General features: G+C 35.1%; 7 protein-coding genes across 10 annotated transcripts; 5 read left to right on the forward strand and 2 right to left on the reverse strand.

Annotated features, from left to right (window-relative positions):
- Positions 1–10,690: 10,690 nt before the first annotated feature.
- On the reverse strand, positions 10,691–12,377 carry LOC140828425 (cyclin-D3-2-like). Its single transcript, XM_073191394.1, has 4 exons — positions 11,738–12,377; positions 11,433–11,634; positions 11,191–11,321; positions 10,691–11,089 (listed from the first exon to the last, which is right to left on the reverse strand). The coding sequence occupies exons 1-4, from the start codon at positions 12,221–12,223 to the stop codon at positions 11,006–11,008; spliced, it is 903 nt and encodes a 300-aa protein (XP_073047495.1). The 5' UTR covers positions 12,224–12,377; the 3' UTR covers positions 10,691–11,005.
- Positions 12,378–14,272: 1,895 nt separating this feature from the next.
- On the forward strand, positions 14,273–14,938 carry LOC140827145 (protein MAINTENANCE OF MERISTEMS-like). The gene has a single exon (XM_073189759.1). The coding sequence runs from the start codon at positions 14,273–14,275 to the stop codon at positions 14,936–14,938; it is 666 nt and encodes a 221-aa protein (XP_073045860.1).
- Positions 14,939–18,406: 3,468 nt separating this feature from the next.
- LOC140827418 (probable peroxygenase 5) lies at positions 18,407–35,244 on the forward strand. 4 transcript variants are annotated; one of them, XM_073190084.1, is made up of 6 exons: positions 18,407–18,723; positions 27,931–28,043; positions 33,273–33,375; positions 34,002–34,097; positions 34,254–34,339; positions 34,621–35,244. In XM_073190084.1, exons 3-6 carry the CDS (start codon positions 33,276–33,278, stop codon positions 34,651–34,653), a joined length of 315 nt encoding a protein of 104 aa, XP_073046185.1. In that variant the 5' UTR covers positions 18,407–18,723; positions 27,931–28,043; positions 33,273–33,275; the 3' UTR covers positions 34,654–35,244. The 4 variants fall into 4 exon arrangements, with proteins under 4 accessions (XP_073046185.1, XP_073046186.1, XP_073046184.1 ...); XM_073190085.1 differs by having other exon boundaries at positions 27,931–27,953; XM_073190086.1 differs by lacking the exon at positions 18,407–18,723 and having other exon boundaries at positions 27,933–27,953; positions 33,273–33,358.
- Positions 25,250–26,315, reverse strand: LOC140827146 (uncharacterized). Its single transcript, XM_073189760.1, has 2 exons — positions 25,422–26,315; positions 25,250–25,357 (listed from the first exon to the last, which is right to left on the reverse strand). Exons 1-2 carry the CDS (start codon positions 26,313–26,315, stop codon positions 25,250–25,252), a joined length of 1,002 nt encoding a protein of 333 aa, XP_073045861.1.
- Positions 31,143–33,190, forward strand: LOC140827147 (uncharacterized). The gene is made up of 2 exons (XM_073189761.1): positions 31,143–32,547; positions 32,616–33,190. Exons 1-2 carry the CDS (start codon positions 31,143–31,145, stop codon positions 33,188–33,190), a joined length of 1,980 nt encoding a protein of 659 aa, XP_073045862.1.
- A 1,715-nt stretch (positions 35,245–36,959) lies between the features above and the next one.
- On the forward strand, positions 36,960–37,941 carry LOC140828426 (replication protein A 70 kDa DNA-binding subunit B-like). Its single transcript, XM_073191395.1, has 4 exons — positions 36,960–37,294; positions 37,444–37,568; positions 37,655–37,733; positions 37,837–37,941. The coding sequence occupies exons 1-4, from the start codon at positions 37,248–37,250 to the stop codon at positions 37,916–37,918; spliced, it is 333 nt and encodes a 110-aa protein (XP_073047496.1). The 5' UTR covers positions 36,960–37,247; the 3' UTR covers positions 37,919–37,941.
- A 315-nt stretch (positions 37,942–38,256) lies between these two features.
- LOC140828427 (uncharacterized) lies at positions 38,257–39,201 on the forward strand. Its single transcript, XM_073191396.1, has 2 exons — positions 38,257–38,480; positions 38,557–39,201. The coding sequence occupies exons 1-2, from the start codon at positions 38,373–38,375 to the stop codon at positions 39,121–39,123; spliced, it is 675 nt and encodes a 224-aa protein (XP_073047497.1). The 5' UTR covers positions 38,257–38,372; the 3' UTR covers positions 39,124–39,201.
- Positions 39,202–72,089: the final 32,888 nt, after the last annotated feature.

Below are 72,089 nucleotides of genomic sequence, written 5' to 3' on the forward strand. Positions count from 1 at the left end.
AATGGCAGATTTTCTGGCCTGCAGAGAGAATGGAGAAACGTTTGAGCTACTTGCACCTTCCATTTTATTTATCTGCTTATATACTTGTGACTAACTCTTTAACTCTTATTTATAGACCAGGTCGAGGAAGATGAAAGGAAAATATTTAATGACGATTACTCTACCAAGCATCAGGATTTCCTTAATTAATCCTGCTTATATCATCATCATTTTCTTTAATGCATTTATTAAGGGGGAATATTGGTTCTTAAGAGGTTAACTGAGAAGACAACTGATTAGTCATCTCTCCACTGAAAGGAAACAGTCTGACAACTGATCGTTCAGTTGAGCGTCTCACTAATCCTCTCATATACGTTAACTAATTAAACCTATTATATTCACAATCAAGCGACGTGACTGTCTTTCAAGCATTAAATGTTGTTTTTCAGTAAATGATTAGTGTCAACGTGGACACCTTTGAAACCGTTCAAATACACACGCATTTGGCACACGTACACACGTTGTAATTCAGAATTTCTATGGACTGACACGTATCCAGAATTTGAATAGTCACGTATATATGTACTATTCCCCGCTCCATTTCAGTTTCACTTTGCGTTTATCCACAGATTTTTGAGAGCAAGAACACGTTTCATCCTTCAACTTTTCTTTCAGGAATTCAATCAGTTCGAAATGGCAACTCAAACTCCCGCTTACATGCTAAATGCTATGGCTATCAATTTTGGGTCAATCCTATCTTTCGGTGATAATGATGTCAAGAAAGTTTTTCAAAAACTTGAGACTGCTGGATTAAGGACGTTTTTGTGTACATCATCTCAAGAAATCTACCCAAAAGAACTTCAAGATTTCTATTCCACCGGTAAGGTCGACTCTGATGGCAATATAATTTCTACTGTCAATGATCAGTCTCTGACCATTTCTGAAGACTCCTTTGGAGAAATTTTCTCTCTACCTTCTGATGGATTGGCACAACTCTCGGATGTTAAGACGTCTGATATTGAAGAGATGCAAACCGCAATCTCTGCTGATGGACGGAAGATCAAAGTCTCCGATCCAAATAAAGAACTAAAGTATGAAGTTCAGTTACTTGTTGATGTTGTTGCCAAAGGGCTTTTGGCAAAAGCTGGATCATTTGCTGCCCTTACTTTGGAGAAATTTCAAGCCATTTCTGTTATTATGGTTGATCGTCAATTCAACTGGAAGCACCTTATATTTAATGTTCTGAAGAATATGTTTCTGTCTTCTAAACAATCCAAGGGATTTGCTGTGCAACTTAGTTATCTGCTGAAATTGAAAGGATTAGTGGCTGATGACTCAGAAAGATCATCAAGGTTTAAATTTTTTAATGCGAAGAACACTATGCCACTGAGAACCAAACTGGACGTTTCTCCTGCTCAGTTTGTCAAGATCAAACAGGAGATTGGGACTGAGAAAGCAGCCCCAAAATCAGTGAAGAAGGCCAAAACTTTGGCTCAACTGAAAGTGGCTAAGAGGAAATTAATTTTGAGTACTTCTGACTCAGAGAAAACTCCATCTCCTCGGATTGCCAAGAAACCAAGAACCCAAAGGGTTAAATCAACAACTGCCGAGGTATCCATTCCTACTGATACAATTATTTCTTCAGATGCTCAGCAACCAATAGAAGCAGTTCCTTTGAAAATCATTCCACCAGAAGCTTCAGTTGGTGCCAAAAAGGAATCAGTTAGGACCAAAGAGCCTCTGATTCAAATCACTCGCCCTGCCACTGTGGCACCTGCTCGACACAAAGGGATAAAATTTATAGAGGTAGTGGAATCAACTCGAATGGGATTGGAAATCCCTCACATTCTGAGCACTGATAAAGGCAAGGGTAAGCTGATTGACGAGCCCAGACCTTCGAATGCCATTCAGACACATATTGACCTTGTTTGGGCAAAGGTTAATAGCTATGCAGCTTCCAAAATTCAGTCCTATGATGCTTGGACAGCCTTTCGCACACAAGATTTCGCCAAGCAACTGAAGAAGAAATCTCGGCTGAACACCTTCATCAAATTGGAAGCTTATGTTCTAAGAACGGTGAAAGCTGCAACAATTGCTCAGGCGATGGAAAGGAAATCTTATTTGTTTGATCAGGTGAGAGCCAAGAAGTTGGCTCAAATTGTCAGCAAATTGAAAGACAACTATGTTCCAACAAATCCTACTACATTTGCTGATCAAGCAGTAATTACTCAGCTTGATACCGATTTGCTTGGGTTACAATCTCAAATCAAATTTTGGGAAATGGATCAGGAGTTGGTTCTTCATCAAGGAAATTCAGATACTGATGAAGAAGATACAGTTGAACAAACATCCTCAGAACAGGCTTTGGTTCCAACTGAAAAGTCAGTTCAGGATATGCCTCAACCATTTCTTGCTGAACAACAACTGTACACTGAAGCCGAGCTTTCCTCAATGCAATGGTGCAGGATACTAAATTGAGAGACCCTATGACTAATCCAGTTGATCACTCTGCTGATCAAATCCATCCAGAGTTCACCATTTCTTTAGAAGAACCAGTTCAGCAAGATCCAGTTGCTGACCAAGCTATTTCAACTGATGTGCCGATCAAATCCATCCAGAGGTCACCATCTTTAGAGGCACCAGTTCTGGTTTCATCCCCTTCTGCCTTTGATCAAGCCGGTATTTCTGCTGATCACAATCCACCATCACCGCCTCCAGTCCAAGGAGAAATTATTGTAACTGATGTTCCAGTTCAGAATGTTGCTGATATAGTTTCAACTGAACAAGCTTTAGTCATTTCTGAACAGACAACAAAAGAACCAAGAACATCTCATCAGTCTCATCCTCCATCTTCATCAGATATTGATCTCATTTTTGAGGAAGTTCAGCACATGCAGGAAAGTATGCAACAAATAATCTCTGCCATATCGAAGATTCAGAACACTCATCTGTCACACACTCTGAAGTTGGACTCTTCCCATCAGTTCAACTTAGAAAAACTAAACGCCATACAAGCAGCTGTTACCTCTCTGACCTTTGCAGTCGACGATATACAGAAAAACAGAGGGATATTTTCCAGTCTCACTGCCACTCAAGACTCTATCAACAAACGAGTCGACAGTGTAGAATCTCTTGTTTCAAGAAAAATCGACTTGCTTCAAGTTACAATGACTACTGCTATCAGCAATATTTCCGACTCTGTTAAGCTCCTATCTATTGACGTTCGGAAATTATCTTCTAAGATGAAGCTGTTTGACAAAAAGGGGGAAGAGACTTAAACTGTTTTTAGAAAAGCAGAAGTAATCTTAAATTCTTGTATCTATGAAGAATATGAGTTCAGTTGAATCTACATCTTATTTTATCTACAAGAGTTCAGTTATTCAATTATATTTTATTCTAAGTTTTGTCAAACACCATAAAGGGGGAAATTGATGGAAACTTAATTCCGGTGTTTTGACAAAAAGACTTACCAACTGAACTCAGCAACTGAACTGATCATCAACTGAACACGTCATCTGCTGAACTCATTCAACTGTTCTATACAATTGAAGTTCATTCTTGGCAACTGATTCGTTACCAGCTGATCTCTCAATTGTACACGTCATCAGTTGAAAGCGACAACAGACAAAATAGTACATATACCTGCGACTAGTAGTGGAACGCCGCATTGCAGAATGAACAGCGTACGATTGTCAGAATATATCGAAGTGACAATCAACGGTTAGAATATTCAAACATTCTTTAATGTTACCGTTGAGAGGAAAGCCTATAAATAGTCGAAGGCAGCAACTGAAGAATTACCGACTTTCAGTTATCTCATTCTACTTGCTGTTACGCTACAAAAATATCTACTCACAATCAGAAATCAAAGCTCAAGCTTATTAGTCATATCAGTAGTATTCAAGACTACATTCTCGAGCTTAAATAGCACTTTGTAATTGTTGATAGATTTTCTAAGTTGTGCTAAATATCAGTTACGATCTATAAAAGTGTTGTATGCTAAGAGTTTCAGTTTTGGCAAAGTGTTAAGTCCAAACTGAATTGGGTCAGTACAGTGTCGTGTATTTGATCAAAGTCTTTTAGTAGATATCATATCTTCGTGATAGAAGGGGTGACGTAGGAGTTATTCAATTCTCCGAACATCCAGAAACAAATTGTGGTGTCATTACTTCAGTTACCATTTTCAGTTAGATACTCTATCTTTCAGTCAGTTAGTTTTCCGCAACTGTTTTATTTAGTTTAACTGATTGTTATTGACCGACGGGATATTCAGTTTCAGTTTGTAACAAAACTGAATTTATATTGTCGAATAATATTTTAAATTCGATCAGTGTTTACTCAACCCCTCTTATAAACACTCTTTAGTCGATTAACCGATCCTATCATAAATGTATTTTTGTAAGATACTCTGAGCATTCTAAGGGTTACGTGTTCATTGGTGAACAAGAAAATGGAAGCATTACTGAGATTGAATCGAGAAATGTTAAATTTCTTTAGAATGAATTTCCTAAGAAAGGTGAAATAAAGGGGAATGAAACTTTATTTGAGTTATCTAATTCAGATAATGAGTTGTTGCCAAATGAATCATCAAAAGCTCAAGTATATGACTGGAGAAATCCTCATAACGATGATTCATTTGATCCGAATGGGATTAATTCCAATGGGAACAATCATGATCACAATGGTTCATGTGATCCTAGTGGGAGCAATCCTGATCATTTTGATTCATCTGATCCGCAACTTCGAAAGAGTAATAAGAAAGGTATGCCCAAACGTCACTATGAGATTGAAGGGCATGCTTATGTCATATCTGCAATAGATGATGAAGAGCCTAAAAACATAGGTGATGCTCTATCTTGTCCTTCAAGGGACAAATGGATGAATGCAATGGAAGAAGAAATGGATTCAATTAAATCAAACCAAGTTTGGGAACTAGTTGAACTTCCAAAGGGACGTAAAGCTATTGGGAACAAATGGGTTCTCAAAATTAAGCGAAAGTCTGATGGAACTATAGAGAGGTATAAGGCTCGACTAGTGGCAAAAGGTTATACTCAACAAGAGGGTATTGATTATGAAGAAACCTTTTCACCAGTAGTGAGATTTACTTCTATTCGCTTATTATTGGCCATAGTTGCTAATTTGGATTTAGAATTATATCAAATGGATGTAAAAACTGCTTTCCTCAATGGAGAACTTGAGGAAGAAATCTACATGGAACAACCAGTAGATTTCGTTGTTAAAGGTCAAGAAAACAAAGTTTATAAATTGAATAGATCAATTTATGTCCTTAAGCAGTCTTCTAGACAATGGTATTTGAGATTTCACAGAGCAATAATCTCATATGACTTCATTATGATAGATGAAGACCATTGTGTATATGTGAAAAGATCCAATAAAAAGTTTTTAATTCTATCTCTTTATGTCGATGACATATTGTTAGCTGGGAATGAAAAGGAGTACATATAAACCATTAAGAAATGGTTATCCTCAAATTTTGAAATGAAGGATATGGGTGAGGCAGATTACATCCTAGGTGTTAAAATTCACAGAGATCGTTCTAAGAGACTTCTTACACTGTCTCAAGAATCCTACATTAAAAAGATTCTAGAATGATTTAGAATGTCAAATTGCAAACCCAGCGATACTCCTGTGGCGAAAGGTGAAAGCTTAAGTCGTGAAATTTGCCCAAACACTTCTAAAGAAATCCATGAGATGTCTAAAGTGCCATATTCTAGTGCTGTTGGGAGTTTATTGTATGCAATGATGATGATGTGTACTCGTCCCGATATTTATTATGCCGTGGGTCTGGTCAATAGGTATCAATCTAATCCAGGAAGAAGACACTGGAGTGCAGTTAAAAGGATTCTAAGATACCTAAAAGGCACTACAGATTACTTCCTTTGTTATCAAGGAAAAGATTTAAATTTAAAGGATACACAGATGCTGATTGAGGTGGTGATTTAGATGAACGTAAATCAACTTCTGGTTATGCTTTCTTGCTAAATGATGGTTGCATCTCTTGGAGAAGCAAGAAACAAACTTGTGTATCACTATCCACAATGGAAGTAGAATTTGTGGCATGTGCTTCTGCAGTGCAAGAAAGTGTTTGGTTAAAGAGATTCCTATGTCATTTGGGTATCGTAAGCAGTACAGTGGGAGCTTTAACGATATATTGTGATAGTCAATCGGCAATTGCTTACACAAAAGAACCCAAATACCATGGAAAAACCAAACACATTGACACGAAGTACAACTTTATCAGAGATATAGTTGAAAAGAAAGAAGTGATTTTGAAATACATTCCTACACGCATGATGGTGGCTGATCCGTTTACTAAGCCAATACCAAGAGACATATTTTTAGATCATATTAGATCTCTTGGACTACGTAGGATATGATTGTAACTAAACACATGTATTTAAGACATTTTACTCATTATTAAATGATGTTTTCATTAAGTGTAATGTGTACACTTTATGAATTATTAATCTGAAAATTGAACATATGTCTGACAAGTTGAGATTGGCTCTCTCACACGAGCAACCACCTCTGGTGCTGAGAAACATGTAGAGATGAGACGATATTGGTTTTGTTGAGAACAAATCCATACATATGTTGCCTTGGTATATATTACCAAGATGAGATTACTTATGTAGATTTTATTGTAATCGAAATGGATATTCCCACAATCCATTTAACTTGTCTTATAGCGAGATTAGAGTTTACTTTATATTGATACATGTTGGAGGATAAGTAAAAAGAAAACTCAAGTTAAGTGTTGAGATGCACTTGAACTAAGATCTGTACGATGTGAATATTTTTTTGTGACATACATTTTAAAGAGGAAGAAACACATCGTAGCACGTGTTTCGTACTGCGTGTGCTGGAGTGACCATTTGGATAATGATTATTCGAGTCCCAGATCATTGTGTGAGATCCATAGGTTTATATATATAAACTTAATATTATACCCTTAAAGACTTTCAACAGTCTCTTTAATATTATTTTAGTGATGCTACTTTAGCATGATACCAATAGCTATGGATGATTCGGTAATGCGGTACATGTCTAAGAAAGCAGCTAAAATAAAGATTGAAAGATTCTAGTTGGAAAGGAAGATTTATTTTGACACTTATTTTGTATTCACAAGCCGGCTAATTACGTTTAACTTCGTTGTTAGAACATAATTGTGAATACATACAGAGATGAATAATTTTGAATCAAGTATGCTCTTTTTATTTTATTTTGGGACAAGAGATATGTTGATTAATGTAATAAAATAAATCTGAGGTATAACGAGTAAAATGTCCTCATAAATATGTTTTGAATTGAGCTGCTATATATCCTTAACCGGTGTATGGCTCTGAGCTCTTATTTAATATGCTCGTTGGTCACACGATCCATTTGCTTGTATGAAATTGGTGATATATGATTGCGATAAATCTAGGCAAGATTTCTAGCCCTCATGTGCGAGTGGGAGATGTAAGAATTTATATATATATGGGTAATGGTAATGGGTCGCCCATGAGGGCTGACCCGACCCGACCCGACCCGAACAATTCAAATTGGTAATTTTAATTTATGGATGGAGTGGTTATTTTTTTTCTAAATAACTTCCCTAATCCTACTCCAAAACATGTATGATGATATATACAATCGAAGAGGAGAGCTGAGACATTCATTCAAAGATTGCAACAAATATATCACTTTTATTTGAGAATTTGGGTTGTGAAAATTTGATTCCTTTCCATTCGTGATCGGTTTCGGAACATTGAAGAACATTGTTATCTATGGAACAAAGATTAGTAAATCAACTACAAAGATCCTAAATAAAGTATGAATTTATTCGATAATCATATATGAGATTCGAGTGTATGATTTCCGTCACTATCATAGCATAGCGTGCCAGAACATCTCATCATATCATCATATACTATTTCATTTTCCTTAATCGAATTTAGCTCGTTCGTTATGACTTTCGTATCCGCTCTATTCGTATCATCTCTATTCGATGGATCCATCTACATAACCGTGGTACTCGGCGACGGGGACATTAGCGACAACACTACCCATCCAATAAGCCTTGGCCTTACATCTCATCGTATACATGTATCGTCAGTCACAACAAACTCTCATCCTTCAAAAATATCATCACTTATAAAAACATGCATATCCGTAATTTTCCGTAAAATCAAGCATTCAACGTATTTTTCATTTTTACTAAAAAAAAGTAATATATGTGATATGTATAGGTTTAAAAACATGCTAAATTTATGATCAGGGTGATGCCAAGATTGCTAACTCTACCCGAGGATGACCACGCATAAATCATGATTCAAGGGTTCTTAATCAAGCTTTGTATGACCTAGTCTAACCCTTACTCAGCTCGGTCATAACAGCGTGTTAAAACCCAAATGAAACAATAGCGCTAAAACCAAAGCCCCTCAAACCCATGACTAGCACCTAGGCGCTGACACTGTGGCGCTGCAGCGCCTGGTTAGCGCCTAGGTGCCCGACATCAGCGCTGCAGCGCTACTTGTTTGAAGACCAGGCGTTGCAGCGCATGAAAGGCAGTGTCGCGGCACTAACCCTGCGACAGGAGAGCTTCCCTGACACCTCAATGCCAACTTCTACCGTACACTCAACCAACCCGAACCAGCCTCAAACCGGATCGACCTAACCCCAGTCTCACAGCCCTATGCACGCTGCAAGACGCGACAATCCGCTAGCCACCGAAAGAATGCACCTGCGGCTACCCTAGCACCCACGTGCATGATCGGCTTCAGGACCAAGTCCAGCAGTGTTCGAGCCATCTTAGACCATGTCTCAGATCCACCAGGGTCTGGTTCATGGTTAGGGACGGTCCTTGCACTACCGGTTCGCTCATATCCACCGATCTAACCAAAACAAACCCTACTCGATCGATTCACGCCTAGCTACCCTTTCACTCGGCCAATCCGTGACTCCATCTCATAAATCCCTTATTTATAGACATGTTCAACACCCTAGCAACGTAGACCATAAGACCCTTGCACAACCATCCAAGAAAAACGTGATTTTGCACAAAAGTCATGCATTATTCCATGAAAAACCATACGAAAACGTTAGCTCATGCTAGATCAAAGATTATCTCCTGCAAATATACATATAACAGCATACACAGCGGGAATGATGAGAAAAAAGGATGATACAAGGCGTGCCTTAACATTTAGACGCTAGAAAACTTGAAAGTCTACGCGAGGGACGTGAACCGGCCGGAGAGGTGGGGAAGCCTTTTTCTTGAAGAAAAATCAAAAGCCGAAGCTTGATGCTGGTTTCCTGCTGAAAAACGTGGGGAGTGGCTGCTGGAAAATGAGGTGGGCGGCCAAGGGATGATAAGTAGGTTTAGGGTTTGGTTAGATGAAGTTTAGATTAATAAAATATGCACTAATGGGTCCTAATTAAAATTTAAAATGGTTTTAAGCCTATTAAGCATTAAAACAAAATCATCAAGCCCAATAATACTCCCGAAAAATATTTCGTTTAGGTACGTTTTTGAAAATATTGCTCGAACCCTCAAAAAATCCTCCGAATCGATAAAATTTGTGTACCAGTTAATAAATATGACCCGGCGAGTAAAAATACTCAACCAAGGCTAATTTTTCAAAATTATACTTAAAAACACGCCATAATAAATAATTAAAAATAAATACTCAATAAAAATATTATTCCTGATTATCCCCGGTCTCTGTTACTCGTTTTAGCGCGAAAAATGCATCTAGACACTCTAATGCGTGAAACTTAATAATAATCATGAAATAAACCATAACCATGCAGTGATCATGCATTAAATGCATAAAATTCATTAAACACATATTTAAAAAAGCTTTATATTGCATGCAGTCGGATTACGTAGTTCGAATTTCCTGAACTTTACAAAACTACTTAATTAAAGTACACTAAACTAATTTATCCAAATATGACCATGCCATTTCATAATTATTTTCATATGCTTTTTGGGAATTATAAATATGGTGTTTAATTAAACAATATCCCCCAAATTTGACCAGTTCAAAAGCAAAATCTCATAATGTACAAATCCCAATAGTCAAAATCCCACCAAATCTCCTTCGAAAGTACCCCTAGGTGAGGTAGAATTCAACTCCAGTCACGTTCAATTGCCTCAAAATTCAAAAAACAAAGGTCTCACACCACCTATGCTTGCACTTCCAACAATGTCAATCCAATCAACATATTAATTTTTTCCCTATTAAAACTGTATATATTAATTATACTCCATATAATCCATTGTTTCAATAAATTTAATTTCATTGCCTAAAATTATATATGACAAATGGCCGACAAATTTTTCATCCCCTCACATGCAAACAAATTCTACACTTTACTCTATTTATTGATATTTCCCCCACACCAGTCCTTTTCCCTTCCTCTGCTGGAAAACTCACCACTATGAAAATTTGAATGTAAAAACAAAAAGTTTGGGACAAAAGATTATGTATGAAATATTAAAATATTATTACTTGTGTTCTCAAGTTCTTGGCTTCGTCTGCATAAAATGCCAACCATCTGTGCCTCTCTGAACAGCCCCAGCCAGATTTCCATGCCCCACCATTCAAACAGACAAAATACTAACATATATGACTGATGCATGACTACGGTTCATTTTTGTCGCCAATTTGATGTGTTTTAACCCATGAAAATTTAATTTAACTAAAAGAAAAAAGAATCCAAGATGGCAAGGCATCTAACAATATGATCATACACATATTATTGGAACATATATTTATGAAATGTTGATATCTAGTCTATGACAAATTTGAAATAATAATAAATATGGAAATAAGGGAACTTGGTTGGATGATAATATCAGAAAATTGCGTAACTCTGGGAATTGGTTTTCTTCGACACAGGCTCTGGTGAGGAGGAGACAGATGCAGTACTCCTTACTGTCCAGGAATCGTTTGAGCTTTGCAAGCCGATCAAGACATCCAACACCCCATTGGGAGTGCAAGGCGATTATCCGAACTTAATTTTGTTGTTTGAGTAGAAGTGCGCACTTGTGGGCTGTGGCCACATCTTGTATGAACCTGCAGGACTGTTCCACTTTTTCCTGTAATTTCGTAGTTTTTTTTTATAGCTTTTTTAGTTAAATTTGTGGGGGAAACGGAGATTTGAACAATGGTTAAGAGAACAAATGGTAAGGATTTATACTTTGTTTGTTCCAAATATGTTTATTAGTTGATCTTGATATTGCACTCCAATGGTGGGCTCAACACTATTTATAACATACAGCATTGTAGCAGTGGCCAATGCAGAAGGTAGGTGGCAAACGAATCTACAATCTGCGAGTGATTTTATACATAAAAAGTTAGAAAATACACAAACATGTTGAGCAAATTCATTTAAAGAAGCATTATTGAAACATAGGTTCCAAAAAAAATCCAATTTCCTACCACAAATAATGGAAAGAAGCAGGCTCTCGGATCTCCTCAGGAAATCTTTAGAGAGAGAGCTCTTTGATCCAAGATTCCTCGAAATGTAATAAAGAAATGAATGTGGGGTGACTGGATTCATCTTCCATTCAAGTGTGGAAAGAACCAAAAGCTCCATTCGTTGAATGGTTTTTGAGTCAAACGCATACTTGGCCTCCTCCACCTAAAATATATATATATTTTAAAAAAATTAAATCCAACCATACCTCATAAGAACTTATAAAAATCAGCATCCAGAGGAAAAAAATTGTTCACATTCAACATACTTGGAGGTCTAAAATTAGAGGCACTTGAGTCTCCTCAACTTTGGCAGCCAAAGAAAGACAAGCCACAGCAACAAGTTGATTCATCCATGGCCTCTCTGTGTGAGACTGAAAACTGTAGAGAAACCTATCCAAATAGTTAACTGCATGAACCGCAGTGAGAGCAGAGAAGGAGTAATACGCAGCAACCTTAAGAATCCACTCCACTGCCTCAGCCCTAGATGGGCTCGGCTCAAATCCGCTGCACACTTGATTCACCTTCTCTTTGGCCAGTAAACATTTCAAGTCTTCATCTTCGCTCAACCAGTTGTTCTCCAAAAAACCCACAAAAGATTCAGGATTTAACTTATGGTCAGGGTCCCAGACCCCTTCTTCAAAATAGGTTTTTTCTATTATAATTTCTTCATAATCATTACTATCACAATGCTCTTCCTCGCAATGCAAAGAATCGAGGGCTAACAATGGGTTTAGTTGATGAAAAGACACCATCTTCCGAGAAGAAGAGTTTCAAGGCGTGCATTCATTATAGAACAATAAAGGGACAAAGAGCGATAAAAAAAGAGTGGCCTTGAGATGTGCTTTGAGCCATCCCAATAAGAGAAGTGGAGCAAGGTGGAGACTTCGAAGAGTGAGAGGAGCAAGCAGTAGCTTGGCTTATATTTTGTTTTGTTGGATTATGTGGAGGGGTAAGTAACTCGGTTTAATCGAGAGAATCGACCGAAACTAACAAAATCAGATTTTTGTTCTGTTCAATCGGTCGATCGGTTTATTTTTTTGGTCAAATCAGTTTAGTCAGTTCGATGCAGGTTTTGAACAAGAAAAATCCGATGTATATATATAATTATTATTGAGCCTGACTTTTTTATAATTTATATTTTTTTTATTGAGTTTTAAACAAAAGTTTAATCTATACATATTGTAAAAGTGTGAAAAGGTCAAAGTTTTTCCATTGTATATTGTCAAATTTGTCCTTGTTTTGCACACACTTGAGTAATTTAGTAAGGATGTTTTAGTAAAATCAATTATTATGATAAGGTCAAAATTGACAAACTACGTATTTATTTAGTAAGGATATTTTAGTAAAATCAATTATTATGATAAGGTCAAAATTGACAAACTACGTGTTTGTTGGATAAATTCTATGAATACTTTGAATTTTATTATTATATTTTTTTATTTAATTATAGATAAATTGAACATATTTTTTCTTATTATAAAAGTGTTGTGTATTGTCAACTTTGTCCTTGTTTTGTACATACTTTAGTAATTTAGTAAAGATGTTTTAATAAAATCAATTATTATGATAAAGTCAAAACTGACAAACTACTTGTTTGTTGGATAAAGGTCAGGTTTGAGAACATATTTTTTTCTATGAATACTTTCATTTTTATTATTATATATATTTTTTTAATTATAGATAAAGTGAACATATTTTTTCCGACCACAATTCACATGTTTGTTGAAAAAAATAAAAATCAATCAAGTTTGATTGAAATATCAAAATATTTTGATTTTTATTATTATACTTAAAGTTAACATATTTTTACTTAAAAAATGTCAAAATATTTTGATTATTATTATTATATTTTTTTATTTGATTATAGATAAAATGAAAATATTAGTAAAATCAATTATTATGATAAGGTCAAAATTGACAAACTACGTGTTTGTTGGATAAATTCTATGAATACTTTGAATTTTATTATTATATTTTTTTTATTTAATTATAGAAAAATTGAACATATTTTTTCCTTATTATAAAAGTGTTGTGTATTGTCAACTTTGTCCTTGTTTTGTACATACTTTAGTAATTTAGTAAAGATGTTTTAATAAAATCAATTATTATGATAAAATCAAAACTGACAAACTACTTGTTTGTTGGATAAAGGTCAGGTTTGAGAACATATTTTTTTCTATGAATACTTTCATTTTTATTATTATATATATTTTTTTAATTATAGATAAAGTGAACATATTTTTTCCGACCACAATTCACATGTTTGTTGAAAAAAATAAAAATCAATCAAGTTTGATTGAAATATCAAAATATTTTGATTTTTATTATTATACTTAAACTTAAAATATTTTTACTTAAAAAATGTCAAAATATTTTGATTATTATTATTATATTTTTTTATTTGATTATAGATAAAATGAAAATATTATTTTCTACAAAAATCTACATATTTGTGGGTTTTTATTAAAACTAATTTAAATTTTAAATTTTTTTTCAAAAATAATTTTAAAAAAAAGATGTATCAAAACTACCTCAATCCGCTGATGAGAAGCGCAGACGCTGCCTACGTGGAGCACCGTCCGCGCTTGGTAAGCGCGGACGCTCCTACGTGGAGCAGCCCTCTCTCATACCACGTGGCCCTTATTGATTCGTCCAATCAATAATGTAAGTCGATTCTTATCTTCTTCTCGTCCTCTTCTTTCCTCCATTTATCTTCCTCTGTGGTGCTCTCGTTTATCATTTTTTCATTTCCTACCTGCAATATTTTTTGAAGTTGAGAAGATCTACAGCATTTTTCAAAAATGACAGATAATAGAAATCCAGAAGATCTTAGTGTCCTATATTTACAGGCGACCCATATGTCATCAAGAGTATCTTCGTTAACCGTTGATGATATTGTCAAAGTGAAAAGGTCAGACAATTTGATTTGGAAGTTATATACCGATAATTACTTACACAGGCGTGTATTGTCATATTTAAATCATATGGGTTTTTATGGAGTTTTAGAATGTGGCTCGCAAGTTATTGATAATCATTTGATTACTGCGCTTGTTGAACGTTGGAGACGTGAGACACACACGTTTCACTTTACATGTGGTGAAGCAACAGTTACATTACAAGATGTTTCAATAATTTGGGGTCTGACAATTGATGGTGAAGCAGTGACCGGAGTAGATGTGTCGCATAAAGTGGAGGAATGGCAACACATATGTTTGGATATGTTGGGATTTTTGCCAGAATCAAAATATTTGAAAGGTGGTCATCTGTCTATGACAGCACTACATGATCATTGTATATCTAACCTTGTCAATGATGAAACTTCAGAGGTAGATGTTGTGAAATTTACTCGTTGTGTTGCGTTAATGATTATTGGAGGAATAATGTTCCCTGATTATCAAGGAGGGTCATCTAGACTAATTTTTTTGCAACTGTTACGAGATCTTGATAACGTGAAGTCTTATAGTTAGGGTAGTGCAGTTTTAGCGTTTCTATATCGTGAGTTGTGTAACGCGACACGTGTAGAGAAGTCTACAATGGTTGGACCTTTATATATCCTGCAGGTATCATTAATGTGATGTGATTATTTAACACGATATTTTGTTTAAATTTGTTAATTTTTTTTATTATTACACGCAGATATGGGCATGGAGCATGATTAAATGTGTTAATCCCGATCGAGATGGGTTAACATTAGTTGTACCTCCCGTTGATCCGGATGCTTTAATTCCAGTTTCTCCATATGGTGCACGGTAATATTTAAAAATTATTTTTGTGAATATCATATTTATCTTGTATATTTTCTTGATATATAAATTTTTTTTTGTAACTGTAGGTGGACGTATGGGTTTAGTTACACACATTCGCCAATACATTCTGTAAGAATTATAAGGGATTCGCTAGATCGTATGAATAATAATGAGGTATTATAAAATTTTAATACGTAATAGTGATTAGCCGAGTACTATTATGTTTTTATTCATCAAATTAATATTCAATTTTAATAATTTTTTTGCAGTTTAATTGGAGCGTATACCAGAAAAATGACATAGATGTGAAGACCATTATTGATTCATACGACAACAAAATATGGCGATGTGTTTGTCCCCTTATTTGCTTTGACATCGTGGAGATGCATCGTCCTAATCGGGTAATGCGACAATTTCGAAGGCGGCAATCAATTCCAGGGTCTGCCGTCGACAATGACGATATGCATAATATCACGAGAATAGGACATCGCAACACCAACTGGAGAGATTATCATAGGAATTCAATTGAGTTGTGGAATAATAGGCTGAGATATGTTTGTAAAGGGGTGCGACACGGGCGAACGACGCAAACTGATGAAGATTACTTTGAATGGTACAATCGAATAACTGTGCGCTCGATCTCACCTGCAGTTACTGCCGTTGGTTTTCAACCACAACCGTACAATACTTTTGTTGGAGAATTTAATTTTCAACAAAATTTTAGTACGCCTTCTCCGTTTTCGCATCAGTCTTCATTTGGAGGGAGAAGTGACATGATTGGGCAACCAAGTGGGTTTGCAGGAGGCTCTACGATTTTTACGTCAGGTGAAATGAATATTGCAGGAACCTCTAATACTCAGCATGATTTTTTCGGTGATTCAGGGTATGGTGACTTTCGTCCGTTTGGTCAGACAGATTTTCAGACTCCTTATTGGTCGAACACACAAAGTTTCACGAATTTGCTTAACGTCGGACATCAGCATGTTGTGAATGATACTCGACCGCAGAGGAATGTTATATCCCCTATCACTTATCCAGAGTATTCAAACGAAAGAATTCCTGAAAATATAGGATTGCGTAGAGGGACGAGAAGACGCAATGCACCTGACTGTGGAACAGTGAGCCATTTGCATCATTTTAATTATGACGATGATTCTGCTCATTAATTGTGAATATAAAATTTCAATTGTTGTACATTTTGCGTTTTTTCACCGTGTGAATGTTATGATTTCGTAAGTATAGTGTTATTTAAAGCATTGTAGATTATTTTATTTCATCAGTATCAGATAAATAAAAGTGCAGGAAACAAAACACAAGTAAACAAAACTGAAATAAAACATATAAACAAACACGTTCCAATTCCTTTTACATCTTACACACCTGAAATGAAGAAAATACACAATCGAAAAATAAGATGAAAAAACATAATTGACTTCCATATCCTCGACTTTGTTGTTTTTCTTTTCAACCTGTTGATCTGCGTTAAGTAAATTGTAATTAAAGCACGATAAAATATAGTACATTCAATCTATCCAATGTACTGTAAAAGATAAAGAAGAACAAAAGATCACATACCTCACTCATCCTCGTCATTATCTGGTGGTGGCACTCCCGATGCATTCCCCTGTGGCCGATAGTCATACTGAAAATTGAACGGAGAAATGAACGGCGGAGGTGGAGGAATGGTCCCTGGGTCAACACCTCTATGGGCCATCATTGTATGCATCATGGACTCCAAATATGATATATGTTCATTGTGGTTCAAGTTAACTCGTTCCTGGTGTGCCATGAAGGCAAGAGTTTCATCTACTTTCTCGTTTAGGGACCGTCTGTGGGGTTGTTGGCGACGCGGGACGGCGGTGCTCGATCCACCTATATCGCCCTCATCCGTTGTTGAGATGATGTCCCCTCACCAGGATTCGTAGAAATATTCACTTCATCATCAACATTCGCATCGTCTTCTTCAGACTCGCTGTATGATATATCGGGTTCGGAATCAGTCCTCCAAATATAATCATTATTGGCCTCATCCGGACAACGAGCACTCGTATCTAATGTTGGATTCGGCCAATATGGAACATTATTTTGTTCAGACGAGACATTTATAAATTGATCCCAAGGCCCACTTACATCATCGAAACTCATATTACCGAGTCCTTCAGTAACCTGTGGAACATAAGATTCTTGCTCCTGGAAACCACCATATGTAGACGTACCGGGTTGGTTACAAAAACCAAAATCGGATGCATGTGGAACGCACGATTCAAGATCATCAAATCCAACATTATTCTCAATTGAATTTGCTTCCACGTACAGATGGAAAACATGCATATTGTCACATTGCATTACAAACTGTAAAACATCGTCATCAACGAGATTGACTTGAATTTCATGCCAAGATGCTCTCTCCATGAATGAGTACTTGGTTGACATCTTCAAAACAAAATTCGCTGGATCGATTGCTAACATTTTATGCACAACTTCAACTAACTCCATCAAATTAATGGATCGTGATACTCGTATCGGTCTAACAAATGGAATGCTATATTCAATCGATTCATTATCGCTAACTACATGACCACCAAAATATAAGAGTACGTCGATGTTAGACATTTTTCACTGAGATTGGAGAAAAATTCAAAGACAAGTGAGGGAAATTTTATGAGAATTGTTAACTGATTCAATCGAAAATGTTTCAATTATATAGGAATTGTTTCTCTATTATTGGTCTTCACGTGAAATTTTTCAGTGTCTCGTTTTCTCAGCTTTCACGTGAATTGTTCAGGAATCGTTCGTACATGTAATAAAGACATAAGAATGGGTCAAGACAAAACGATTGGTGGAGTAAAATCGATAAAATTGTAAAAAAAAATATATATATATAAAATACAGCGTCCGCGCTCAGTATGCGTGGACGGTGCTCCACGTAGGAGCGTCCGCGCTTACCAGCGTCCGCGCTTGGTAAGCACGGACGGTGCTCCACGTAGGCAGCGTCCGCGCTTCTCATCAGCGGATTGAGGTAGTTTTGATACATCTTTTTTTTTAAAGTATTTTTGAAAAAAAATTTAAAATTTAAAATAGTTTTAATAAAAACCACATATTTGTTGAGAAATTTTTTTTTTTGATTGAAATAAAGACTTTTTGTAATTTCGAAAAAACATTTCTCTCTCTTATTATTATCTCCAATCTCTCTCCCCAATAAAGTTTTCTCCTCGGTTGAAATTTCTTCTCACACAGATTCTAAATCCTTTGCCGCTTGCCACCAGTTCTCGCGCTGTAAGTCGTCAAAATTTAGAAACAAATACATATTCGAAAACATCTCGTCATAATCTTTCTATCGATACCGATATTGAGGGGTATTTCGCAACGTAGTCGACAATCTTTTTCCTTCCGATCGTTCTTCCGACGTCATCCACCGCACCGGGCCTCCGCCGTTGCTCGGACTTGAATTTTCAAGGCATTTGGAGTTCGAAATCTTGTCCTAGCTCGAGTTTCATAGGCTGCCGGTGAGTGATTGTTTAACTATCAATTTAGTTCGACTTGTGGTACCAATTGTTAGAGGGGGTTATTTCTATTTTCTTGCTGTTAGTCACCCTGTTTCTGTGCAAAAATTCCTCGAAAGACCGATTGTTGAATTTGACTCTCTCTGTTTTTCTGTGGAGGAGGAAAAAAATCATACACTTTGGGGTAGGAATGTTGTGCAGTATTTTGTTTCAAAACTTTGTGAAGTTAACCACAATGGTGCACGTATGAGTTTCTTGTGCTTTTCAGTGGTATGGCTTTGCTCCCTTAACATGTTACATCTTTTCTCCGAACCGGTGATTCTTGTTTTCTGCTTAGTAATGTTAGTTTGGGTCGTACGATTATATGTAATGATAATTATTAGCTCTATTTGTCATAGAATTATATTTTTGTGTCCTTGTAAACAATAAACCTTCTAAAATTTCTCCACAAATAGAAGCGGTGGACGATGTAAAATTTTAAAGGTGATTTCATTTGGATGAAGAAGTAACTTGTGAGCAGCACCTAAAGATTTAGTACCGAAAATGGTTGGTGTTAAGGAATAATAGTTTATCAGGAATCATCCCAAAAGCTTTGAGTAATTGCACAAGCTTGCAGATTATAGATCTCGGGCAAAATAGGCTAACAGGCAATATTCCAACTTGGGTAGGATGTAGCTTTAGAATGATTACTGTTCTAAGCCCACACTCCAATGAGTTCACTGGCAGCATACCTTTAAGCTTATGTGGCTTAACTGAACTTCAAATCTTAGACCTCTCATCAAACAAGGTTTCCGGAGCTATACCAAAATGCATATGGAATCTCAGCGCGATGACAATCGAAGATCACAGATTTGATCTATTTTCGAGTCAAGTTTTGGAATTTCTGGCTCTTTCAGTGATGGGGGACGACTACAGTAACTTTGCATCTATGTTAACATAATTAAATAGTGTGTATTTAAGGTGGAAAGGAAATGAGGTCAAGTACAGTAACTCTTACGGCCTGTTAGTCAACCTCATCGATCTTTCATACAATACATTATCCGGTGAAATACTCTCCATATGCCATAAAAGATAAGAGTTTCGATCGGAGATGTATATATATCGAGAAAATAAAATTGTATCAACCCGATCTCACAAAGATGAATTCACGATTTGAAGTTGAGATGAGCTTGAAATTAATGTATAAATTATATTATTATCAAAATATGTATATATAGATAATTAAAAAAAATCATTACATTGTATTGTTTAATGAAGTTGTACCATAAAATTAAGAAGATGAGCTGAGTTTTGAGGGTGAAAATGGTAGCCTTTAGTGATTTAATTTACGAAAGATAATAAATAATTGTCTTATTTATATTAGAGTATTATTTATTAATATTGAAAATTATTGTTAAGTAAACGTATATTTTAAAAAAATTAATTAATTATATAAACAAATTAAATTGTCTTGAATAATTAAATTTTAATTATAATAAATTTAGTATTATTGTCGTCTTACATCGCCAAAACTTAGAAATAAATACATATTCGAAAAACTCTCGTCATAATCTTTCTATTGATACCGATATTGAGTGGTATTTCGCAACTTTGTCGACGACCTTTTTTCTGTCGATCGCTCTTCCGCCGTCATCCACTGGACCGGGTCTCTGTCGTTGCTTGGACTTGAATTTTCAAGGCATTTGGAGTTCGAAATCTTGTCCTAGCTCGAGTGTCATAGGCTGCCGGTGAGTGAGTTTTTAACCTCTCAATTTAGCTCGACTTTTGGTACCAATTGTTGAGGGGGTTATTTCGATTTTCTTGATGTGAGTCGCCTTGTTTCTGTGCAAAACTTCCTGGAAAGACCGATTGTTGAATTTGTTTCTCTATGTTTTTCTGTGGAGGAGAAAAAAAATCATACAATTTGGGGTAGGAATGTTGTGCAGTATTTTGTTTCAAAACTTTGTGAAGTTAACCACAATGGAGCACGTATGTGTTTATTGTGCTTTTCAGTGGTATGGCTTTGCTCCCTTACCAAGTTACGTCCTTTCTCCGATCCGGGGATTCTCGTTTTCTTGCTTAGTAATGTTAGTTTGGGTTGTAAGTGTTAAACAAAATATGTACGCACAAACTGAAAGGTACAAGGGAAAAACTGAACTAGTATTATAATCAGAAAACAGTAGGACAGTGCAAAATTAAAGCAAACCGAGGCCTGTATAAAATACAGTGTCCTTAAAACAGATTCGTCCCCTCCGGTGTGTGCTGCGAGGATGAACGTGGACGTCTGTTTCCCAGGATACAACGGAAAACCAGCAGTACCGTAGCACAAGGCACCACCACGGCGAACTGAAGAAGTACCTGAACTTTATCACGAGGAAGAACAACAGCAAGGGAACAGCAACTGGTAGCAGCAGCCGAGAAAGGAGAACAAGCACAGCTTCGAAAATATCAGAATGTAGGAGAATGTATTTCAAGTGTGTTGAATGACTTGAGGCTGCCTCTATACATAGGCAATATGGACAGTTACGGTTGGCCATCTGAAATGCCAAAGGTCAGCAGCTGGAGCACCATAAGTCGTTTCAGTTACAACATTAAAGGCCAACTGAAAACTATTCCAGCTGAAACGCCAAAGGTCATTTCAGTTACAACACGAAGGATCATTTCAGCTAGAACACCAACTGAAACTGTTCCAACTGAACCACCAGTTGGAAGACCAACTGAACTGTTCCAACTGAACCATCAGTTGGAAGACCAACTGAAACGTTTCCACAATTTATTTTTCCGAAAATAAAATTAGCAAAAGCCAGGTGAGCCTCGGTGGGAAATTTTGCCTTGATCGGTCCGACATTCGACGCGCCCAGGTCGCGCACGTACGCCTGCACACAAGTCAAGCCTTTTTCCACTGCAAATCGGGCCCATGATTTGCACCCCCCCCTGCGCCTGTGCGCGCGAGAGAGAGCCTCTTGACCAATCATTGTTACACCTCCATAAAGTGCAACACAATTTAAACTCACCAATGCTATGTTTATTTTCCAATGTGGGACATTTCCCAATTACCAACTATTGGGCATTGCTTGTCTAATTTCTCATTCACAAAATACAAGCCCAATAGGCCTCTTAGTCCAACAATCCCCCACATGAATGGAAATTGAAAGATATTCAACGATTTTCGTGATAAAGTTCAACAGTTGAATCTTGCATAGGATAGGTAGGTATTACCCTTTGAACCTTCCCTTGTGAAAGCATAATAATTCACTGGTTTACAGTAGACATGATGTCTTTGAACTGTACAACCGTTTGTGTGAGTTAATATATACTTCACACAAGACTCGTCCTAATACAATTCAGTTCTCATGATTGTGTTCGTTTTGGCCATGAACACACTCCTGGTTCTGCAAGAGGGTCTAGAATTGAGCCCTGCAATTCCTTCGAAGCGGCCCCACTTCTCTCTCACATAGGTGATTCTATATTTCTTCTTATCAGAATCATTAAAAGCCGTAAGCTTATCCTCAACATTCACTGTTTCATAATAGGAATGGATTAGGGATAACCCCCACAGTGATTCTCCAAATTAGTGCGATTAGGTTGTCCCATTGAACCTAGTTCTTGGGATCTCCAGTCAGCGTAGGTTGGGTTTTCCTTCACACCAATTTATTCTATAGGCTTGAGCCCCATTCCCCTTGACATTTTCGCAACTAACTCTCTTTTTAACCCTTTGGTTAGCGGATCCGCTATATTATCCTTTGACTTTACATAGTCAACACAAATAACTCAAGTTGAGAGTAGTTGTCTAATGGTATTATGTCTTCGACGTATATGTCTAGACTTACCATTATACAAATTATTTTGTGCCCTACCAATCGCAGATTGACTATCACAATGTATGCATATAGCCGGCACTGGTTTTTCCCATCCTGGAACATCTTCTAAAAATTGTCGCAGCCATTCAGCCTCTTCACCACACTTGTCAAGAGCTATAAACTCATATTCCATCGTGGATCTGGCTATTACAGTTTGTTTAGAAGATTTCCACGCAATTGCTGCACCTCCTAAAGTGAATACAAATCCACTTGTAGATTTTGAGTCTTTCATATCAGATATCCAATTTGCATCACTGTATCCTTCGATAACAGCAGGATATCTGGTATAGTGCAGCCCATGATCACGAGTGTATCTTAAGTATCTTAGCACTCTGATGATAGCTTTCCAGTGTTCAACTCCTGGATTACTCGTGAATCTACTCAATTTGCTCACTGCATAGGCTATGTCTGGTCTTGTACAACTCATTAAGTACATCAGACTTCCAATGACTCGAGAGTATTCTAATTGAGATATACTCTCCCCTCGATTCTTTGAAAGATGCTGACTGGTATCTATCGGGGTTCTAGCCAATGCAGAGTCATCGTTATTGAATTTCTCAAGTATTTTGTCAACATAATGTGACTGACTTAGGACTATCCCTTCTGATGTTCTATGGATTTTAATTCCAAGGATTACATCGGCTAAGCCCAAATCTTTCATGTCAAATCTTGAGTTCAATAATTTCTTGGTGGATTTGATCATCTTATCATTACTACCAATGATAAGTATGTCATCTACGTAAAGACATAAAATGACATATCCAAATTCAGTGTTCTTTATGTATACACATTTGTCACATTCACTGAATTTAAATCCACTTTCCATCATGGCCTTATCAAATTTTTCGTGCCATTGCTTTGGTGCTTGTTTTAAGCCATACAGAGACTTCACCAATTTACATACCTTATTTTCTTGCCCAGTCGCAGAAAATCCCTCAGGTTGTTCCATGTAAATTTCCTCTTCTAAATCTCCATTTAGAAAAGCAGTCTTTACGTCCATTTGGTGTACTTCAAGATTCCGCAAGGCGGCAATCGCAAGTATCACACGAATAGAGGTTATTCTCGATACAGGAGAATATGTGTCAAAGTAATCAAGCCCTTCACGTTGATGGTAACCTTTAATTACCAATCTGGCTTTATACTTATCTATTGTTCCATCTGATTTCATTTTCCTTTTGAAAACCCATTTACAGCCTAGTGGTTTACTTCCCGGAGGAAGATCTACTAATTCCCACGTATGGTTTTGTAAAATGGATTCCATTTCGGAATTGATAGCCTCTTTCCATAGAGGTCCCTCAGATGAACTAATTGCTTCCTTGAAGCTTTGAGGTTCACTTTCCATCATGAAAGTGATGAAATCCGGACCAAAGGATTTCTCAATCCTAGCTCTCTTGCTACGTCTAGGTTCAATGTCTTGATCAAGCTCTTGTTCTTCATCAATTGTTTCATACAATCTTTTGGATGAACTTGGTTCTTCCTTAGATTTATATGGAAACATGTGTTCAAAGAACGAAGCATTTCTTGATTCCATTATCGTATTCTTGTGAATATCAGGTATTTGAGATTCATATACAAGAAAACGATACGCACTACTGTTTTGAGCATATCCAATGAAAATGCAATCCACAGTTTTTGGTCCTATCTTTACTTTCTTTGGAGTGAGTACTGCTACTTTGGCAAGACACCCCCACACTCGCAAGTATTGGTAGGAAGGACTTCTACCTTTCCATAACTCATATGGACTTTTATCTTGTTTCTTTCGGGGCACCTTATTTAAAAGGTAATTTGCTGTTAGAACAGCTTCCCCCCACAAGTTCTGTGGTAAACCAGAACTTAATAGCAACGCATTCATCATTTCTTTCAAAGTGCGATTCTTTCTCTCTGCAATGCCATTTTGCTGAGGAGAATAAGGTGCAGTTCTTTCGTGTTTGATACCGTGTTGAGCACAAAACTCAGCAAATGGTGATTCATATTCACCTCCACGATCACTTCTTAGCACCTTAATTTTCTTGCTAAGTTGATTTTCAACTTCACTCTTGTATTGGACAAATTTGTCAATAGCTTCATCCTTACTTTTAAGGAGATACACATAACAAAATTTTGTGCTATCGTCAACAAAAGTAATGAAGTATTTATTTCCACCACGAGTTTGTACACCTTTTAAATCACATACATCACTGTGAATTAAATCAAGCGGTTCACTATTTCTTTCAATAGTTCGAAAAGATGATCTTGTTAGTTTTGCCTCAACACACGTTTCACATTTGTGTTGTTTATCAATTTGGAATGCAGGAATGCTTTTCATGTTAATTAGTCTACGAATTGTATCGTAATTAACGTGTCCAAGTCTACCATGCCATAAACAAGAAGACTCAAGCAAGTAAGCAAAAGTATTAACTTTATTGATCACGGGCTTAATAGCCATTACATTTAGTTTGAACAAACCATTACAAACATAACCTTTGCCTACAAACATTCCACTCTTTGACAAAACTACCTTATCTGACTCGAAGACAATGCGAAAACCATGCTTGTTAAGAAGCGACCCGGACACCAAGTTCTTGCGAATGTCCGGTACATACAACACATTGTTCAAAGTCAGTTCTTTTCCCGATGTCATCTTTAGGACAACTTTTCCTTGACCCTTGATTTCAGAAGTGGCGGAATTTCCCATGAACAGCTTTCCCCATTCACAGATTCCTCAAGAGTTGCAAACATCTCCTTATCCGAGCAAACATGGCGAGTGGCACCCGTGTCGATCCACCACTCCCTTGGATTAGAGCCCACAAGATTAACCTCTGATATTACGGCACAGAGATTCATATTCGAAACCTCTTGAGATATGTTCTCAACTACATTCACCTCGCGGTTTCTCCTTGGCTTCTTACAATCAGATGCCTTGTGACCCATGCCATCACAATTGTAGCACTTTCCCGAGAACTTCTTCTTTGAAACGCCTCCTTTGGGTCCCATATTTAACTTTCTGTCGGAGGAGAAGGAGGTTCTCTTTTTCGAGCTTTGGCCATGCTCGACAACATTTGCCTTAGCGGCAACAGGAGAGAACAATCGCCTTTCGGAACCCTTGTTGTCTTCCTCAATACGAAGTCGAACAATGAGCTCTTCAACATTCATCTCATTTCGTTTGTGCTTCAAGTAATTCTTGAAATCCTTCCAAGCTGGTGGTAGTTTCTCAACAATAGCAGCCACTTGGAATGATTCACTCAAAGTCATCCCCTCACCGTGAATCTCGTGAAGAATCACTTGGAGTTCTTGAACTTGACTGATAACCGGCTTTGAATCCACCATTTTAAAGTCCAGAAAGCGACCAACAAGAAATTTCTTGGCCCCGGCATCCTCGGTTTTGTACTTTCTGTCAAGGGATTCCCACAGCTCTTTAGCCGTTTTCTTTTCGCAAAACACATTGTAGAGCGAATCTGCCAATCCGTTTAGTACATAGTTTCGGCACAAGAAATCAGAATGATTCCATGCCTCAACCGCACTAACTGATTCTACATCTCCCTCACCCTCGTTGAGTTTAGGAGCATCCTCAGTGAGGAATCTAGCCAAGTTCAGCATCGTCAAGTAAAACAGCATCTTCTGCTGCCACCTTTTGAAGTCCACACCAGTAAACTTCTCGGGTTTTTCACCGTGACTTGCTGGAACAGCAACTGCAGCAGCACGTGGGGTACCATGAGGGACAACTTGAGGAGGGACAACTGAAACAGTTTCCCTTTGCACATTAGTTTCAGTAGCCATATCTGAAACAAAGCTCGTAATAAGTAATCTGTTTTAAGATTGTTAAACGAAATATGTACGCACAAACTGAAAGGTACAAGGGAAAAACTGAACTAGTATTATAATCAGAAAACAGTAGGACAGTGCAAAATTAAAGCAAACCGAGGCCTGTATAAAATACAGTGTCCTTAAAACAGATTCGTCCCCTCCGGTGTGTGCTGCGAGGATGAACGTGGACGTCTGTTTCCCAGGATACAACGGAAAACCAGCAGTACCGTAGCACAAGGCACCACCACGGCGAACTGAAGAAGTACCTGAACTTTATCACGAGGAAGAACAACAGCAAGGGAACAACAACTGGTACAGTAGCAGCAGTCGAGAAAGGAGAACAAGCACAGCTTCGAAAATATCAGAATGTATTTCAAGTGTGTTGAATGACTTGAGGCTGCCTCTATACATAGGCAATATGGACAGTTACGGTTGGCCATCTGAAATGCCAAAGGTCAGCAGCTGGAGCACCATAAGTCGTTTCAGTTACAACATTAAAGGCCAACTGAAAACTGTTCCAGCTGAAATGCCAAAGGTCATTTCAGTTACAATACGAAGGGTCATTTCAGTTAGAACACCAACTGAAACTGTTCCAACTGAACCACCAGTTGGAAGACCAACTGAACTGTTCCAACTGAACCATCAGTTGGAAGACCAACTGAAACGTTTCCACAATTTATTTTTCCGAAAATAAAATTAGCAAAAGCCAGGTGAGCCTCGGTGGGAAATTTTGCCTTGATCGGTCCGACATTCGACGCGCCCAGGTCGCGCACGTACGCCTGCACACAAGTCAAGCCTTTTTCCACTGCAAATCGGGCCCATGATTTGCACCCCCCCCTGCGCCTGTGCGCGCGAGAGAGAGCCTCTTGACCAATCATTGTTACACCTCCATAAAGTGCAACACAATTTAAACTCACCAATGCTATGTTTATTTTCCAATGTGGGACATTTCCCAATTACCAACTATTGGGCATTGCTTGTCTAATTTCTCATTCACAAAATACAAGCCCAATAGGCCTCTTAGTCCAACAGTAAGATGAACATTCATGGGATGACAAGTTGATGCGAGACTCCCTCAAGCCGTACTGGTGGTGGAGCCATGCTTGTTAATTATTGCCAGCAACTCTTCCTTCTTTGCTCCCACGAGCCTATCCACTTCCTTCCATTCTTTGAAGAACAAAAATGTCGGCATCGCCTCCATTTGGAATTTCTTTGCCACAGCCTAAAGAAATTTGTATCAAACTAGCAACCCAATGACGATGGATGCTGAAAATGCAATTACAAGTTGTTGAAATCGATATGACCAAACCAAAACGAACCAATGGCAGATTACTTCAATTAAATCGAAAGTTTGTACACGGCTAGCTAATTGTGTTTTTGGATACTCAATTGTATTCTAAAGTGCCTTAAAATAGCAATGCAAAGTATAACATCGCCTCAAGTTCATCAACCTTCAAGAACAGAACATGGGGTGTTTTCTTTGCGATCTCAGCCAAGATTGGTGATATGAACCGGCACAGTCCGCACCATGAAGCTGTAAATTGATTTTGGTACTAATATTTGATATTTGTTGTATCTTTGGATGTAGGTACAACGTTGCGTCGATTCGAGGTATCAACAGAAATTTTAGCCTCTGTTTGTAGAATTTACAAAATTTCTATTTATTATGGGCAGAAAAGCTTCTTCCTCATATTCGAAGAGGTATTGATAAAAAGCTATATTTATTTAATGTCATTTGCATCTTTGATAATATATTGAACTAAAAAGTTGTAACTAATTGTGTTGCTAAACAGTAAGTTATTTGAAGCAACCAATCCATCAGTTGAAAATCGTACTAACCAAGGTACATCAAATGAAAATTTCAAATTTGTAGTATTTAATTGAAATAATATATATCCAAATTTGATTCCTAACAAGTTATTTGATTTTTTTTAAATTGCAGATTTATTGACATTTAATAGGTGTTGCACTTTCGAAAACAAATATTCGAATTTGTCAATAGATAAAAAACGTCATTACATTAATAATGTTGTTAATTCTAGAAAGAAAAAAAGATTAAACGAATGTGAATCCAGCACATCTACAAAATTAAATAAGGAAAATACAGTTTGGTTGCTGAAAGCTTTGATTCATGAAGGTAAAACTAAGTTTAGTTCCATACACTTTTATAAAGTATCGGGAAACTGCATATTTGTTTTATATTTATCATATTTTTATATTTTTTAGGTCAATCACTTGTTGATCTGCACGAATTGAAACCTATGAATATATGTCGCTACTGTGAAGCGAGAAAGTTTGAATTTGAATCTCCAACATTTTGTTGTGACAATGGTAAAATTAAGTTGGCAAACACTGTGATGCCGTCTGAATTGATAGATCTGTTCACTGGAAATCAGTCTCACAAAGCTGTTGATTTTCGGAAAAAAATCAGAGTTTATAATAGTCTCTTCTCTTTTACTTCTTTTGGAGTTAAAATTGACAAAAAACTTGCTTCTTTAAATCATGGAATTTACACGTTTCGAGCATTAGGCCAAATATTCCACACTCTTCCACCTATGGCGCCCGGTGAGGCTGGTCCATCTCATTTTCAATTGTATTTTTGGGATACAAGTAATGAGTTAAATAATAGAATGAATGTGATGGGCAATGCTAATATCGATGAAGAGACAATGAGACTATTAATGGAGGTTCTCAAGAGAAACCCTTACGCTCAATTATTACGCAGAATAAATGATTGGTCGTCTATTGAGGAAATTAGGCTACATATTTGTAAAAATGCTGTTGTGGATCAACGATGTTACAATACACCTACAGCTGATCAAGTTGCTGCCATTTGGATAGAAGGCAATAATGCTAATATACCATATGATAGAGACATCGTAATTCGTGGATGCAATGGTCAGAGTCATAGAATTAAACATTATTTTGGTTGTTATGATCCTTTACAATATCCGCTTCTTTTTCCGAATGGAGATAATGGTTGGCATCAAAATATTCCCAAATACAAGCCCATAGAAGCTAATAATCAAATTCAAGATAATATTTCCGTCCAATCTAACTTTTCTTCTATCGAAAATATCCTTCAAGATGAACAACATAGTACGTGTTTCTGTCTTTTTTCTTTTCAATCTATATATATTTAAAGTATTAGATTTCATCACTTTTACAAATATTTAACTTCCATGATAGATGAAATAATTGAATCCACATGTCAAGACTTTGAATATTTCAAAAGATTTCACTACCACTTATGTAATATGCATCTTATGTATTTTAGTTGCAACCACATTAAGATTATACATGTATCAATTATGTTTTGGTGTTTTTATGCTTTGTGTATTTATCTAATTTGTTTTATTTAATTTAATACATTGTTAGAACTTTTACCAATTCACTATATAATATTTCTCTAATTTTTATAATATAATGCATGGTTTTATTTGTATTATATATAATATTTATTTGTAAATTGTGAAAAATGTCATATTCTGAATGTGTACTTTTTCACTTTTTAATATAATTATCATAGTAATCAACAAAGACAAGCAAAAGATGGTTTCTTGCCGAGAGTACTATTGTTACAAATTCCAAATAAGAGATAACATGTCATCGATGCTTTTATATGCTGGAAGATTGTTGCAACAATATGCAGTTGATATGTATATTAAGCTTGAAACAACTAGATTGGATTACTTTAGAAGGAACCAAGCGGAAATGAGGTCAGAACTTTATCAAGGTATCGTTGACAGCATTATAAATGGAGAAACAAAAGGAAATGAAATTGGAAGAAGAATAGTTCTTCCAGCATCGTTTATCGGAGGACCAAGGGATATGCGTCGTAGATATCTTGATGCAATGGCATTAGTAAGAAAGTTTGGAAAACCTGATCTTTTCATAACAATGACTTGTAATCCAGAATGGAAAGAGATAACAGATAATTTGAAAGAAGGTCAACAACCTCAGGATCGACCTAATTTAACTACCAGGGTATTTCGAGCTAAGTTACAAGATTTAAAAAATCAAATAATTACCAAGTCAATATTCGGAGTGGTTGTTGCTTTTGTTTATGTGGTGGAATTTCAGAAGAGGGGGTTGCCTCATATGCATATGTTGATTATTTTGAGGCAAGATTCTAAAATCAATGGTCCTGAAAATTTTGATTACTATGTATCAGCAGAATTACCAAACAAAGACAAAAATCCCAACCTTCATAATTTTGTTGTGAAGCATATGATGCATGGTCCTTGTGGGGATTTAAATAAAAAGAATACTTGTATGATTGCTGGGCGTTGTAAAAGCAACTATCCACGCCTGTTTTGTCAAAGTACAACACAAGGAAAAGATGGTTATCCAATTTATAGAAGAAGAAATGATGGGCAAATAGTTGATATACGAAAGGCAAAGCTAAACAATCAATGGGTTGTTCCTCACAATTCTTACCTTCTGTTAAGTTATGATTGTCATGTTAATGTCGAAGTATGCTCTGGATTGACGGCTGTCAAATATCTTTACAAATATATATATAAAGGACATGATAAAGTTGTTGTGCATATTGCCTCCAGCAATAGTGATACTGTTGTGGATGAGATTAAGAACTTTCAAGATGCAAGGTGGGTCTCAGCACAAGAAGCGCTGTAGAGAATATTTGAATTTGATTTAAACGAGATATCCCCGGCTGTAATAAGTTTGGCATTACACTTGCCTAACAAACAATGCATCACATTTTGGAGAAATCAAAATTTGGAAAATGTCATTCAACACGAATTGACCTCAAAGACGATGCTAACTGAATTTTTTCATATGTGCTCTATAAATTCTAAAGCAAGATCTTATTTGTATGCCGAATTCCCAGAACATTATGTATGGGACAAAAGAAACAAGTGTTGGTATGAAAGAAAAAAAGTAAAGGTTATTGGACGTATAAATGGTGCAAATCCTACAGAAGGAGAAAGGTATTATTTAAGATTATTGCTCAATCATGTAAGAGGACCTACTTCTTTTAACTATTTGTTAACGGTTAATGGAAAGATTTGTTTCACATTCAAAGAAGCAGCACAGAGAAAGGGGTTGCTTGAATCAGATCAGAGCAACTTTGAGTGTTTGAATGAGGCTATGAGCTTCCAAATGCCATATGCTTTGAGAAGACTTTTTGCAACAATCTTAGTATATTGTGAGCCATCCGATGTCAGAAAATTATGGGAGACTTACTTTGATGCGATGTCCAAAGATTTTAGGAAAGAAAATGATGGCAACAAGGAATTTTTGGTATCAAAGACATTGCAAAACTTGAATTTTATTTTGGAAAGTATGGTAAAAAGTATTCATGTTTTTGATTTGCCAAGAATAACTATTGAAATAGATGAGTACAATGATAATATTTGTACAGAAGCTCGAGAGGAAATGTCTATCGAAATCTCACCTGACGATTTGTTAGCTGAATCCAAATTAAATGCAGGGCAACGAAAAGCATTCTCAACAATTCTCGAGTGCTTAGATTCCATTGGAAGTGGCCTTTTTTTTGTCAATGGACCTGGTGGAACTGGGAAAACATATTTATATCGTGCTTTGCTAGCAAATGTTAGGCAAAGAAATATGATTGCCCTTGCTACAGCAACTTCGGGAGTTGCAGCTTCGATATTACCTGGTGGTCGAACAGCTCATTCCCGATTTAAAATCCCAATTGATTTGCATGAAGAAAGCTATTGTACAATATCAAAACAAAGTGGACTTACAGAACTGCTACGTGTAACACGATTAATTATATGGGATGAAGCACCGATGGCAAAGCGGATAGCAATTGAAACTGTTGATAGAAGTTTACAAGATATAACGGGAATCCAAAAACCATTTGGTGGAAAGGTGGTTGTTCTTGGAGGAGATTTCATGCAAGTTTTGCCGGTAGTTCCAAAAGCCACAATTCAAGAAACAATTAATGCAAGTTTAGTAAAATCTTATTTGTATAAACAAATGCAACATATGACTCTAACTGAAAATATGAGATCAAAATCTGACCCTGTTTTTAGCTATTTTTTGCTACAAGTAGGCAGTGGGATTGAACCTACCGATAGTGAAGGCAATATCAAAATTCCCGATGAAATGATTATCAAGTATAGCAAAAATGATGAGGAGTCTTCTGAAGAAATGCTCATAAATCACATATTCCCAAATCTAAAAGAAAATGCTGAATCAACAGCATATATGACAAGTCGAGCAATACTTCGAAAAATGAATATGTTGACAAGTTGAATGAGAAAATTATTCAATTTTTCCCAGGTGAAGGTAAAACATATGCAAGCTTTGATGAAGCTGTTGACGATACTCATAATTTTTATCCCCAAGAATTTTTAAATACCTTGACTCCAAATGGAATGCCTCCTCATCGTTTGGTTTTGAAAAAAAAAAACTGTACGATTATGCTATTGAGAAATTTAGATCCATCTGAAGGCCTGTGTAATGGAACCCGAATGGTTTGTAAGGAATTTGAAGACAATGTCATCCATGCAGAAATAACTGTTGGACATCATACTGGAAAACATGTTTTTATTCCAAGAATACCTTTGTCTCCTGCTGAGAACGAAGGATATCCTTTTCAATTAAGAAGAAAACAGTTTCCGATTCGTTTGTGCTTTGCAATGACAATTAATAAGGCACAAGGTCAAACTATACCAATTGTTGGTATATACCTACCACAACCTGTGTTTTCACATGGCCAATTATACGTTGCATTATCTAGAGGCACTTCAATGTCCACTACAAAAGTCTTGATAAAGCCAAATTCAATCACAAATATTGATGATGCAAGAACAAAAAATGTTGTATACAAAGAAGTTCTTCGTCAAGGTTCATAATTTCATTAACTTATTTGTCGAAATAATTTTGATATTGCATGTATGAAATTGATATATTTACTAAAAAAAACTGAATTTGCAGACCATGAGACGGCCACAGTCAAGGGGAAAGAGTGGAAGTAAAAGAGACTGCATTGCAACAAATGTGGGTGAAAGGACAAAGCTTAAGTACGTCGAACTTGAAGGTTTTATCTTTCGTTCTGTTTTTCACAATTTTCCAAAACAATTTTCAGTTGGCGTCAAAGAGAATCAAAATCCATTTTCGACAAAAAATTGAGCAAATTAAAAAGCTCACCATTTGAATCGTCTACATCCTTGGAATAGCTTCCTACATAAATGATGTTATTTGTTTCTCACGTATTTGTGTATGTTTTTTAAGTTTCAATGTGGGATTCGATTACTTTAGTCTTTGGAATAGCATATATACATGTTGCGAATTAAATCGGAAGACGTATAGCAATAAGGCTATCCTGATATAGAAAAATTATGCCATATAATAATTTCTGCTAAATTATTCTTTCTGAAGTATGCCGGTCATATTGGACTCTGGTTATTGCTGAAGTGAACTAAGCTTTGTTGAGCCACACTATATTACTAAGTGAAAATGTTATTTGTTCAAAAATTGTTGTATATTTAAAAGGTAAATGAATTTATAATATATATATATATTATAAAAGGTAAGCAAATGCGTTGATCAACAATGCATGGATATAATATATATATAAATACATTCTTCCTTGTTGAATTTTTTTGTTTATTTGTTTGATTCTTTTAACTCGCTTTAATATATCGATTACTATACTGCGTGCAGGGATGGAAAATAACAACCTGAATGTTCTGCAGAAGCATATCATGTTCTTTGATCGGGATAATGATGGGATAATTTATCCCTCGGAAACTTTTCAAGGTCCATTTCATTTGAAAAGAACAAATCTTTAATTTTTTTATGCTACGAAAACATATTTCACAGTGAAGATTAAAAGAACAAATGTGCATGAAAGAGACTGATGAATATTTAGCTGAATTTTCGAATATTATTAAATTATTTTAATCGAATGTACAGGTTTTCGAGCTGTTGGATGTGGGATTTTTCTCTCTTCGCTGGCTTCTCTATTCATCAACGTTTCTTTGAGTCGGAAGACAAGACCGGTAACTCTTTACCTACTTAATTTTTTGCCGTTCGATAATTTATTGAAAATAATAGTAAAAAAATATTTAATGATCTTTTGTAAAGTAGGTGGAAATGTTGGTAGAGGTTAAAAGAATTTACCTTTACACTATTTGATTTCTTCCGCGTTATTTACTTTTTGAAACTGTATTGTTTTCTTTTCTGTTTATTTTTCAGAATGTCAAAATTGAATATTCTATTTATGTAGGACAAGTCATGATTATGGTGTTTAAACATGTTTTATCTCTATATATTACTTCAGATTGACATAGCCATGGAAGCATGCAAGAGCTAGCTTTTTCCCAGCAATGCCCAGCCCAAAAAGGGTTGAAGCAGATAAAATGAGGTCCTCTCTGTTTTCCTGGTTCTATACTATCTTGTAAGCATTTTTTCGGGACACAATTCTTTACTGCTGGCATCAAAATATTATTTGATGGTGATGATCCAGAGATGGCAATTGAGATGTGGAAGTATATGGTTAAGAATAACATTCACCACGTGATGATAGTGCCAACACAGTGCTTCTTGGTTTATGTCATATGGGAAGGCTTGCAGATTTAAGGAGGTTCGCAGAGGAGATGATTGATGAAAGAATCATAATATAAGGAGGGAAGAAGTGCTCGAGAATTGTATGACCACATTTTGAAGAAGTGGAAATCTTCCTATACCTAAGCTTTGGACTGTAGGCAATTTTCTATGCATTTCATATTCCTTGATGTGGCTGATCAAAGAGAAACCTCGACGCTTACACGGTTTTTGATATTTGATGGATTCTTTTGCCTTTTTCGTGTTTTTTTACGGCATTTTTTGTTTCTGATTGCCTTCGACGACTGGTTCTCTGGTATTGTTTCTTCTTGTGTCCTGCATCATTTAGTTCAATTTTGTACAGTTTTATTGTGTTATTTTTACACCACCACTCATTTTAAATAAAATTATATTATGTTTATTAATTGAGTTTCTATTTCGGTAGAACTCTAGATGAGAAGGATTCTTTTTAACACGAGATCATAACAACTCCAGATCAGAAATATTTTTTAAACATAAGATAAGAAGAATTCTAATAAGGCTCTAATATTATATTAATAATTATATATGTAGTGTAATTCTTTCCATCGAGAAAAAAAAAGTATTTTTGGTTTATAAAAAAATAATACGAGATGATAATCTGTAATAAATAAAAAGATAAAATTTTGTAATTCAAGATAAATAATATTTTTGATTTATCAAAAAACATAATATGATATCAAATTTAGTTATTCTAATATTATATATATATATATATATATATATATATATATATATATATATATATATATATTAAAAAAGAGAATAGCAAAATTGATTTGATTTTTCTTAGATTTGATAAGCCATAGCTATAATATATCTACTTAAAACTTAATAAATGAACGACTGATTGAAGTAGGATCACTACATAGGTAATTTGTATGATTATAAAATTTCACACGCTCCAATTATAATTATATATTAAAATAAGCATTACAGGTTATGAAACACATATACTGGACTATTAATTAACTCCAATTATTTACTCTTTGTACTCATTTTATGTTTAATTATTATATCATTTTTATATAGCCTTCAACTGCTATGCCACTTCAATTTTTTGGAGGTTTTCTTCATACTCTAGGTGATACTCTATTACAGAGAGATTGCCAACTTTTTATTCTAAGACTCTAATATTATATTAATAATTATATATTTAGTGTAATTCTTTCAATCGAGGAAAAAAAAGTTATTTTTCGTTTATAAAAAATTATACGAGATGATAATTTGTAATACAAGTTTGCATAAACGCGTTTCGAAATTCGGAGAAGACTTGGGATTTGAAGGTAGGCTTGATATTCATTCAAAGTTGAAACTCCTTAAATAAAAATTTGACAGGTATTGATCTTTATTTTTCGTGCGTTCTATTAAACGTATTTATGTTGAATAGACTCGATGAATTGAATTAAAAAACATGAATATCAAAGCATCGACTTTTGTAACCCAAGGTTCCATTGCTTTTAAATAACTGTATTTATTTCATTTTCCAAACATTTTGAATTAAGAACCCGTTCGATTTGTATACCATGCCAAAATATTATATTTCAATCACAATGTGGTAAGACCAATATCTATCGATTTCTATTATTTCCAATATACTTATTATTTATTTAAATTATTTTTGTTTAATATATTTCATTCTCAAAATTTTTTGTGCCATGCCAATTAAAGAGTACAAAATCATATAGTTCGAATGGACACCTTGCACATATGTCCTATCATCTCGTTGCAACCGAGTCAAAAAAATGCTTCCATAAAGGTTAAAGTAGTACGACAGGGAAGCCAAATACCCGCCAAATCAAATTCGAAGCCTATAAGAAAACTGATCTTTGTGGACGAAGAGGTACTTTTTTCTTATCCATATTCATCTATATTTAAATTGTTGTTATAATAATTAAATAAACATATTCAGTTTTCATTGAAGGGAACAAAAATACATGGTATAATGTTTTCGAACACAATAGATTTTTTTCAAGATCAGTTGAAGATAAACAAAACGACACATCATCTCCGATCCAATTATTCAAGAAGTCAACAACAACTATCCAAATGTCAACAAACGGATAGAATTGATTTTCCAAACGAAGACGACAATTGACGAACTACAAACTCAATTCACTTGTTCCAATGTGACTTCTGAATTTACAATGTTCGATGATGCAAGCAGAGAATCACATACTAATGAAGATATAGGTATCGATTTATGCGAACAATAAAAACTTTCTAGATTTATGTAATGAAATTATCACATGTTGTAAAAATTTTGCAGATATAATTGGTGTTTTGAAGGAAGTTCGACAGCTTAATAAATTTCACAAAAAAAATATGAACATCATCGGATATAGAAGAGAGATAGTACTTATAAATCCTTCGTGAGTATTTATTCTATCTTTATATCTTCATAAAAAAGAAAAAGCAAACTAATATTTTTCAAAGCCTTATTTTAGTATTAAAATTTTACGATATATGATTGGATAAATATATTTTTACTGATTTTAACTATTTTTCCCTCTTCTTAAAGGCTAGATACTATAACAATTACTTTATGGGATGATCTTGCTATTAACGAACGACTATTTTTACAAGAGATAGAGATGGATAAACCGGTTATAGCTTTCTGTAACTTGAAAAGACATATATTTGAAGGTAATTTTTTTAAAAATTTTATAATCAATATTTACAATAATTATTCATTAGCATTACTCACTACTTCTTCTTATGACTGATAATAGGAAAGTTTCAGTTCAAATCAACAACAACAACAATGTTCACAAATCCATCTTGCATAGAAAAAGAAACAATAAATATATGGTATTATTATTTTCGATTGTTTTTAACAAAAGTTTAATATTGATATTATTTCTTTTTACTATTCAAGTTTGTAAATATCTTTATGTTAATCATTCTACTGCAGGTTAGGTAACAACTTCAAAGAAAGAAGTCTGGAAGAATTATGGATGACACATCAAATTAAGATGCTGAAGAAATTACTTTGAGGCAAATTCTCGATCAAATTAATATTCTACCAAAGGTTACGTATAATTTATTATTTAATTTATTTTTATTACTTCACAATTATTTTTTCGAATATTTATTCAATGGACCAAATATTTTATTAATGACATTTAAAAAAAATTAGATAGGGAATCAACAATTGATATTAAATTTGACTTTATGTATCTCACTTATTGACAAATACAGAACAAATTCTATTGCTTCAAGGCATACATATACGAGGTAGAAAATAAGGCGAATCCATGATACGAAGCATGTAGTAATTGCTCAAAATCAGTCAACAAAACAATGAAAACCCGGAGCTGTAATAACTGCATAGACTTCAATATCAGTAATGTGTCAAGGTAAAATTACATTTAAATATTATATTTATAAGTTTACATGAGTTGACAATAATGCCTTACATTAAATTGTTATTGTAGATATAGAATAACGATGAGCGTAAATGATGGCACTACCACTGCAAGTGTTACATTGTTCGGAAATGTCGCAAATGTTTTTATTGGCTGCAGCGTTGAAGATTATATCGATTCCATCACTAAGGTATACAAATAATGATTTTTTTTCCAAAGAATATATATAATTACCATTTACTAATAATAATATTCTTTTTCTACAGGATGACAACACTTCAATATACTACAAGCATTTAGAGACACCAAATAGAGAAGAATATACATTTCTTCTCAAAATGGACAAGTCGGTTGAAATAAAAGGCGGAACATTAGCATTTGTAATTGAAGGCATTCAAAATCCAAGCACAAATTTCAACAACAAAAACGTTGCAAGCAAAAAGAGATCTATAGATTTCGAACAAGAAGATATTAAAAAGAAAAGAGGATCTCCAACAAATATCATTAACGATATTGGCATACAAATAATAGAACACCACAACAATACAAATACGGAGATTAAGGATGATGAAATTATAGCTTCTCCTGCAAGGAAAGATTTTCAGCATCAAAAAATACAAAAAAAGAGAGGTCGTCCAAGAAAAGAATCATCAAAGAATAAAGATATGAAAATGCAAATGATTGATGGCGATAACACCACAAGAATAGTTATTGAAGATGATGATAATATTGCTTCTTTCATGAAGAAGAAAGGGCGAATGAAAAAGGAAAAACTCGTGAAAGATAGAAAATTCCAAAATATAAAAGAAGAAAAGGTTGACACAATTATTTGATTTAAGTTTTAGAATGCATTATCTACGTTATATTTTTATTTTTCTGGAATTAAATAAATAGTAGTAAAATAATGTGATCAACACTATAGATTATATTTTTTCTTTATCTCATATTTATTTTAATACTTTTGTTACATTATATTACATTGAATTTTACTGTTTGACTAAATAAAATAGATGAAAATCATTAATTATTTGTAAATTTATAATCTCTTCTTAACTCATTTCTTCAACAACATTTATCAACAATAGAAATGTGTTTCTACGTGCAACGCACGTGTCTTTTACTAGTCTTATTAAAAGTCTTAAATGATTATAATTATTCTCAAACTTTTTTTCGTTTTACTTTTTTTAGGAATAAACCAGTAGTTGCAATTCAATAGAATTAGACGAGTAATGACATTTTTTTTTGGCAAAAACTTGTGTGAGACGGTTTAACAGGTTGTATTTGTCAGACGATTATCTTATTTGGGTCATCCATTAAAAAATATTATTTTTTATGCTAAGAGTATTACTTTTTATAGTGAATATGGGTAGGATTGATCCGTCTCACAGATTAAAATTCGTAGACGGTCTCACATGAGACACTTTTTTTAGGCAAAAACTTGTGTGAGACGGTCTCACGGGTCGTATTTGTGAGACGGATCTCTTATTTGGGTCACCCATGAAAAAGTATTATTTTTTATGCTAAGAGTATTACTTTTTATTGTGAATATGGATATGGTTGACCCGTCTCACAGATTATGATCCGTGAGACGGTCTCACATGAGACCCACTCTTTTTTTATTATTTAAAAGTTTCAGTTTTAAAAAAAAATTCTATTATTTCGATGGAAGTATCTGTTAAAAAAAAATTTTATTATTTAAATCGATGACCGAAATGAGGTAACCAAAATGATCGATTTTTTTATCGGTTTGATTTAATTAAATTTTCCTTCAGATTAATGAGAATTGAGAACTACTTAAAAAAAATCTTGGGTGAGAGGGATTATTTGAATTCATTTTGTGCGAGTCTTTCTCTAAGCTTATAGATATCTTGTAGAGTCCAAATTCAGTACACATAAAACTCATGCATTTATTTAATTGTTAAATTATTTAATCAAGTTAAAAATGATTTTTTGAGATGCATGATTTAAGAAATTACATTATTTTAAATTATTTATGTTTATGTGATGCACGTTAAAATATTTCTCGAGTTTCATGTTTCAGGCGATTATTCGAACAAGACCAAGAAAAAGAGACTGGCGACGATTTTGGCAATTTTTAAAATGTGGTATTTTATTTTAAGTTGGGTTTGGGGCATTTTAAAAGGTTTATTTAATTTTTAGCATTTTAAAAGCCTAATTTAATTATTAGGTGATTTTATGACTTTAAAGTTTTAAAGATTTGTCACTTGTACATTTTATTTTAAATTAAGAGATGTTATTTAAAGTTAGAGGAAGGCTGGTATTTTAATTAGTTGTTAATTATTAGTTAACCACAATTTTATCCCCTAATTATTAAAAACACACACACACACTTACACACACACATATACACGTTAAAACATACACACACATTTCCTTGCCTCTTCATTTCCATTTGTTTTGAAGAAAATTTTAGGGTTCTAAAAACCAAGAGCAGCCGCCCCTCTCCTCTATATTTTCCAGCAATTTTCGTTGGGTTTATTCAAGAAAAATCATGCCACGTTCATCCCAGATTGTCCCCCGCATCATCCCCGCATCGGTATCGTCGGTTTGGTAAATTTTAATATCAAAAGGCATGTATATTCTTTCGCATATGCATTGATCTAGTCATAGTAATTGTTTTATGTTTATTATGCGTAAAAATCCATGTATGTTGTAAAAAATTTGAGCAAAAAAATTTGTTGGATCGGTTTTGGAACGATTTTAAATCTGAAAACTCGAAATTTGCTGTCATTTTAATTACTTCGACTTTTCGGTCGATTTTCTAGAAAAGCTTTCAACATATAAAACGTAGAACTTTTCGATACCTTTGATTTGACAGTAAATTCGAAATATTTGATAAGAAATGAGTAAGTTATGATCTTTTTCGTGGGACTACTCAACTACATTTTTCTGAAAATGCGTTCTTGATGTGTTCTTGAAGTTTTATTGTTGCAGGCTACTTTGGGGATCGACGAGTGATCGCTGCTGCATTTAGGTATATCGAGAATGATGTTGGGATGATTGTTGGTGTTTCGTTTCGTGTCGTTAGGCACTTGGTTGAATTAGAAGCCACAGGAATTGTTTTTGTGTGAAAGGCCGTGTTGACTGATTGGGTTGCGTTGTTTGCAATGCGTAGTTGTTTTGGGGCGTTTTTTTGAGTTTGAATAAGTGCCATAGCATCCTAGGATGGGTCTCGAGGAATTGGTTCATGGTCCGTATGATCAAGTTATGAGGAATAAGCCTTAAGTGTAGTGTTTCTTCGTTGGTTCGATTTTACAGCACCTACACGGACCTGTAGACAGACCTTGGCATGGGGTCCGTGCACTTTTTCCTCAAAAATTCGATTTTCCAGCACCGAAACGAACCCTTACACGGGGTTCATGTCCTTTATATATAAAACAAAATTCTTTTTTTTAGCGATTGTTTTGGGGTTTGATATTATGATTTAGTATGATGATTAAACGTGGTCAAGTCCCGAGAGGTTTAGAACGTTTTTTCACTTTTGGGTGTGAGTGTGACTATACGTCTAAGTTATGCAAGATAAGTGTGTGAATTCATGTTAGTATGTGCAGCAGTATCCCTAAGCGATATCCAACGAATCCTTCAACGCCAAGTAAGTATGTTCGACGTGAAAAAGAAAATACTTTTAAGTTTTTGAGGTATGCTAAATGTCTTGTGACCAAATTATGAACGGGTTTGGAAGTCAGTGAACGTGGCCGAGGACCTCTCCCCCCGGTAAAGCATGACCAGGTTTAGATCAGGATTGGAAAGCGGTAAAGCATGACCAGAGACCAATCCACCCGTTAAAACATGAACGGGGGATCTCATGTATGTGGTAGTGGACTTTCCCTGCCAGCCTAGTAAAGTGGTTTAGTCTGATCAGACAATTTTATGTATGGGTCACTTGTTTTGAAACATATCTCTACGCAAAATGATGTTATGTATGCTCAAGTATGTATGATGCAAGCATGTTTAAGAAAAGTTTTACGTTGATGGCACGTCTATGATATGTATGTATGTTCAAGCTTTTTTATGCATGTTCTAGTTTCAAGTATGTACACTCTATTTTAAAGATGCATTTGGTTTTATTACGTATTACTTGTTATTTCCAGTTTATACATGTTGAGTCTTTAGACTCACTGGACTTGATCGATGTAGGTGAGGATGACTTTGAGGAGACGAGGGGTGGGGACCAATGAGCTGGCTTGGACTGCACATGAGGCTAAACCCGAGGACCGCCAATGTTTTAAGATTTGATGTATGAAAATTTTAATATTCTGATTTATAATGAAGTGGTTTATGATCTTTAAACGATTATTACTTTTGGCAAACTTGGTTGTGGTTGTTTTTATTGCAAATGTTTTTAGACGAGCAAGTTATTTAATGCAAAGTTGAAAGTTTATTTTGTATTTAAGAAAATTTTTATTTTTTCGCAAATTTTAAAATAGTTAAAAGTACGGTACGTTACATATCTCCTTATCGATGCTAATGAAACCGAGGAGCGACATTATATTTGGTGATGCCTTTAGAAAGGGTTCGGGTCATCTTTGGACTCAGATAGGAAGTATCAAAATAGGACCAACCTAGAATTGGTTTTGGGAAGCCAAAAGGAGACCGGGTGGAAGTCGGTATGGGTAAAGAAATGGTAACATATTAAACTGTTAGGGCATCATATTCTCGCACCTAAAACACAACGGAAGTTTGAAAATTTTCGTTTCGACAATGGAAACGTTGATTGGATGTCGTGTGTTTAAATTTACATTCACAGGGTGTAAGGGTTTATGAACCGTCTACTACTTAAAATACTGATATAAATTTTTATTTTTATATTTTAATACTAAATCTCGAATGATAAAACAGAAGGAGGAAGTGAACTGAAGAGAAGGATAAAAGAAAACGGAAGTGCAAAATTGAGGAATAGAAGGCAACAGTGAAGACAACAAAAGACTGCACATAAGACATCGACACAGTGGAAGATAGAAGGCAGAAGTATGATAAATTCCTCAACACACGCCAAAAATCACTGAGAATTCCTCTTATTCGTTCTTTATTTTATTTTCTTCTATGAAGTTAAATATGAGTTTTCACTTTTGTTTTGAATTTATGGAATAAATTTCTTTAGGCTAAGACCATGATAGGGCCAAACAATACTTTGTTTGATAATTAGTTTATTTTCAATAATATTATTTTTCTAGATTTTAATTTTTGCTTGATGTTGGTTTAATGTTTCTTGTTAATAGCCTGATCAACTATTTACATGTTTGTTGATTAATCACGAATCGAAAGATGATTGATTAAATATAGCAACAAATATGTTATCAACACATGTTTAAACTGATTATAAATAGCATTCGGTTTCAGTATGCGATTTTAGGTGAAAACTGAAATTCCACGAAGATTTAATGTATTTAGATATAATTAAATTCAATCAGAAATAATTGTACTGTTAGATTTAAATATGTTTATTAACTCGGAGAAACCGTTTAATAAATAAAAATGAGGATTTCACTGTGATTGTCAAGAATTAAATAAATAATTGAATTTTAACATGTGTCAACATAGTAGAGTTTGGTACCATTGTGTGTCTTGGTTCTTTATTTGAAGTTGAATCCCTCATTGATCGTTAAATTCGTCGTTTTTAGTTGCAATTATTTTATTTAATAGTTTAGATTAATAATTCATATATCATCTTTTTATTTATTTTGTCTAGCTTAAATTAAGTGATAAAAATTCTAGTAATTAAATATTACTCTATGTGGGATCGATATTTGGACTCATCATTCATTTACTATGACTTGACCTAGTTGCTTACTAGATTTATTCCCAACCGAAATCGTCGGTCAATTTTTTTGCGTCGTTGCCGGGGATTAATTTATTTAATATTAGAGTAAATTGTTTGCTTGAGACTAGTCGAAATTTTATATTTTTTCTAATTTATTTAATTTATTTTTATTTTATTGTGAAGTACTTCGAGATCGATCATCGAGAAGTGTTCACGAACTTTGCCCAACAATACTCGGAAGCATTCTATGCTGCTTGGGAGATATTTAATGATTTGGCAAACAAATTTCAGTACCATGATTTGTCAAACTAGACTCTTATTCGAATTTTCTATATTGGTTTGGATGAGGCAACAATAAGTTGGGTAAACTATAGAGCTTTGGCAACTGATAGTTACTTGTTTAATAGAGATTACAATAGTGTGATTGATGCGACTTTGATTTTTGTACTCCCAAGAGAAAATTGTCGACAAGTATTATAATTTGGTGAGTCCGAATATCGTATCAACAGCAAAACTACGGTAATTACATGTCCACTACAATTTCATTTTGTTTTGTTTTTTTTTTCTTTTAATTGTTTGAATCTTTAATTGGTAATTTTTAATTGTTCAAATTTTAATTCAAATAGTTGAGATTAGAGGATCCGCTCTTTGATATTTTAATAAAGTTAACATTAATGAACATTATTGAAATCCACTTAATAAAATGGTTCCAATATATTAAATAATAATATTTATATTATGTTATATATTATTATCTTATAAGTATATAATATAAACCAAAACTTATAAATGTTGCCAAGCATTTATTGTGCTATATATATTTTTGTAAACACTAAATCAATGTTCTCACTTTAAATGGTTGGTAAAACCAAACAAACATTTAAATGGTACCAAGAAATTAATATTATGATATATTCATATATAATAAATCAAGGTATCCACTTTAAATGGTAGGTAATACCAAACTAACATTTAAATAGTTCCAAAAATTTAGTGTAACATATAGCTAAAATAAATCAAACTCCTATTATAAGTAATGTATAATAATGCTTAAAGAAATAAATATAACATAAACAATAAATAATGACTAAATAATATAAAAAATAAATTATTACCTTTTAATAACCTTATTGTCATACCAAGAGTTTCATCTTTTTATCTCAACTTTGGGAAGTTAGCTACTCATTATTCAAAGTGTAAAACTTTGAATTTGAAATTAACATGCTAAATATATTTAAATTAAGAAATAAGGAAAAACAAAGAGAGAAATATTATGAACTCAAGGGTTTGTTCATAAAATGAGGGATATTTCAATACATTACAATGCACCCCTATTTATAGCCAAATTTGGGGAGACAACCACAAGTAAAATATTATTTTGTACACATAAGTCTTCATTGGTGTTCCAAGAAATTAAGTCACCATACACATCATTTTTGAAAATCTTCCCATCCGAGTTTGATTTTCCACATAAAACAAAACATGTAGATAATTGAGTTGTTTGAATTGTGGTTTTTTTTTGTTTTTCCAACATTGACCAAATAATTTGAAAGATATGGTCAAAATGCTTTAGCATGGTAAAATTGTCACTCTTTTGGTAACTTTATTTGTTCCTTAATTTGATCTCAATTGTGAGAAGATTTTTATCTCATGCTTGGCACCAATATTATAGATATTAGAATCAAATTTCGAAAGCTCAAAAAATCATCTTAATCCCATTTGAAACGCCAAGGTTATTCTTGTTTTATCGAATCAGTAAAAATAGTAAAGATTTATAATTACACAACAACTTATATTTTATACATTTTATTATACATCATATAATATTTAAAAATTTAATAAAACAAAACTATAAATTTATATTATAAAAAATTTAATTAATGTACAATTTTTTTATGTTTATCAGCAAATGCACTTGTTAGATGATGTGGCAAATTTCGACTATCACTAGCATTGTGATCCTTCATTGCAGGGTTGAAGTCACCAATATCCTTCACAAATTTGCCCCAATTTTGTAAACCAAACATTTGAGCAGTAAGAAGAGAGTAGTACACATTTAGATGAAATCATGACCCAGTGGGAGAAGATGGTCAATGATTTAGCAGAGATAAGTAAGAAATATTTGGAAATTCATATCATGTCATTACCTTTCATAGATGAACAGATTGAGCTTCTAGTGCAACCAGTTTCTGAACTCCGCCAAGAAAATGAAGTGATTTTTGCAGATCAATTAACGACTAATCAGGTATGAGTGAATGAGAGAGTGATTCAAATCATGTAGAAACTTCACCTGCATCTGATCTTCCACAAGTACTTGAGCTGGAGGAAGAAGAATTATTCGAGGAATCCCTATGCGAAGATTAGACAGAAGTGAAGTTGGAGGAAGTAGAAGAACACAAGTCGAAGGATTTGAACTCATATATGGTCTTAACATATATTTCACCGGCATTTTCTTTATTTCCATCAACGAAAACTCAAGAATATTACATCCTCTACGATCTTTATCATGGATTAGATTGTTCTTCTCCTAATAACCAGTTTTTGCCGAGTGTTGCTGGAGCGACGAGCGTGCAATGTCAATATCATGCCAAGGTTGAGGGCAAACATAATCAAGACCCATATATAATATTGTGTAATGCCCAAGATTTATTCTGTTAATTCGAGATTATTGATTTATGAATTGTTGCGAGAAGGACCGCGCAGAGACAAGAGTTGGGAAAGCATGTTATATGTGCGAGGACAGAACACATCGCGCATATGCGCGAGCATGGCAGAAGACCTCGGGCATATGCGCGAGGCAAGGCGCACATATGCGCGATCATGTGGAACTTAAAAGTGCCAAGACAGTAGTCTTGAGCGAGGCCAGTGCGCGCATATGCGCGAGCAAAAGATTTTGATGCGCAGAGACCAGTAGGTCTCGCGCATATGCGCCGATGATGGTCGCGCATATTCGCGAGACGTGCAGCACAAAGAATGAGCCACTTGGTCTAGCCATGCATAAATACATGTAATCAACTTCATTTCTTCAGACTTTCAGCAAGAAAGAACGATATAAGTGATAAAGATAAAAAATTGTATATTAATTAAATGTTTTATAATATAAATATATAGTTTTTGTTTTATTAAATGTTTAAATATTATATGTTTTATAATAAATTGTATAAAACATAAGTTGTTGTGTAATTATAAGTTTTTACTATTTTTTACAGGTTCGATAAAACAAAAATAAACTTGGCGTTGCAAATTAGATTAAGATGATTCTTGGACCCGTAGAAAGTTGATGTTAATATCTACAATATTGGTGGCAAGCATGAGATAAAAATCTTCTCAAAAATGGGATAAAATTAAGCAACAATTAAAGTTACTAGAGAAGTGGCAGTTTTACCATGCTCTAGTATTTTGACCATATCTCTCAAATTACTTGGTCAAATAGTTAAAAAAAAATACCACAACTCAAGCAACTCAGATATATACAAGTTTGTTTTTATGTGGAGAAGAAAATTCGGATGGGAAGATTTTCAAAAGTGATGTGTATTAAAATATTAATTTCTTGGAACACCAATGAAGACTTATGTGTAAAAAATAATATTTTATTTGTGGTTGTCTCCCCAAATTTGGCTATAAATAGGGGTGAATTGTAATGTATGGAGATATCCCTCATTTTATGAAGAAACATTTGAGTTCATAATATTTCTCTCTTTGTTTTTCCTTTATTTCTTCATTTAAATATAATTAGCATGTTAAATTCATATTCAAAATTTACACCTTGAATAATGAGTAGCTAACTTCCCAAAGTTGAGATGAAAAGGTGAAACTCTTGACATGATAATAAGGTTATTAAAAGGTAAGAATTTATGTTTTATATTATTTAATCATTATTTATTGTTTATGTTATATTTATTTCTTTAAGTATTATTATACCCTACTTATAAGTGGGAGTTTTGATTTATTGTTGCTATATGTTACACTAAATTTTTCGAACCATTTAAATGTTAGTTTGGTATTACCAACCATTTAAAGTGGATGCCTTGATTTATTGTATGATATATCATAATATTAATTTCTTGGAACCATTTAAATATTAGTTTGGTATTACCAACCATTTAAAGTGGATGCCTTGATTTATTATATATGAATATATCATAATATTAATTTTTGGTACCATTTAAATGTTTGTTTGTTTTTACCAACCATTTAAAGTGGATGCCTTGATTTATTATATATTAATATCATAATATTAATTTCTTGGTACTATTTTAATGTTTGTTTGGTTTTACCAACCATTTAAAATGGGAACCTTGATTTAGTGTTTTCAAATATATATATATATATATATATATATATATATATATCACAATAATACTTGACAACATTTACAAGTTTTGGTATATATTATATACTTATAAGATAATAATATATAACATAATAAAAATATGATTATTTAATATATATTGGAACCATTTTATTAAAGGAATTTCAATAATGTTCATTGATGTTAACTTTATTAAAATACCAAGAATGGATCCTTGAATCTCAACTACTTAAATTAAAATTTGAACAATTTAAAATTACCAATTAAAGATTCAAACCATTAAAATAAAAAAAACAAAAACAAAAACAAAAAGACATTGTAGTGAACTTGTAATTACCTTAGCTTCCCTATGGATACGATATTTGGACTCACCGAATTATACTACTTGTGGACAACCTGCTCTTGGTAGTGCAACAATCAAAGTCGCAACAAGTTTTTGGCGCCGTTGCCGGGGAAGTATAATTTAATTTCAGGTCTATTTAATTTTGTTTATAGTTTATTTTTCTTTATTTGAATTTTTATCGTTTTTATGTGTTTTTATTATTTTGCATTTGCATTTGCATGAGCATTTGGTCACGTACACTTAGTGGTCGACTCATTCGAAATAACCTTTTATTTTTACAAAACATGGCGGAAGAACCCATCCAAGAAAATGAAGATGAAATTAAATCTCAACATGATCATGATAGACGAAGAACACTTAGAGATCACATGAATCCTACACGTACTAGTGCACCTTCATGTCTAGTTTTTCCCCTGATGCATTTCATTTCAATTTTAAGCCTGGTATTATCCAACTTTTACCCAATTTTCATGACTTAGATTCTGAAAATCCATACATGCATTTACGAGAGTTTGAAGAAGTGTGCAACACATATAATGATCTAAATTGTAGCATGAACATCATTCGACTTAAGATTTTTCCTTTTTCTTTAAAAGAAAAAGCTAAAACTTGGCTAAAAAATCTTAGATCGGGATCCATTCGAACTTGGGATGAATTGCAACAACAATTTTTGAAAAAGTTATTTCCATCCCATAGAACAAATTCTTTCAAAAGACAAATCATCACTTTCACTGAGAAACTTTTTATCAGTGTTGGGATAGATACAAAGAATTGCTTAATCTTTGTCCACATCATGGTTTTGAAATTTGGATAGTTGTTTCTCAATTTTATGAAGGATTAACACCTAAAGATAGGCAAATGGTTGAATTTATGTGTAATAGAACATTTGAAGATAAAGATCCAAATGATGCAATTGAGTATCTCGATTCATTAGTTGAAAATGCTCAAAATTGGGACACTATAGGTACAATCGAACCATCAAACAAGATTCAATCTCTCACATCTGGTGGAGGTATGTACACCCTAAAAGATGAACATGATCTCCAAGCTAATTTACCTCTTTGGCAAGAAAAGTTGAGGCACTTGAATTGAAAAAAAATGGTCAATTAAAAGCTATTCAAGAAATTGCGTATCACATATATGATACAGGCGATCATTCTACAAAAGATTTTCTCACTTTGCCCTCTTTTAAAGAATGTCTCCATGAACAAGTCAATGTTTGGAACAATTTCAAATCATTTTCTCAAAATTACAATCCAGGTTGGCGAAATTATCCAAATTTTAGTTGGAAGAATGATAATGCTGCACAATTTCCGCAACCACATTTTCAAAATCAACAATATTTTCAAAATTATGCACTTTATGTTCCTCCACCTAAAAGGAATTTGGATGATTTATTGAATTCTTTCATTGACAAGAGTCTATCAATACTCAAACTGCTCAAACCATTACAGATTTGAAAGATACTCTTGCTAAATTTTCATCTGCACTTAAAGTTAATGAAAAAGGTAAATTTCCTTCACAACCACAGCCTAATCCCAAGGATCATCATTCACAAACTGGAACTTCTGGAACTCAACCGATGGATCAGGTAAAATCTGTTATTACCATTCGAAGTGGTAAGGTTGTGGAAAAATCCATTCCTGAACCTTGTGAAGATGATGATAAATCAACTCCAAAGGGTAAGGATGTGGTACCCATAACTTGCGAAGAGGAGGTTCAACAGACAGTGTCACCACCATTCCCTCATGCATTGAAAAATACAAAAAAATCAAATTTGAATTTTGATATATATATATATATATATATATATATATATATATATATATATATATATATGATATATTTAAACAAGTAAAAGTTAATATTCCTTTATTAGATGCAATAAAACAGGTACCATCATATACCAAATTTTTGAAAGACTTGTGCACTGTGAAAAGAAAATTGAATGTGAAAAAGAAAGCATTTTTAGCCGAACAAGTAAGTGCAATCATTCAAAATAATAATACTTTGAAATACAAAGACCCTGGTTGTCCTACTATTTCATGTATTATTGGAGAACGAAAGATTAAAAAAGCCTTGCTTGATCTTGGAGCTAGTGTGAATTTACTTCCATATTCAGTTTATCAAGAACTCAATCTAGGCGAGTTAAAATCTACTTTGGTAACATTTTTACTTGCCGATAGATCTGTTAAAGTGCCAAGAGGTATGGTAGAAGACGTGTTGGTCCAAGTTGATAACTTTGTATATCCTGTCGATTTCATAGTTTTAGATACACAACTTATCGAAGCTTGTAATGCAATTCCTGTAATTCTGGGTCGTCCATTTTTAGCAGATTCTAATGCTCTTATAAATTGCAGGAATGGAATAATGAAGTTGTCATTTGGTAACATGACCTTGGAGCTCAATGTTTTTAATCTTTGTAAGCAACCACATGACAAAGGAGATGAAAGTGAAGATGAAAATCTTATTGAAACTGAAACGTCCCATGTTCTTGCGTTTAAAATGTACTAGAAATTTTTTTTTTTTTTTAAATTTCGGTCCTTGTAAAAATATTTTAATAAAATATTTTTGCCCATGACCTCGAATATTCGCTAGCTAGCAATTAAAAATCAATTGCAAACGTCATAAAATAAAATAATCGCATGAGTTACCAAACCTAGAAAGCAATAATCGTGAAACGTATTTTCCTCTCCAAAACCACTCTAAAGCATAAATAAATGGTTTTAAAAATCTTTTAACGTAAAAACGTAATCATGATCGTGAGTGCGGAAAAAGTAGAAGCGCTGGTCCTCGGGTTGTGTGCACCTTCAGTCCAGTCATCTCATGCGTCAAGCCCTCCCTCAACCTCACCTGCATCCATCAGACCTAGTGAGTCTAAAGACTCAATACACCAAATCTTTGTAACGAGTAACAGATATAAAATCACATGCAACAGTGAAAATACTTGTACTCAAAATATCATTTCATGAAAATGCATAAACTTGAGCATGAAAATTTTCGTAAATATTTTCATGATGCATAACATGAACCTGAACCTTTACCTTTTCCTCAATCATAACATGACATAATAACATGACGTGATAACATGACGTGATTCTTTTCATGATCATAACATTATCTTTCTCTTGATTGAATTCAGATCGTTAATTGTGACTTTCCTGACGTGACATGACATGACATGACGATGATACCATCTACATGAAACCACAGTACTGGGCGGCGGGGACATCAGCGACACAAGATCGTCAACTGAGCCTTGGCCTATTCTTGATCGTAACCTCAAATCCTCAATTCCTGACATGACATGACATGACGATGGTACCATCTACATGAAACCACAGTACTGGGCGACGGGGACATCAGCGACACAAGATCGTCAACTGAGCCTTGGCCTATTCTTGATCATAACCTCAAATCCTCGTAGTCACAATTACTTCACCTTCATAAATATTTTCATGTTTTCATCACCTTATAAAATCATGCATGAATGTATTTTCTTTTGAAACCAAGCGTGCACTATGTATTTTAAATGTCAATTTTAATCATAAAATTCCATGGACATTTAAAATAAATCATAAATAAATCATGAACATTTCATAAACATTTGAACATGAACATAATATCATAAAAACAGCATTTAGGGCACTGCCATGACCGTTACTAATTTTAGATGTAAAAAGACCGTTTTACCCCTAATCATGACATTTTACGTTTCTGACTTTTTTCTTGATTTCTTGACTCTAACATGTCCCAAATAAATATTTAAGCTTACATGAATTTTTTCGTAATTTTACTTAGCTTAAATAATAGACAATTTCAATTATCTTTTCTTGATTATTTTAACGGTGTTTTAATCCCGAAAAATACCAAACTTTAATACAAAATTCCTAAATTCTAAATTTAGTCCTTTTATATTATTTTAGCCCTTATGGATCACGACTCGACCCCCGTGAGCCGTTTTCCAAATTTTCTTTGTTTTCAAAGCTCATTTTGACACCTAAACTTCGACCCCGAGCCATCTCCTAATTTTATCGAGTTAGCCCCGAACCATATCGAACCGAAACTTGGCCAACATCCTAAATTTACCTACTGGACACTCAAACCCTTAAAAACTCAAGCCCAAAGTCAAAATCGAAGTCCCTCAAGGTTCTGCATGTGCTGGCCGAGAAGCACTCATGACATGATTTCCATGTTCGTGCTCGCAGGAGCCCAGCCGATGCATTCCCGATCAAACCCAGCCCATGAACCCTTTCTTAGGACCCTAGTGAACCCCCTTGCGCAGCCCGTGCTCCACGCACCAAGCCTGCCACGCCTGAAGGAGGCGCGAACCCTGCACAAGTCTGTGCAGGGCCCTCGGGTGGAGTCCTAGCAGCGCTAGGACTCTTTCTCGAGCCCTTGGTTCGAGTCCTAGCTTGGCTAGGGCTCTCACCCTGACTCAAGATGACCCTTGGCAGTGTCCTGGCCCAAGCCAAGACCGAGCCCTACCCTGAAACGTGACACCCAATTGCTTCAAGCCATGACAGCGGCCTTCGACTTTCGTATCTTATGTTCTGATGGTTTCTGCCGCTAGTGGGAGGGTGTTTGTGACATCGTTTTATCTTGAAAACTTTACTTAAACCTTATACATCATCATGACAGTCCACTAAAACGTGCAAAACATGAATCGACACAAGAAAACGTTAGATCGTAACGTGAATACGTAAAAACCGTAATAAAACTTCGTAATCTTTGCACATGCTTTTCTTAAATCGATATATGATGCAACGGATGAGCAAAAGGAAGATATTGGCGTGCCTTTGCGTAATAAACGCACGATATACCGACGACGACGAAGAACGGAGAGAACCGAGGCTTGCAACTATCAAAACTTTGAAGAAAAGGAGCCAATCTCCTCACGGCCGAAGCTTGTTGCTGCGCCGAGGAGAGGATTTTGTTTTCGTTAAAATTCTTGAGCGGCTGGAAGTGAGTGCCTAATCTAGGTTTGACACTATTATATATACTAATTTATTTTATTAATTAGGCTTAAGGCCTAGTAAATTTTAATTAAGCCCACTAGTGCAAAATAGGCTTGAATAAAATTATAAAAATGGTTTTCATAAAAATAATTAGCGAATTAAATAGCCGGGCTGCTTAAAAGATCGAATTTTAGTTGAAAATCCAACACCGATAAAAATTTAGTCCCGGCATATAAAATCACCCCGAAATTCCTTGATTTCAAAAATATGAGAAACCATCTCTCCTAAATTAAATAATTAAAATTAATTATTTAATTAAAACATTTTTCAGCCTCCGGTCTCCGTTCGTCGATCGTCACTCAAATAACCTTTTAAAAATACAGTTTAATGCAACCATGCAGAAATTATATTTTAAACATGTCAAAATGCACCACATAAATAATTCATGCAATTAAAACATTTAATTAAAAATACAAAAGAATTTAATAATTGCATGCACGTGATTTGCGTGGACCTTAAAATTTTCGGGGCGTTACAATCTCCCCCCCTTAAATTGAATTTCGTCCTCGAAATTCGTTTATCCTTAATAACCCAAAGTTTAGACTTAGTTCTAGTATCCAAAAAATCCACGCTTCCACTGCGCTACTCTGATAAAACTTATGTTCTAGAAAGTCCTTACGTCTACTAGGTCCCAATTAATTTTACCTTCTAAATTCTTATTTTCAAATCGTAACTTAAAAGACCCACAATGACTTAGTGATGTTACTATTTTAACCTCGAATTTCAATTTCTCTTAAAATTCCCAATGTTAAAAGATGGATGGCCATACTTATCGTATATTACTTTCTTATTTTATACCAAAATATTCATCAACTTATCAAATTTAAATCTTAAAATCCCAAACGCATCCGCTAATGCTTGATTAAAATTTCTTATAATACTAAAACCAGGATAACCCAAGGTTTTGAATATTTTTAAAAGTCTAAATCAACTCAATTCTTATCAGTTAACCCATTCAAGTATTGCTTATTGCTAAGATAGTCCCCAAATTCCGTAAAATTTGCAAAATCAATTCTTAATTTCCTCAAAAATAATCCTAATTGGTCCTTAATTTTCGAAAATCCTATGATTAACCCATAAATTTAGGCGTTCTTAATTTCTTTCTACCGGTTTCCCATAACATAATTTCAATAAATTTAAACTTTTACTCAAAAATCAATGACTATAACAAATTTTACCTGCCATCAAAACTTAAAATTCCAATTTATACATTTTCTTATTTTCAAGTCATTGCAAATCCTCAAATCATTATTTCTCATGAGTAATTCCCAAAAATTTATTCGACTAGTAACCATGATTCATAAATATTTTCTTAAAAAAAAATCTACGTGTCCCAAAAGCATTCATAATATTCACGATTAACTTATGACCCAAAAGTAGAATGTCAATACTAAAATCCAAAAATCAACGTAGTCCACTTCCACCACAAATCCCACATGCGTTGAAATAAAATAATTTCTTATTCCTCAACGTAACACGTATAAAAATCATGAAGCATATAATCTTTTAGCATAACAAAGTCATGCAACTATGCAGGAAGAAAATCGTTTACCATGCAACCTTAAACACCAACGTCATTCACTTCAAAACATGTATGCACATGTAGCTCAAACATATAGATCATGTAAACGTGTAGGTAACATCATAAAATCATAATAAGCATTTAAACTTACAACTTTGAGGCTTGACGACTGATCTTCCCGGCACTGATGGTGGCACAACCCTTTACAGAACCATTGGCTCTGATACCAACTGAAACGTCCCATGTTCTTGCGTTTAAAATGTACTAGAAATTTTTTTTTTTTTTAAATTTCGGTCCTTGTAAAAATATTTTAATAAAATATTTTTGCCCATGACCTCGAATATTCGCTAGCTAGCATTTAAAAATCAATTGCAAACGTCATAAAATAAAATAATCGCATGAGTTACCAAACCTAGAAAGCAATAATCGTGAAACGTATTTTCCTCTCCAAAACCACTCTAAAGCATAAATAAATGGTTTTAAAAATCTTTTAACGTAAAAACGTAATCATGATCGTGAGTGCGGAAAAAGTAGAAGCGCTGGTCCTCGGGTTGTGTGCACCTTCAGTCCAGTCATCTCATGCGTCAAGCTCTCCCTCAACCTCATCTGCATCCATCACACCTAGTGAGTCTAAAGACTCAATACACCAAATCTTTGTAACGAGTAACAGATATAAAATCACATGCAACAGTGAAAATACTTGTACTTAAAATATCATTTCATGAAAATGCATAAACTTGAGCATGAAAATTTTCGTAAATATTTTCATGATGCATAACATGAACCTGAACCTTTACCTTTTCCTCAATCATAACATGACATAATAACATGACGTGATAACATGACGTGATTCTTTTCATGATCATAACATTATCTTTCTCTTGATTGAATTCAGCTCGTTAATTGTGACTTTCCTGACGTGACATGACATGACATGACGATGATACCATCTACATGAAACCACAGTACTGGGCGGCGGGGACATCAGCGACACAAGATCGTCAACTGAGCCTTGGCCTATTCTTGATCGTAACCTCAAATCCTCAATTCCTGACATGACATGACATGACGATGGTACCATCTACATGAAACCACAGTACTGGGCGGCGGGGACATCAGCGACACAAGATCGTCAACTGAGCCTTGGCCTATTCTTGATCATAACCTCAAATCCTCGTAGTCACAATTACTTCACCTTCATAAATATTTTCATGTTTTCATCACCTTATAAAATCATGCATGAATGTATTTTCTTTTGAAACCAAGCGTGCACTATGTATTTTAAATGTCAATTTTAATCATAAAATTCCATGGACATTTAAAATAAATCATAAATAAATCATGAACATTTCATAAACATTTGAACATGAACATAATATCATAAAAACAGCATTTAGGGCACTGCCATGACCGTTACTAATTTTAGGTGTAAAAAGACCGTTTTACCCCTAATCATGACATTTTACGTTTCTGACTTTTTTCTTGATTTCTTGACTCTAACATGTCCCAAATAAATATTTAAGCTTACATGAATTTTTTCGTAATTTTACTTAGCTTAAATAATAGACAATTTCAATTATCTTTTCTTGATTATTTTAACGGTGTTTTAATCCCGAAAAATACCAAACTTTAATACAAAATTCCTAAATTCTAAATTTAGTCCTTTTATATTATTTTAGCCCTTATGGATCACGACTCGACCCCCGTGAGCCGTTTTCCAAATTTTCTTTGTTTTCAAAGCTCATTTTGACACCTAAACTTCGACCCCGAGCCATCTCCTAATTTTATCGAGTTAGCCCCGAACCATATCGAACCGAAACTTGGCCAACATCCTAAATTTACCTACTGGACACTCAAACCCTTAAAAACGCAAGCCCAAAGTCAAAATCGAAGTCCCTCAAGGTTCTGCATGTGCTGGCCGAGAAGCACTCATGACATGATTTCCATGTTCGTGCTCGCAGGAGCCCAGCCGATGCATTACCGATCAAACCCAGCCCATGAACCCTTTCTTAGGACCCTAGTGAACCCCCTTGCGCTGCCCGTGCTCCACGCACCAAGCCTGCCACGCCTGAAGGAGGCGCGAACCCTGCACAAGTCTGTGCAGGGCCCTCGGGTGGAGTCCTAGCAGCGCTAGGACTCTTTCCCGCGCCCTTGGTTCGAGTCCTAGCTTGGCTAGGGCTCTCACCCTGACTCAAGATGACCCTTGGCAGTGTCCTGGCCCAAGCCAAGACCGAGCCCTACCCTGAAACGTGACACCCAATTGCTTCAAGCAATGACAGCGGCCTTCGACTTTCGTATCTTATGTTCTGATGGTTTCTGCCGCTAGTGGGAGGGTGTTTGTGACATCGTTTTATTTTGAAAACTTTACTTAAACCTTATACATCATCATGGCAGTCCCCTAAAACGTGCAAAACATGAATCGACACAAGAAAACGTTAGATCGTAACGTGAATACGTAAAAACCGTAATAAAACTTCGTAATCTTTGCACATGCTTTTCTTAAATCGATATATGATGCAACGGATGAGCAAAAGGAAGATATTGGCGTGCCTTTGCGTAATAAACGCACGATATACCGACGACGACGAAGAACGGAGAGAACCGAGGCTTGCAACTATCAAAACATTGAAGAAAAGGAGCCAATCTCCTCACGGCCGAAGCTTGTTGCTGCGCCGAGGAGAGGATTTTGTTTTCGTTAAAATTCTTGAGCGGCTGGAAGTGAGTGCCTAATCTAGGTTTGACACTATTATATATACTAATTTATTTTATTAATTAGGCTTAAGGCCTAGTAAATTTTAATTAAGCCCACTAGTGCAAAATAGGCTTGAATAAAATTATAAAAATGGTTTTCATAAAAATAATTAGCGAATTAAATAGCCGGGCTGCTTAAAAGATCGAATTTTAGTTGAAAATCCAACACCGATAAAAATTTAGTCCCGGCATATAAAATCACCCCGAAATTCCTTGATTTCAAAAATATGAGAAACCATCTCTCCTAAATTAAATAATTAAAATTAATTATTTAATTAAAACATTTTTCAGCCTCCGGTCTCCGTTCCTCGATCGTCACTCAAATAAACTTTTAAAAATACAGTTTAATGCAACCATGCAGAAATTATATTTTAAACATGTCAAAATGCACCACATAAATAATTCATGCAATTAAAACATTTAATTAAAAATACAAAAGAATTTAATAATTGCATGCACGTGATTTGCGTGGACCTTAAAATTTTCGGGGCGTTACAGAAACTCTTGTGGAAGAAAGCATTCAAGAAGGGAGTACTCATGATCAATTAGATATTTGTTCAATTGAAACTGTTAAAGAAAATATTGAAATTGATCTTGATGATTTTCTCAGGTATCACTCGTTACCAGGATCAGAGAAAGAATTTGATGCAAAATATGATAACAAAGATGAATCACCCGTATTAGAGTTAAAACCCTTGCCAGAAGAATTGAAGTATGCATTTCTTGGAGAAGATGAAACATATCCGGTGGTAATTTCTTCCAAACTAGCAAGTGATCAAGAAGGTAAATTAGTTGATATGCTTAAAAGACATAAAAATGCAATTGGTTGGACACTAAAAGATCTCAAGGGCATTAATCCACTGATTTGCACTCACAAAATTCACTTAGAAGAAAATGCAAAAACATCTCAACAACCACAAAGGAGATTAAATCCACACATGAAAGATGTTGTGAAAACTGAAGTTCTCAAACTACTTGATGTTGGGATTATCTACCCTATTTCTGATAGTAAGTGGGTAAGCCCAACACAAGTAGTTCCAAAAAAATCTGGCATCACAATGATAAAAAATGAAAAAAGTGAATTGTTAACAAGTCGAGTCCCATCTAGTCGGCGGATGTGTATTGATTATAGAAAATTAAATGACGCCACTAGAATAGATCATTTTCCATTACCATTTTTGGATCAAATTTTAAAAAGAGTAGCAGGTCATCCATACTACTGTTTTCTTGATGGATATTCAGGTTATTATCAAATTCCCATTGCACTCGAAGATCAAGATAAAACTACATTCACATGTCCTTTTGGAACATTTGCATTTAGAAGGATACCATTTGGATTATGCAATGCCCTAGCAACATTTCAAAGATGTATTCTAAGCATTTTTAGCGACATGGTTGAAAATTGTTTGGAGATTTTCATGGATGATTTAACTGTTTTTGGGAATATATTCGATAACTGTGTTGAAAATTTTGAAAAAGTTTTAAAAAGATGCGAGGAAAAGGGTATTATTTTAAATTGGGAAAAATGTCATTACATGATCACTTCTGGGATTGTTCTGGGACATGTCGTGTCATCTCATGGAATTGAAGTTGATAAATCCAAAGTTGATGTCATTGCCAATTTACCCCCTCCAAAAACCATTAAAGAAATTCGCTCATTTTTGGGACATGCTGGATTTTATAGGAGGTTTATAAAGGACTTTAGTTCAATCTCTAAACCCATTTGTAGCCTCTTAACAAAAGACACTACATTTGAGTGGACTCAAGAATGTCAAAATGCTTTTGATAAAATCATTCGACATTTAACATCAGATCCTATCATGCAACCTCCTGATTGGTCTTTACCATTTGAAATCATGTGCGATGCGAGTGATTATGTAGTCGGTGCAGTACTGGGTCAAAGAAGAAACGGTAAGCCTTACATGATATATTATGCAAGTAGAACTTTATACAATGCTCAAATGAATTACTCCACAATTGAAAAAGAACTACTTGCTGTAATATTTGCATTAGATAAATTTCGTTCTTATTTGATTGGATCAACGACTATTGTGTTTACTGATCATTCTGCTATTAGATATTTGTTGACCAAACAGGATGCAAAGCCACGACTGATACGATGGATTTTGTTACTCCAATAATTTGACATTGTGATCAAAGATAAAAAAACCGAGAATGTCGTAGCCGATCATCTATCGAGACTAGTAACAGGATCATATTGTGAAATGACACCAATTAACGATAATTTTCCTGATGAACATCTATTTTCAGTTACTACTACACCTTGGTTTGGTAACATAGTAAATTTTCTTGTGACAGGAAAAATGCCACCGCAATGGAGTTCCCAAGATAAAAGAAATTTTTTGAATGAGGTAAAAAAACTTTTATTGGGATGATCCGTATCTGTTCAAGTATTGTCCAGATCAATTTTTTCGACGTTGCATACCCGACAATGAGGTAAGTAGTGTCATTAAATTTTGTCATTCAGAAGCATGTGGAGGAATTTTTCTTCAAAGAAAACGGCTGCAAAAATTTTGCAGTGTCGATTTTATTGGCCCACTTCGTTTAAAGACACCCACAAAATCTGCAAGATCTGTGAAAATTGTCAAAAATTGGGTACAATTTCAAAAAGAAACATGATGCCTTTGAATCCTATCATTGAAATTGAAATCTTTGACTGTTGGTGAATTGATTTTATGGGACCATTTTCACCGTCGTTTGGATACTTGTTGAAAGGATCGGTTAAACAAATAAAGAGTGTTTAGAAGTGGGGGGGGGGGGGGGGGGTTGAATAAACACTCCTCAAATTTAAATATTCTTCGACAATTTGAGTTCAGTTTTGTTACAAACTGATACTAGGTATCACGTCGGTCAATGACAATCAGGTAAACTGAATGAAACAGTTGCGGAAAATAAACTGACTGAAAGATAGAGTATCTAACTGAAAAGTAACAACTGAAGTAAAGATAACACAATTTGTTTCTGGATGTTCGGAGACTTGAATAACTCCTACGTCACCCCTTCTATCACGAAGATAGGATATCCACTAAAAGACTTTGATCAAATACAAGATACTACACTGACCCACTTCAGTTTGGACTTATCACTTTGCCACAACTGAAACTCTTAGTATATAACACTTTTATAGGTGGTAACTGATCTTAGCACAACTTAGAAAAACTTATCAAAGATTACACTGTGCTATTTAAGCTCGATAATGTAGCCTTGAATGCTACTGATATAACAAGTAAACGTGAGCTTTTAACTTCTGAATGTGAGTAGATATTTTAGCAGCGTAACAGCAAGTAGATGTAATAGCTGAAATCAGTCGTTGTTTCTTCGGCTGCTATCTTCGATTATTTATAGGCTTCTCTCTCAACGGTAACATTAAAAGATATTTGAATATTCTAACCGTTGATTGCAACGTCGATATACTCTGACAGTCGTACACTACTCATTCTGAAATGCGGCGTTCCACTACCAGTTGCAGGTAGTTGTACTATTTGTCGGTTGTCGCTTTCAACTGATGACGTGTACAGCTGAGAGATCAGCTGGTAAAGAGTCAGTTGACGAGAATGACTGAAGAGATGTTCAGCTGAAAGAGCAGCTAGCTGTTCAGTTATAATTCAGTTGCGTCGATCAGTTAGCTGAATTCAGTTGCTTAGTTCAGTTGGTTTATCTTTTTGTCAAACACCGGAATTCAGTTTCCAACAATTTCCCCATTTATGGTGTTTTGACAAAACTAGAGTAAAAGAAAATCGAATAACTGAACTCATAGTAGATAAAATAATAGGTAGAAGAACTGAACTCATATTCTTCACAAATACAAGAAAGACTTCTGCTTATAGAGATTCCTTCTGCTGTTCTAAAATCTCTTTGAGCTCTTCCCCCTTTTTGTCAAACAGCTCCATCTTGACAGATAATTTCCGAATGTCAGTAGCTAGAAGCCGGACAGAGGTGGAAATGTTTTCAATAGCAGAGGTCATTGTCACTTGTAGCAAATCTATCTTTATGGAGACGAGTGTCTCGACACTGTCAACTCGTTTGTTAATAGAATTTTGAGTTGCAGTGAGACTCAAGGCTATCCCCTTGTTCTTCTGGATTTCTTCAACTGCAAATGAGAGAGAGGTAATAGCAGTTTGGATATCCTTCAGCTTTTCGGAGTTGAACGGTTGAGAATCTTCCAATTTTAAGGTGTGAGACAGTTGCGTATTCTGAATATTTGAGATGGCTGAGAGCATCTGATTCATACTATCCTGCATATTCTGAATTTCTTCGAGAACAAGATCAAAATCTGATGAGGATGGAGGAGGAGACTAATGAGAGATTTCCGGTCCTCTTGTAGTTTGATCAAATATAATCAACTCTTGATCAGTTGCTACTGTTTCAGCAACATTCTGAACTAAAGTGATTGCAGCAACTTCTTCTGGAACTGGAGGTGGAGAAGGTGGATTCTGATCAGCAGATGAGCTGCCTAGAAGAGTAATAGAATCTGATGAAGCCAAAACTGGTGCTTCTAGAGGGTGATCTTGGGAGTCAGTTGGCACAACAGTTGGAATAGCTTGTTCAACAGATGGATGTTCAGCAGATGGATCTTGCTGAACTGGTGCTTCTAAAGAGATAGGAACCTCTGGATGGATTTGATCAACGGGGTGATCAACTGGATTAGAAACAGGTTCACTCAATTTGGATTCTTGCGCCACTGCTTGGATAATTTCATCAATGTTTACGAAAGATAATTCTGCTTCAGTGTACATTTGATGTTCACCAGTAGGTGATTGAGGCATATCCTGAACTGGCTCTTCAGTTGGAATAATGGCCTGTTCTGAGGGTGACTCTTTCTGTTGAGAGGAAGGTTCTTCAACTATTTCCTCTTCATCATCGTCTGGATCTCGTTGATGAAGGACTAACTCTTGATCCATTTCCCAAAACTTTATCTGAGAAAGCAAACCAATCAGATTGGTGTCTAGCTGAGTAATCACCGCATGATCAGCATAGGCAGTAGGATTTGTTGGAACGTAGTTAGCCTTCAGTTTGTCAAGAATTTGTGCTAACTTCTTCGCTCTCATCTGATCAAACAAATAAATTTTTCTCCCCAAAGCTTGAACATTTGTTGCAGCTTTGACCATCTTGAGGACAAAAGCTTCTAGTTTGATGAACTTGTTCAGCTGGGATTTCTCTCTCAGTTGCTTGGCAAAAATATGAGTATGATAGTGTAACGCCCCGAAAATTTAAGAATCCACGCGAACCACATGCATGCAATTATTAAATTCTTTTGTATTTTAATTATATGTTTTAATTGCATAAATTAACTATGTTGTGCATATTGACATGTTTAAAATATATTTTTACATGGTTGCATTAAAATGTATTTTTAAAGGTTATTCGAGTTGCGATAGAGGAACGGAGACCGAGGGCTGAAAAATGTAAAATGTTTTTATTAAATAATTATTTTTAATTATTTAAAATATGGTTGAGGCTTTTTAGTATTTTTGAAAATAAAGGGTTTTGAAGTGATTTTATACGCCGAGACGTGAATTTTATCGGTGTTGGTTTTTCAAGAAAAATACGAACTTTTTAGCAGTCCGGCTAATAAATTCACAAATATATTTTTACCAAAACTTTGTTGATATTTTATTTAAAACCTAATTAGACTAATGAGCTTAATTTAATGGCTTAATAGGCCTTAGCCTAATTAGTAAACTAATTAGCCATTTTATTAATATAAAAACACCCAAAAACCCTACCATGCAACAAAAACTCACGGCAATCACTTTTCAATTCTGAAAAACTCTTCCAACCACACACCATCACACACGGCACTACACACACACAACTTTTGAAGGATTTTCGAAGGGTTCAAGGGACTTCAAGCCAAGGTTTCGATCCGTTCTTCGTCGTCAACGTTTTTCGTGCGTATAAAACGCAAAGGCACGCCTATTCTTTCTTTCAAAACATCATCACACCATATTATATTTTTGTACATGAAAAATTTGGAAAACATGGAAAACTTTGAATTATTTTCGAAATTGCATGTATATGGGTTCTATATTTGAGTTTTTGATCACCTAAAACATGTTTATGTATTGTGTATGGAGCTGCCATGATTAGGACTCAATCCAGTACTGTTTTTCATGAATATTAGAATTATAGTTCATCACCAGGTACCCTGCAAACGAAAACACGTAAAGCTGGTAGTTTTTTTCGAAAACTTGCATCTTGGGTGAGCGGGTTCCTGAGTTGGTGGCTTGGCTTGGTTAGGCTGGACCAGAACCGGGCTAGAGTCTCGGGAGGGGTCTAAGGAGGGACCCTAGCCATGCTAGGGTTCGAGATAGTGGGCTGGGAGGAGTCCTTGCCAAGCAGGACTCCTACCCGAGAGATGCATGGGGCTCGCGCAGGTGTGCAGATTTGCGCAGGTAGCAGGGGCTCGGTCTGTGGCTTAGGGGCTGGGCCAAGGCAAGTCCTAAGGGTCTTAGGTGAGTGGTGGAGAGGTTGGTTCGGGAGCAGAGCTGTGGGCTAGGGTCCTAGGGGTGTTAACGTGAGTCCTTCACCACATGGGTTCTCGGCCACTTCAAGTAAGGGCTGGTGTGGTTCGGTTTTGGGGCTAGGAGCTGGGTTTGGGCGTGGTCCAGGGTGGTTAGGGTCAGGATGGGTTGGGGCTTAACCAGATGGAGGTATCCTTGTTGGCTAGGAGTCTTGGTGATAGGTAGAAACCTCACCCACACACACGCATAGAATTGGGGCGAGTTTCCAGGAAGTTTTGAGCGGGCCAGGTGTGGTATTTCGGGCTGGGCTTGCACAGTATGGTTCCTAGATGGGTTGGCTAGGTTTTGGTTCAAGGTGGCTCGGGCGTGGCTCGGGTAAATTAGGAGATGGCTCGGTGTGTTCGTCAAAGGGTCAAAAACGAGATTAATTAAACCAAAATTGATTCCATGGGTCCACGTGGGTGGCTCATGATTTGGAAGGATAGAATAAATCTTAAGAATGCTATGTTTAAAATTTGGGATCAAAATAACGAGTTTTGGATTTTTTCGGAATTTAATCGCCGCATGAAACGCTAATTAACGAGTTAATTGAAATACCTAGTTTTAAGCTTAATAAAATTATGAAAAATTAGATTTAAGCTTAAATAATTATTATAAGTCTAAGTTTTTAATTTGGGAATTTTATATTAAGGTTTGGTTTAATTCGGGATTAAAACACATTAATAATTATTTGAGCTTAAATAATTATTTGGGACATGTGAGCTTAAATAATTATTTGGGACATGTTAGAGTCAATGGAATTAAGAAAAAATAAAAAATGTGAACTTTTACGTCCAGGGGTAAACGGTCTTTTTACACCTAAAAATTAGTAAACATCATGGCAGTGTCCTAAATGCTATTTTATATGCTAATATGATTATTTTCAATGATTATGGATGTTTATACGTTAAGATGTCAATTCTAAATGTTTATGGATATTTAAAAGGATATGTTTATTGATTTATGATAATATGCGAAAACGTTTATTTTAAATGTTTATGATTTAAATGTTTATTTTAAACATTTATGATGTAAAAATGTTTATTTTAAAAATGTTCATGGATGTTTATGATTTTTAATATGTTAAGTGATGATTTTTAAATGTCTATGATTTTTATGATTTAAATATGGACATTTAAAAGACATGTTGCATGCTTGGTTTCAAAATAAAAATGATATTATATGCATGTTTTTATTAAGTGATGATAACATGTTGAAGGACGTGAAAGGATTGTGACTACTACAATATGTTGGAAATATCGTGAGGGTTATGGTCCCAGTGGGATCCCGACGATCGTGTTTCCGTTGATACGAATACGAATATGATGAATATGATTGGAGATGTCGTGAGGGGAGAAGGCCCCAGAGGGAGCCCATTTATGGGAAAAGACCCCAGAGGGAGCCCCGACAATCATATTTCCAATGCCATGATATGTTAATACGTAGGCCAGGGCCCAGCTGACCGGTGAGAGTGTTGCTGGTGTCCCTCGCCTTACATGTAGATGGATCCATCGCCCAATACGTTTAAGAATACGAGTCACAATCACGATCTGAATTAAACAAACACGAACATGAATATGAATATGAATATGTTTATGTTTTTATGAAAATATTTTTACGCATCATGAAAATGTTTACGAAAATGTTTAAGTTTAAGTTTATGCATCTTCATGAAAATGATATTTTAAGTACAAGTATTTTTCACTGTTATATGTGAACTGTATTACGTATTATTCGTTATCAAGAATATGACGTGTTGAGTCTTTAGACTCACTAGGTGTGATTGATGCGGGTGGTATTGATTATGAATATGATAATGGAGATTTTGATGGTTGATCTGACTGGACCGAACGTGCACATAACCCGAGGACCAACGCTAGTTTTCCGCACTAGTCATGATTTATGATTTTAAGTAATGTTAAAGATATTTTTGCGTCTTTTATTTATGTTATGAGAGATTTTTGAGAGGTTATAGTATGGGCTATACTTTTCGAATAATGTTTTTAGGTTGGTAAAATATTTGACGATTTTATGCTTTAAAATATTTTCCTTTGGATTTTTAAATGGCAGTTGGATGTTTATTTTTAAAATGATGTCAAAAGTATTTTATGGTTCGGCCGATGCTAAGTGAGGTTTTTTTTTTTAAAAAAATAAAAAATTTCTAGTACTTTTAAGAAAACGAATAAGCAGACGTTTCAGATAGGCTGTCCAAGCATCATAGAGTTGAAGTTTTGATGCTGCAAAATTATTAACCCTATCCCAAACAAGGTCAATGTGGGTTTGAATGGCATTGGATGGCCTGGGCTCTTCAATCAATTTGCCCTTGCCTTTATCAGAACTGAGGATGTGTGGAATTTCCAGACCAGTTCGAGTAGCATCCACCCGTTCTATAATAGTAATGCCTTTGGGTCGGGCAGGTGCCAAACAGTAGGAAGAACAATATTAATCAGAGGAGCTTTGATCCTAACTGTTTCTTTCTTTGCACCAGCTGATTTTTCTGGTGGGATGATCTTCAGAGGAACTGCTTCAATTGGCTGCTGAGCATCTGAAGAAATTGGCTTGTCAGTAGGAATAGATTCCTCTGTAGTTGTTGGCTTAACCCTCTGGGTTCTCGGTTTCTTGGCGATCTTTGGGGAAGGAGTTTTCTCTGAATCTGATTCACCCACAACTAATTTCCTTTTTGCTGACTTCAGTTGAGCCAATGTCTTGGCCTTTTTCACTGATTTACGAGCCGCTTGTTGGGTCCCAATCTCCTGTTTTATCTTTACAAACTGAGCAGGGGAAATGTCCAATTTGGTTTTGAGTGGCATAGTATTCTTCGCATTGAAGACTTTGAATTTGGATGATTTTTCTGAATCATCTGCCACTAACCCCTTCACTTTCAGTAGATAGCTCAGTTGCACTGCAAAGCCTTTGGACTGTTTGGATGATAGAAACATATTCTTTAAAATATCGAATATAAGATGCTTCCAATTGAGTTTACGTTCGGCCATAATGATAGAAATGGCCTGAAATTTTTCCAACGTAAGTGCAGCAAAATATCCAGCTTTCACCAAAATCCCTTTGGCGATGATATCAGCAAGTAACTGAACCTCGTGCTTCAGCTCTTTCTTTGGATCGGAAACTTTGATTTTCCGTCCATCAGCAGAAAGTGAGGATTGCATTTCTTCAACATCAGATGCTTTTACATCAGATAGGTGTGCCAGTCCATCAGATGGTAAAGAAAAGATTTCTCCAAAGGAGTCTTCAGAGATGTTCAGCAACTGACCATTGATATTAGAAGTGATGTTTCCATCAGAATTGATCATACCGCTAGAGTTCCTGAAGTTCTTTGGGGTAGATCTCTTGTGATGATTGTCCCAAGAATATCCTTAACCCAGCAGTTTCGAGTTTTTGAAATACGTTCTTGACATCAGCGTCGCCGAAAGATAGAATTGATTCAAAGTTGATAGCCATTGCATTCAGCATATAAGCGGGAGTTTGATTCGCCATTTGGAACTGAATGATTTCCTAGAAAATAGAAGGATGAAATTTGTTTTTGCTCTCAAGAGTTTGTAGATAAACGTAAAATAAAACTGAAATGGAGCGGAGAATGGTACATATGTACGTGACTATTCAAATTCTGGACACGTGTCAGTCCATAGAAATTTTGAATTACAATGTGTGTACGTGTGCTGTAAGCATGTGTAATTTAAACGGTTAAAAAGGTGTCCACGTTTCCACCAATCATTTGCTGAAGGATAGCATTTAATGCTTGAAGAACAGTCACGTCACTTGATTTGGAATATAATATGGTTAATTAGTTAACTTATATGAGAAGATTAGTGAAAAAAAACTCAACTGAATGATCAGTTGTGAGAATGTGTCCTCAGTTGAGAGTTTACTAACAATTGTCTTCTCAATTAACCTTTTAAAACCAATATTCCCCCTTAATAGATGCATAAAAGAGAATATCGAGAAAATAAACAGGATTAATTAAAAGAAATCCAGATGCTTAGTAGTGTAAACGTTTGTCATAATGAAATAGTCCTTTCATCTTCTTTGTCCTGTTCTATAAATAATAGCAGCTCTGTTAGTCGCAAATATATTAGCAAATTATATTCAGTAAAGAAAATGGCAGGTGCAAGCAGTTCAAAATCTCTGGACATGGCTGAAGATTTCATGAAAGCAGCTCTGAAGAAGTGAAATGTTGAGATGGAAGATGATGTTTTCCATCAAATGCTACGCTACTGGGAGAATCTCCAAGAACTTCAGTTTCTTTGGGAGAATGAGATGGCAACCACTCCCATTTTGCTGGAAAAACTGGAGAAATATCGGGAACGCTTGCACGTTGCCCATGCTGTGAATATTTTCGAACCAGACAATATTTACGAGCTGATGCTCTACAAGGAGAGGAGGATCCTGGAGCTCATATCTCAGTCTGACAGCTTTCATAAGACTTGCACTGGAGATTTAAATCAATGGATGGCCAAGTGCAGGGCTTTTGTTCAGGAGGAATTGTATAATGTAATTCGCAACAATTTCTTCAAATGAATGAAATGATGTTATCAGTTTATCTCTGTCTTGTTATTTTCCTGCATTACTTGATTTCATCAGTTGATAAGTAAATCATAAGCACAAGTACTGAATACAATGAACTGATAGAAGATTAACTGATATCAGTTGAGAGTCATAAAAATAAGGAACTAACTGAATGATTAGTAAAAGACAGTAAAACTGACAGAAGAATTAACCACCAAGATAGCAACAAGACTGATTAGGATAAATCAATTAATCCAAGTATATTGCGAAAATGAGAAAACTTAGTTTCAGCCAGTGGTTTGGTGAAGATATCAGCTGCTTGCTGCTCAGTTGAGACGTATTCCAGTCTGATGTTCTTCTTCAAGGCATGTTCTCTGATGAAGTGATGCCTGACATCTATATGCTTGGTCCTGGAGTGAAGAACTGAATTGTAGGTGATAGCAATCGTACTTGTATTATCACAGAATATGGGCGATTCTTTAGCATCAATTCCATAATCTCTCAGTTGTTGCTGAATCCAGAGCAGTTGAGCACAGCAGCTTCCAGCAACAAGATACTCTGCTTCAGTTGTGGAAGTTGCTATGGATGTTTGCTTCTTGCTGAACCAGGAGATCAGTCTGTCCCCTAGAAACTGACATGATCCACTAGTACTTTTACGATCAAGCTTACATCCTGCATAATCTGCACCTGAATATCCAACTAAATTGAAAGATGAATCTTTAGAATACCATAACCCAACATTTTGTGTGTCCTTAAGATATTTCAAAATACGCTTGGCAGCTGTAAAGTGTGATTGCATAGGATTTGCTTGAAATCTAGCACACATACATACAGCAAATACAATATCAGGACCACTAGCAGTTAGATACAATAATGAACCTATTAAACCTCTGTAAAGTGTCGTCTCAACTGATATTACCCCTTGATCAGTGTCCAGTTTTACTGATGTGCTCATGGGAGTACTTGAAGCTGAACACGATTACATGCCAAACTTCATCAGTAATTCCTTCGTGTATTTAGTTTGACTAATGAAAGTGCCCGACTCCAGTTGCTTCACTTGTAATCCAAGAAAGAATGTCAGTTCACCCATCATGCTCATTTCAAATTTTTCCTGCATTAACTTAGCAAATTTCTCGCATAATTTGGGGTTAGTTGACCCAAAAATAATGTCATCAACATAAATTTGAACGAGTAGAATATGATCGTTCTTGGAGAATTTGAACAATGTCTTATCAACTGGTCCAACAGAAAAATCGTGATCAGTTAGAAATTTTGAAAGGGTTTCATACCAAGCTCTTGGAGCTTGCTTAAGACCATATAATGCTTTGTTCAAATGGTAGACATGATCAGGAAGGTGATGATTGATAAAACCTGGAGGTTGTTCAACGTAGACTTCTTCCTGCAACTGGCCATTCAGAAATGCACTATTTACATCCATTTGATAGACTTTGAAGTTTTTGAATGAAGCATAGGCAATGAATATTCTGATTGCTTCCAGTCTTGCAACTGGTGCATATGTCTCATCGTAATCAATTCCTTCTTCTTGCCTATATCCTTGTGCTACTAGCCTTGCTTTGTTGCGCACAACTGAACCATCTTCGTTCAGTTTGTTCCTGTACACCCATTTTGTACCTATAAAAGTTTTTGAAATTGGTCTTGGAACTAAGTTCCAGACATTGTTATGGATAAACTGATTTAGTTCCTCTTGCATTGCATTTATCCAGTTTGGATCAGCAAGAGCTTCATCAGTCTTCTTGGGTTCTAGTTGTGATACGAAAGCTGAATGAATGAATAGATTGAGCATCTGATTTCTTGTTCTTACTGGATCAGATGGATTACCTATTACCAACTCTGGACGATGTGATTTCTTCCATCTGAGTTCAGCATTTATTGCTTCTAAATCAGCAACTGCTTCTGTGGGCAACTGAATGTTTTCAGTTTCAGTTGGAGAAGTTTCAGTGGGTAACTGAATGTCATTTGGTTGCTCTATCAACTGATCGTTAGGAATAGCTTCTGGTTCAGCTGGTTGATCTAACACTTCCGGTTCAGGTGTTTGGAGGTTGCTTTGATTAATATGGATGTCTTCTTCTTCATCATCATCATCCAAGCTTATATCTGTAAATCTATCAGCTAGCTCAACTTGATCAGTTGGCTTGTCAGTTAGTACAGTTTCATAAAAAACAACATGGATAGATTCCTCAACATTTAAAGTATTTTTGTTGAAGACTCTATAAGCTTTACTTACTGAAGAATAACCAAGAAATATTCCTTCTGCAGATTTAGCATCAAAAGCTTTTAAATGAGTTTTATCATTGACAAGTATAAAACATCTACAGCCGAATATTTTAAAATATGAAACCACACTTTTTCTTCCATGCCAGATCTCATAAGGTGTTTTCATATGATTCTTATTAATCATTGATCTGTTTTGAGTGTAACACGCAGTGTTCACTGCCTCTGCCCAAAACCTTTGAGAGATACTAGAATCAGCAAGCATTGTTCTAGCAGCCTCTTTGAGGGTCCGATTTCTCCTTTCAGCTACACCATTTTGCTGAGGAGTTCTAGCTGCTGAGAGCTCATGCTTGATTCCGGCATTCTCTAAATAATTTGAAAGAATTTGATTGATAAATTCAGTTCCTCGATTGGATCTGATTCTGTCAATTCCAACTAATTTTTCACTTAATAATCTTTTGAAAAGCTTAATCAGTTGAGCAGCAGTTTGGTCTTTGGACTTGAGAAATATAACCCAAGTGAATCTTTAAAAGTCATCTACAACCACCAAGGTATATTTCATTCCCCCTAAGCTCATGACTTGTATTGGACCAAATAGATCCATATGTAACAGCTCTAAGCATCGTGAAGAAGATTTACGATCCTTGTTCTTAAAAGAAGATTTGATTTGTTTACCAAACTGACATGCTGAGCAAATTTTATTTTTGGTAAAATCCATTTTGGCCATTCCAGTAACAAGATCGTGGTTACTCAAATATGCAATACACTTGAAGTTCAGGTGGTTTAATCTCTTA

The sequence above is a fragment of the Primulina eburnea genome, chromosome 3, assembly GCF_022965805.1.
Source record: "Primulina eburnea isolate SZY01 chromosome 3, ASM2296580v1, whole genome shotgun sequence".
Lineage (NCBI taxonomy): Eukaryota > Viridiplantae > Streptophyta > Magnoliopsida > Lamiales > Gesneriaceae > Primulina > Primulina eburnea.

Bases quoted from the DNA above. Each gene is read 5' to 3' on its own strand.
- LOC140828426 (XM_073191395.1), top strand. From the start codon at position 37,248: ATGAACATCATCGGATATAGAAGAGAGATAGTACTTATAAATCCTTC. The intron at 37,295-37,443 runs GTGAGTATTTAT...CTCTTCTTAAAG, and splicing joins ATAGTACTTATAAATCCTTC to GCTAGATACTATAACAATTA. The intron at 37,569-37,654 runs GTAATTTTTTTA...GACTGATAATAG, and splicing joins GAAAAGACATATATTTGAAG to GAAAGTTTCAGTTCAAATCA.
- LOC140828427 (XM_073191396.1), top strand. From the start codon at position 38,373: ATGAGCGTAAATGATGGCACTACCACTGCAAGTGTTACATTGTTCGGA. The intron at 38,481-38,556 runs GTATACAAATAA...CTTTTTCTACAG, and splicing joins ATATCGATTCCATCACTAAG to GATGACAACACTTCAATATA.
- LOC140827146 (XM_073189760.1), bottom strand. From the start codon at position 26,315: ATGGCTACTGAAACTAATGTGCAAAGGGAAACTGTTTCAGTTGTCCCT. The intron at 25,358-25,421 runs GTGAATGTAGTT...CCGTAATATCAG, and splicing joins AGCCAAGGAGAAACCGCGAG to AGGTTAATCTTGTGGGCTCT.
- LOC140827147 (XM_073189761.1), top strand. From the start codon at position 31,143: ATGTGCTCTATAAATTCTAAAGCAAGATCTTATTTGTATGCCGAATTC. The intron at 32,548-32,615 runs GTCGAGCAATAC...AATTTTTCCCAG, and splicing joins ATCAACAGCATATATGACAA to GTGAAGGTAAAACATATGCA.
- LOC140827145 (XM_073189759.1), top strand. From the start codon at position 14,273: ATGACAGATAATAGAAATCCAGAAGATCTTAGTGTCCTATATTTACAG.
- LOC140827418 (XM_073190083.1), top strand. From the start codon at position 29,835: ATGTGTACTTTTTCACTTTTTAATATAATTATCATAGTAATCAACAAA.
- LOC140828425 (XM_073191394.1), bottom strand. From the start codon at position 12,223: ATGGTGTCTTTTCATCAACTAAACCCATTGTTAGCCCTCGATTCTTTG. The intron at 11,322-11,432 runs GTAGGAAATTGG...AATCACTCGCAG, and splicing joins GCTTCTTTCCATTATTTGTG to ATTGTAGATTCGTTTGCCAC. The intron at 11,090-11,190 runs GTATAAATCCTT...ACGAAATTACAG, and splicing joins ACATATTTGGAACAAACAAA to GAAAAAGTGGAACAGTCCTG.